Genomic DNA, 70891 nt, shown 5'->3' on the forward strand with positions numbered 1-70891 from the left:
TACTCAGCAATAAAAACGAATGGATTATTGATATGCACAACAATATTGATGAACCTTAAAATAATTATGCTAAGTGAAAGAAGTCAGACTCAAAAGACTACATACTGTGTGATTCCATTTATAAACATTTCTAGAAAATGCAAACTAATGCATAGGACAGAAAGCAAGTCAATGGTTGCCTGGATATGAGGCAGGGGGAAATAGAGGGGATTACAGGGGTATGAGGAAACTTTTTGGGGGTGATGGATATGTTCTTATTTTTATTGTTATCATGGTTCCACGGGTGTATACATATGACAAAACCTATCAAATATACACTTTACTCTTTTTATTTTTTTTGGGGGGGGGGAATCAGCCCTGAGCTAACATCCGTGCTAATCCTCCTCTTTTTGCTGAGGAAGACCGGCTCTGAGCTAACATCTATTGCCAATCCTCCTCCTTTTTTTTTGCCCCCAAAGCCCTAGTAGATGGTTGTATGTCATAGTTGCACATCCTTCTAGTTGCTGTATGTGGGACGCGGCCTCAGCATGGCCGGAGAAGCAGTGCATCGGTGTGCACCTGGGATCCGCACCCGGGCCGCCAGTAGCGGAGCGCATGCACTTAACCGCTAAGCCACAGGGAGGACCCCAAATATACACTTTAAATATGTGAAGTTTATTGTATGTCAGTTATGCCTTTAAAAAGATATAGAGGTAGAGATATAGTAACTCCATGGGGGCGATAGGCCCACCCAAATACTAATTACAATCCATCACCACACACGTGCCTAATTATCCCTTTCGCCCTCCTCCCTCCCCTCTTCCCCTCTGGTAACCACCAATCCAATCTCTGTCTCTATGTGTTTGTTTGTTGTTGTTATTATCTACTACTTAATGAGCGAGATCATACGGTATTCGACCTTCTCCCTCTGACTTATTTCATTTTGCATAATACCCTCAATGTATTGTTGTCACAATTGTTGTCACAAATGGCTGGATTTCATCATTTCTTATGGCTGAGTAGTATTCCATTGTGTATATACACTACATCTTCTTTATCCATTTGTAAAAAGGGAAATCTTTAAAGAAGCTAGAGCAAAAAGACACATTACCTACAGAGAAACATAGATAAGAAAAACAACAGGCTACGTCTCAGAAATAATGCAAGCCAGAGCACAATGGAGTGACATCTTTAAGGTATGAAAGAAAATAAAACTCAACCTAGAACTCTATACCTTACAAAAATCTGTCATAAATTAAGATGACCAGCATTACAATAAATATTAATGGAAGTCAGAGGGCAAAAGGAAAATGTTCAATGGAAATGTTAAATATATATATATAAATATAAAAGACATTTTCTTATTTTTAAAATCCTTTCAGAGTAATTGATTGTTTAAATTACCAAATCCATTACTAAGTATATGTCTTCTTTCCCCATGAACCTTGCATTTTTTTCCCTTCTATGTGTCATAATAACATTTATATGTGCTTCATGGAGCACTGGAGAGTCCATTGCTCTGAAACTTAAATTCCACCTTCATCACACCTCTAGAGAGATGTAATTTCTGCATTAATTTCAAATTTACAGAAAAGTAACAAGAATAGCATACAAGACTACAATATATCCTTTACCCAGATTCATCAAGAGTTTACATATTGCCCCATTTGCTTATATATACAATTTTTTTCTAAACCATTTGAGCATAAGTTGAAGATATTGTGCCCCTTTATCCATAAATATTTTAGTGTGTATCTCCTAGAACAAGAATATTCTTTTAGAATAAACACAGTAAAATTATTGATATCAGGAAATTTAACATTGATACAACATCATTTACCTAATCCATATTTCACAATCAAATTTTGCAATTATCCCAAGTTGCCCTTTATACTTATTTTTTCATACCATTAAACTAGGCCTTTTGTAAAACACCCAATGCCAGAAAAATAAGCAAGAAGAATATCAAATCCATAAAGAGTTATTGTAGAAAATCAAGAAATGAAATTTCACACATAACAACTAAGGGAACTTCCTCCTGAATAACAATGATGAAGCAGAAGAAAATCTAAATCAACACTTCAAACAGAATGAAATATACTCAAACAAGCACTCGAGGATAAAGAAAAAAAAAAAAACACCTTAAATCAGAAATTCCAAGTAAAATCAAGAGTGGACCAAAGAAATAGAGTGAAGTGTAAAGAGAGTTAGCTGAACTCAGTAAAGAAATGGAAGAAAAAGGACAATTATCTCAGAAATGAACAATAATCTTACCCAGTAACTTTTTATTTTTTTTTTTAATAATTTTATTTATTTGTTTTTCCCCCAAAGCCCCAGCGGATAGTTGTATGTCATAGCTGCACATCCTTCTAGTTGCTGCATGTGGGATGTGGCCTCAGCATGGCCGGAGAAGCAGTGCATCAGTGCACGCCCGGGATCCGAACCCCGGGCCACCAGCAGCGGAGCGCGTGCACTTAACCAAACATAGGCAGTACGCTCTTTAACATCGGTCTTAGCAACATCTTTTCAAACACCATGTCTGACCGGGCAAGAGAAACAATAGAAAAAATAAACAAATGGGACTACATCAAACTAAAAAGCTTCTGCACAGCAAAGGAAACCATCAACAAAATGAAAAGGCAACCTAACAATGGGGAGAAGATATTTGCAAATCATACATCTGATAAGGGCTTAATCTCCAAAATATATAAAGAACTCATGCATCTCAACAACAAAAAAGCTAACAACCCAATTAAAAAATGGGCAAAAGACCTGAACAGACGTTTCTCCAGAGAAGATATACAGATGGCCAACAGACACATGAAAAGATGTTCAAAATCACTAACTATCAGGGAAATGCAAATCAAAACTACAATGAGATATCACCTCACGCCCGTCAGAATGGCTATAATTAACAAGACAGGAAACAAGTGTTGGAGAGGATGTGGAGAGAAGGGAACTCTCATACACTGCTGGTGGGAATGCAAACTGGTGCAGCCACTATGGAAAACAGTATGGAGATTTCTCAAAAAATCAAGGATAGAACTACCATATGATCCAGCTATTCCACTGTTGGGTATTTATCCAAAGAACTTGAAAACACCAATTTGCAAAGGTACATGCACCCCTGTGTTCATTGCAGCGTTATTCACAATAGCCAAGACTTGGAAGCAACCTAAGTGCCCATCAAGGGACGAATGGATAAAGAAGCTGTGGTATATATACACAATGGAATACTACTCAGCCATAAGAAACGATGAAATCCAGGCATTTGTGACAACATGGATGGACATTAAGGGTATAATGCAAAGTGAAATAAGTCAGAGGGAGAAGGTCAAATACCGTATGATTTCCTTCATTAAGTAGTAGATAATAACAACAATAAACAAACACATAGGGACAGAGATTGGATTGGTGGTTACCAGAGGGGAAGGTGGCAGGGAGGAGGGTGAGAGGGATAATGCGGTACATGTGTGTGGTGATGGGTTGTAATTAGTATTTTGGTGGTGAACATGATGTAATCTATGCAGAAATAGAAGTACAATGATGTACACCTGAAATTTTTACAATGTTATAAACCAATGTTACTGCAATAAACAAAAAATTAAAAAAAAAAAAAAAAGAAATGAACAATAAATTGGAAGGTGTCCAAGGGAGAGAGAGACAAATGAAAATTTAATAAGGGGCATTGAAAAAGGCAGGAAAACGACAAAGAGAATGAAGATATAAAAAACAAGTAAACAAGGTCTCAGAGAAAGTAATTGAAATTGAAAGCAGGCAAAGAGGGAATGTATCCATATTATCAGAGTTCCTGAAGAAAAAAAAAATGAAACAATAAAAAGGAGCTAGCACGTAAAACTATAATACAAGAAAAGACACAGAAAAGAACTTGAATCTACACAGTGAAAGGACTCAACAGACATCTGAAAGAATCAACCCAGAACTATCAACTCATTTCATATCAAGACATATCTTAGTAAAATGAATAGATTTCAAAGATAAAGATAAAATCCTCAAGGTCTCTAGGCAAAAAGATCAAATAACTTATTAAGGCAAATAAAATAAAATAAATCTGGCATAAGACTTTATAAAACCAACATGCAAAGCAAAAATGGAGCCACATTGTTAAAAATAATAATAATAAATAAATAATTCATTGAAAGAAAGGATTTTATATCCAGCCAAGCTTTCCTTCAAATACCAAGGCTATAGAAAAACACTTTTCGATATACAAAGACTTAGAAGTTTCCACACCCATCAGCTCTTCTTGAGGAATCTACTACAGAATAAGCTTCATCTAAGTAATGACTTGATGGTACATATACAAATGTACATCTAAGACTAAAACAAATGTTGACATGAGGGTAGAAGACTAATGTATAAATGTTACATATAGTGACAAAGTAGAACTAATACAACTAAAAATGCAAGGAAGGGGGATAGGGAAAGACAAAAATAGAATAAGCACGTTTTTGTATTGACAATATAAGGGTGTTAAAGAAGACCGAAAAAAACCTAATATACCATGGCCAAGTGGGATTTATTCCAGGAGTGCAAGGTTGGTTCTAAATAAGGAAATCCATTAATATCATACACTATATTAATAGATCTAAAAAATATATCATTTTATAATCTCCACAGATACTAAAAAGGCCACTGACAAAATTCAACACTCATTCTTTTTTTTTTTTTTTGTGAGGAGATCAGCCCTGTGCTAACATCCACCAATCCTCCTCTTTTTTTGCTGAGGAAGACGGCCCTGGGCTAACATCTGTGCCCATCTTCCTCCACTTTATATGGGACGCCGCCACAGCATGGCTTGCCAAGCAGTGCGTTGGTGCGCGCCCGGGATCCGAACCAGCGAACCCCGGGCCGCCGCAGTGGAGCGCGCGCACTTAACCGCTTGCGCCACCGGGCCGGCCCCTCAACACTCATTCTTAATAAAGAAAAGCACTCAAGAAAATAGGAATATGGAGGCATGTTCTTAACAAGATAAAATATATATATACCTTAATACTAAAGTTAATATCTTATGTAATGGAGAAATACTACAGGCATTTCTATTAAGACAAGGAACAAGGCAAGGATGCCCACTATCTCTGCTACTATTCATAATTGTACTAGAGATATTAGCTAATGGAATCAGGCAAGAGAAATCAATTAGATGCATTAGAATGGGTAAAGAAGTAAAACTATCTCTATTTGGAGATGACACGATAGTATACCCAGAAAAATCCAGAGAATCAATGACAAAAACTAACTTAAATGCCAAAATAATTCAGTAAAGTGGCAGGATATAGCATTAACACACATAAATCAACAATTTATATATATATACATAAACAATAACCCATTAGAATACATAATGGTAGAGAAAACCTCATTTACAATAGCAATAATGAAGACTAAATACTCAGGAATAAAATTTACAAGATGTATACAAAACCTATACAAGGAGAATTTTAAAACACACCTGGAAAAGACAAAAGTAGACTTGAAGACATGGAAAGACACCACCTCTTCTTGGATAGGACGACTCAAAGTTATAAAGATATCAATTCTCCTCCCTGAGTTAATTTATAAATTTAATGCAATCCCAATAAAATTACCAACAAGTTATTTTATGGGATTAGATAATGATACTAAAGTTCATATGGAAAAATAAACATGAAAGAATAGCTAGGAAAACACTGAAAAATTAAAACAATAAGGGAGACTAGCACTACTGAGCATGATAACATACTGTAAAGCCTCTATAATGAAAACAGTGTGGTACTGCTGCATTAACTGGCAAATACACCAGTGGAATAGACTAGAATGTCCCGAAATAGAATATTGGAATAGAATGGAATGCCTAGACCCAAATGCATATGAAAATTTAGTACGTGACAAAAGTGGTATCTTAAAACACTGAGGTCAAGACAGTCTTTTTTTATAAATGGTTTTTGGAAAACTGGGTAGTTATGGGGAAAATTAAAAATTAGATCTATATTTCATTCCATATGAGAATAAACTACAAATGCATTAAGGACCTAAATGTAAAAAAATGTACAAGTAGGGCTGGCCCTGTGGTGTAGTGGTTGAGTTCGGCATGCTTCACTTCAGCGGCCCGGGTTCATAGATTCAGATCCCAGGTACAGACCTACACCACTTGTCAACCATGCTGTGGTGGTGATCCACATTCAAAATAGAGGAAGACTGGCAACAGATGTTAGCTCAGGGCGAATCTTCCTCAGCAAAACAAAACAAAAGAACTGTACAAGTACTAGAAGAAACCATGGGTTCAAGTTATCATGGGAAAGAGTTTCTAACTATGACTCAAAATCCAGAGACAACAAGAGAACAGATTGATATATTTGACTACATTAAAAAAAAGTTTAATGTGCATGGCAAAATACACTATAAACAAAGTCAAAATACAAATGACAAACTGGGAGAAAATATTTGCAACATATACCATAGACAAGGGCTAATCTCTAATATATAAAGCAGGGGCCAGCAAGCCTTTTCTGTAAAAAGCCTAATAGTAAATATTTCTGGCTTTGATGGTCTCAGTCACAGCCAATCAATTCTGCAGCATAGACAATATGTAAACAAATGAGTGTGGCTGTGTTCCAATAAAACTTTATTTATAAAAACTGATGGTGCCAGATTTGGCCTATGGGCCCTTGTTTGCAGACCCCTGATACAAAGAACTCTCAAAAATTGAGACAAGGGCCTAAAAACCTCATAGAAAAATGGGAAGACATGAACAGGCAATTTACAAAAAAAGATATAAGATGGTCACCAAACTTATTTTTTTAAAGTTCAAACTCACTTATAATTAGAGAATTGCACATTAAAATAACACTGAGATGCCATTTCTCATCTATCAGACTGGTAAACATTAAAAGTATAACAACATATTATGTTTCTGAGGCTGTGGGGAAACAAGCGCTCTTGTATATTTCTGTTGGGAATGCAAACTGGTTCCACCTTTCTGGCAGGGAATTGGGCAATACCTAATAAAACTACAATTGCTCTTACCTCTTGAATCAGCAATCCCACATCTAGAAATCTTCCCTGAAGATCTCGAACAAAAGGAAGATTATGAACGGATATGGAGTGATTTCCAGAACATACCGTTAAGTGAAAAAAGTAAAGCTCTAAAGAGTATCTAGAGGATGCTACCCTTCGTAGAAAGAAGGGGATATAAGAAGACATACATGTACTTGCTCATTTATGCAAAAGAAATACAGGAGGATAAACTAGAAATAAAGAGCTTACCTACCTTATAGGTATGGGTTATTGGTGGAAAAGGGACAGGATATTAGGAATAAGGAGGTAAGTGACACTTCTCTGAATATACCTTTTTGTGTAGCTTTGAACCATGGTTTTGTGAAACCATACTGTTTCACATACTCCAAAAAAATTAAAATTAACTATAATGAGGAGGGAACCCTAAATGGCATACAAACTAACAAATGAACCTACCTGTATTAAAAATGAATAGCATAACGACGCTGAAAAGGATGAGAAAGAAAAGAACTAGCCTAAGTGTTCCAATTATCAGTAGAGGGCACTAGAAAGACACCGGAGGAGGAAGAGATTTCTTTTCCTGGTTCTGGTGTGCTCGTCTCACCAGGCTCCTATGGCACCCGTGGCTTCTGCAACACATTCCTGGCCCAGCAGCCAGCATCATATGGCACATCCCATGAACAGCTTCCTCCAGCATCCCTTGGGTGGCTTCACTGTGAGTTCCAAAGCGTGACTCCTGCCCACGGACAGCTTCCCTCTGTATACCAGAGAGCAGATTTCTATCAAGCCCTGCCAACACAGCAGCTCAGCAAATTTCTCTGCCATTCAAAGGTTCATTGCCATGCCCTTTCTGATCAGATCTGCTTCTAAGCTGGAGGTGGAGAGATGGGGAGTGGCATTTTTCTCAGGTGCTTTATATCAGCAGTAGGGCTAACAGCTACTCCCTATATCTGCTATTCCTCTATTCTTTGGAGTCCTTTTTACCTCTTACTAACCAGTCTCCCATTACTCCAATCCCCTGTTATAGTTAATCATTACTTATATTAAACATTTTCTCTTCAAACTACTGTGCGTTTTCTGTCTCTTGATTGGACTCTAAGAATACATTAGGTAACATTGGAAAACAGTATTTTGACTAGTCAATGAGCACACTTAGTGATCAGATCTTGGTTTCTCAGCACCATTCTCCAGTAAAAGGATTCAGGGCTTCTTAGAGAAGTGGTTGAGTCCAGAGCTGGAGCAGGGAAACTACAAGATGAACCTGAAACATCTTGTGAGGCCAAAAAGTAAGAATGTGATCAAAAAAGAACAGGGCATGTCAAAAAGATGCAGGAGCCAACCTGGAGGAGATCCTAATGGCCAAAGCTGGAAATTTGAGCAACAAAATAAACAATGATAGTATTGGATTATAACGCATAGAATAAAATAAATATCCATAAATCTGTACTGGTATAAATATGTCATTGAATAAATTAATAAATGGGAGAGATGAGACAAATAATTTGGAGAAATCCAAATAATTTGTGTAGCTACTCCAACTTCCAGGAGGTGGTGGTTAACGTCCTCCTCCCACTCCTGGGGGGGGGCGGGGGCTGTGTGCTTAGTGACTTGCTTTCTAAGAGTAGAGTATGGAAAGGGGGGGAAGTAACTTTACAGTAGAGAAATCTGGCAAACACCTGCCAAGTGATCAAAGTTAACATTATTGGTGATAAGTCATGTTGATAGCATGTACCCCTGATATGAAGTGATGAGAATGGCACTTCATGTCTGTGGTATTCTCACCCAAATCCAAAACCCTAGTCTACTAATGAGAAAAATGTCGGATGAAACCAACTCAAGGATGTTCTATCAATCACCTGACCAGTACTCCTCAAAACTGTCGAGGTCATCACAAACAAGAAAAGTCTGAGAAACTGTTACAGTCTAAAAGAGGCCAAAGGACAGGATGACTAATTGTAATGTGGTGTCCTGGATGGGATCCTACAACAGAAAAAGGACATTAGTTTAAAACTAGTGAAATTCGAATAAAATGTGCAGTATATTAATGTACCAATGTTGGCTCCTTAGTTGAGACAAACATACCATAGCAATATAGGATGTTAACAGTAGGAGAAACTGGGTGAGGGGCGTATGGGAACTCTATATACTATCTGTGAAATTTTTCTCTGAATCTAAAGCTATCTGAGATAAAAAGTTTATTTAAACAATAAAAGGACACAGGAGCCAACCTGAAGTCACTCCCAATGGCCACAGCTGGAACGATTTGAGCAGCACAATAAATAATGATAGTATTGGAGGATAACCCATAGAATAAAATAAATATCCATGAGTCCATACTGACATAAATAAAAAATTGAATAAATAAATAAATGAGAGGGAAGGGACAGCTCTTTCATTTAGAAGAATTCACAATGGAGAAATTAGCAGACACTACCTTAACTAAATGATCAATGTTAAAATCAACATTATGTACCTCCTAGTAAGGTGCACTGAGAAGGACACTTCTGTGGTATTCTTGGTAAAACGCATAACTTCCATCTAATCATGAGAAAACATCAGACAAACTAAATTGAGAGACATTCTACAAAATACCTGAACTGGACTCTTCAAAAGTGTCAAAGTCACAAAAAACAAGGAAAGACAGAGGAACTGTTAAAAGATTGGAGGAGATGCTGAAACAAAAAAGAATATTAGTGGAAAAATTGGTGAAATTTGAATTAGGTATATAGTTTATTTAACAGTGTTGTGCCAAGGGGAAAGGAGGCTCTGGTACAGATCAGCTGAGCATCTGCTAAGAACCAACAGAGAGTAAGGGTCTGTGCTGGGAGTCAGGGTATAGCATCTCCCTGGCTAGGGCTGGTGGCAACACCCACCCCAACCTTACCCACAGACGCCCTGCAGGGAGCTGCCTCCCCCTCCCCCAGGTGTGGGGCTGACCCTCCCAGCCCACCTTTCCTCCATCAGCCATGTCACATTTTCCACTGAAACACGCAGGGCTCTGGATGTGGGACATCAGCCACGTGGTGCTCACTCTCAGCAGGAGGATGGTGATCCGTCTCAGGGGCAGAAAGTCAGGAATCTGTCACTTCTGTGACCCACCTGCCCTTCCCTGAGGCCCTGGTGACCGATACCAAGTACCTCATTTAATTTTCACTGCAACCCTGTCAGCTAGATGACAATGATTATCATTAGGACCACTTGACAGTTAGAAACAGCTGAAGTGCAGCAATGTTAAGTCATTTGCCCCAAGGTCACACTGCTAGCAAGTAGCAGGACAGGGAAATATTTAAGCCAGTTGATCCCAAAGTGCCCACACTCAGCCACTCTGCGGTACTGAGCCCCATACACGGTCGGCTCCCAACAATATTTCCATTTTCCATTGACTTCAAAGCACTCAGGCTGAGGGGTGACAACATCTCATGCACATAAACTGAGCTTTTGTATGTTTTAGTGCACATCCAGGGCAACCTAGATAGCCCTCTCTTTTCTGATAGACATGAAAACTCAAACTCACCCTTCCCACCCCCTTCTTGGACACTGGAAGCCAGGTGTGTAGCAGGTCCCCCAAGGACTGACCAACTCAGGACTGTTGATCTTTGGTCACCTCAGGTCCCAAATTTCTTGGGCCATGCTCCTGATTCCTCTGGCTGCCAATCATTCACTGGCCAGCAGAAGCCACTCAAGGCTGGACCACAACCACTGCCAGAGGACACTTCAAAGTCCCCCAATCACTGACATGGCTCAGGCGCCTCATATCATTAGTCCACAGTGTTGGCCAATTACTGCATCCCAGAGAGGGCCCTTAGCTGCCTTCCATGGGAACCTCAAATAATGCCCAACACAGGCACGCCAGTGCCACACCCGCAGCAGGTTTCCAACCGTCGATCTTCCCACACTGCCAATCACTGATGCACATAATTTCTAAAACTGACATGGAGAGGCCAAACACTGACCATTCCTGAAGGATGTTATGGCTACCATTCCAGAAACCAACCCAGTGTCCTTCGTGAATGTTCATAGCAACTTTATTCATAACAGCCCCAAACTATCCAACAACAGGTGACTGAATAAACAACCTGTGGTACATTCATACAATGAAATACTATTCTGCAATAAAAAGGAACAAAAAACTGATACATGAAACAGCATGGAGCAATTTCAAAAGCAATATGCTGAGTAAAATAAGCCACAAAGAAAAGAGTAGATATGTATGATTCCATTTAAATGAAGTTCTAGAACAAGCAAAGCTAATCCATAGTGATAGAAGTCAGAATAATGGTTACCACTGGGTGGGGAGGAATGACTTGGAAGAGACCATGATGGAACTTTCTGGAGTGATAGAAATATCTTGGTTGGGGGGGAGGTACATGGATCTATACATTTGTGAAAACTCAACACACTGTAACTCCCTAAGATGGGAGCATTTTATTGCATGTAAATTATACCTCAATTAAGAAAACAGTCAGAAATATTGCAGGAATGTACATATTGGATCAGTTTGTACCAGCAAGAGAGTGACTTGTATGAACGTCTCTGTAAAATCCACCGGATACTGACTCTTAGGAAAGATCTGCTGGGAACCCGATGGAGATGGAAATCATGGGAGGAGATTGACAAATAGCTCCCCACTGCTCCACCCTATTGCAGCCCTCCCTCCCTGAGCGAGAAGGATTTTTCTTGCACACAAACCAAGTAAGTTATGGGGAACCATGCACCTTAAAGAGTTCATGAGATGAAATGACCTCTTGGTAACTGTGGGAGACTTTCTAACTTCATTCATTCAGCACATTTTTATGGCACTAACTCTGATCCATGCATTGTTGTAGTGGCAGGGAGAGAGCATCAAACAAAACTGATCCATCCTCTCTACGTGGGTGGCTGTCACTCTGTCCCCAATGCCCTCAGGTGAGACTTCAGGCAGGGAGAGAACCACAGGGGAAGATCCCCATGGGTGCGAAAGTTAGAAAAGCAGAAAGAATCTGTGAAAGCATCAATCTGCTTGGGAAAAACAGACCTATGCTTCTTTGAAAAGGTGTGGCTGGTAGTATTCTGAGGTAAATCCTGTGTTCTGTTTTGTCAGTTTTTTAAAAACCTTTCTTTTATTGAGGGATAATATACATAGTAAAGTGTATAATGAGCTCAAATATTAAGTGTACAGTTTGATGAGTTTTGACAACTCACTCAAATCAGGGTATAGAATATTCTCCAGATGTCTGGACAGTGTATGGACATATCACAATTAGTTTACCCCTTCACAAGTTGATGGATATTAGGACTGTTTCCCGTTTTTCCCTAGTATGAATGAATTCTAAGATTTACCAGACGCATTATAACTCCATCCTCAACTTCTTTCTTGTATTATAGATGGTCGGGAGGAAAAACAGGAGGCCCGAAGTCAGTGAAAGAGAGAAAAGTACAACTTGGAAGAGAGTGGTTGTGAAGCTGGCCGTGGTCCTCGTGGCTAATACAGGGAAGCTAGCAAAGTAAACAAACAAATAAACGAGGTTTAACAGAAGTTTTTTTTTCCTACCAACTTGGAAAGCAGAGTGGGGGCTTTCCAAAACAAGCCAGCCAAAGTGAAGGGCTTTCTGCACCCCACAAAACAGGGCTTTTCTGTGATAGATTATGGATGGGTTGGACAGGGAGAGATCTTAGGCTCAGTTTCTTGTTCAGCTGATGAGAACAGAAAACATTAGGAAATGGCAAAGGGGCTGAGGACCTAGGCATTAGTAGCCCCGGTCCCAATTAGGGCGTGATCATGTCCAGTCTTTCTCAGGGCTTGTGGGGCATAGCTCATGGGGGTGGCAATGAGGAGGAGAGAAGACACCTGCAGCGCCTCGTCCTATGAAACCGGCCACAAGTGAACATAGTGTCCACATTCTGCTTTGATAAACATGTGATCCCTGTTGCACATATTGTGAAAACTTCATGTGACAACCCTGTTTTCCATGGCCCAGGAAAGTCCCCCATAGAAGAATAGTGACCTGCTAAGCACCTAGAAAGGGAATGGGACTTTGGAAGAGAGAGCTCCCTGAACCTTGGCATTTCATCTAGGCAGAACCAGCTAGGGAAATGATGGGCAGAAAAAACTTTCCAACACATGCACTATATAATTTATTCCCCACTGTATTCCCAAAGGATAGATTTTTATTGCCATTTTATGATAAGAAAACTATAGCTTAGAGAGTTTAGGTTAACATGCCTGAATTCATATAAATTCTGTGGTAGAGCCAAATATCTGTAAGTGTTGGAGCGACACCTGGAAGGTGGTCACTAGAGACATCTAATCTGAGTTGTCCCCAGACATCCTAGCAAGTACAAGTGATAGTTGAGAGGGGTAACATGTGGTGCGATGGTAGATTTCTCTTTTTTTTCCTATTTGTACTATCAACTTTTGTCTTGCATGTTTTGAGACCGTTATACATTAAGTGCATATAATTTTAGGATTAAAACTTCCTAGTGGGGCTGGCCCAGTGGCATAGTATTTAAGTTCACACATTCCGCTTTGGTGGCCCAGGGTTCACAGGTTTGGATCCCGGGTGCAGACCTACACACTGCTCATCAAGCCATGCTGTGGCGGAGTCCCACATACAAAATAGAGGAAGACTGGCACAGATGTTAGCTCAGGGCCAATCTTCCTCACCGAAAAAAAAAGAAGAAAAAAAAATTCTTAGTGAGTTGAACATTTTTATCATTATGCAGTTATTCTCTTTATTTTGTTTTTTTTAATTTTTTGTTTATTGCAGTAACATTGGTTTATGACATTGTAAAAATTTCAGGTGTACATCATTGTAAAAATATGGAACGCTTCATGAATTTGCGTGTCATCCTTGCGCAAGGGCCATGCTAATCTTCTCTGTATCGTTCCAATTTTAGTATATGTGCTGCCGAAGCGAGCACTATTCTCTTTATTTTTAGTATTTTGGGCCTTAAAGTCTGTATCATCTGCTATTACTATAACTATATCATCCTTTGACTTTCGATCTTCTCTCCTTATGTTTTAGATGTCTCCTATAAACAGACTGTAACTTGCAATTTTTAATCCCAGTAACAATATCTATCTTTTCGCTGGTAAGTTTAGTCTATTACACTTATTGCAATTATTAACATATTTGGATTTATTTCTACCATCATATTGTGTGCTTTCTATTCATCCTATTTTTTCTATTTTTATTTGTCTGTTTCTATTTTCTTCCATTATAGCCTTTTTTAGATCAAAGTTTTTTGTTCTTAATTTCTCTCATTCCATTTTCCCTGCTCTGATTTCTATATTGTTTACTCTATGTCTATTCTTGTAAAGGCTGTTAGAGCTTTTAAGCATGCATAACCACATAAATGTTTATTTTTACCCATATCAAAATAGTACAAAGGAATAGAAAATTTTAAATCCTATCACGACTTTTCACCTGTTTACAAAAGGCACAACAAAAAACTAAGTTCCCAGAAAGATTGAAAGTAAAAGAATGGAAAAAGCGGAGATCGTTAAAATGGTAAATTTTATGTTGTGTGTATTTTACCACAATGAAAAAGAATGAAAAAAAAAACATACCAAATAAATTTATTTATACAAAATAAATAGTAACCAAAAAAGCTTGTATGCTTATATTGATATTAGACAAAGTAGAATTTGAGGGCAAAAAGAAACGCTGTTTATCCTCACTGTCTCCAATTCCTATCATTCCACTTTCTCTGTAGCTGATTCCAATCAAGATTTTGCCCCTATCACTACTGAATCAGCTTTTGACAAAGTCACCAACGACATTCACAATGTTAAACCCAAAGGAAATTCCTTATCTTACCTGACCTATCAGCATCTGATAAAATTGATCCCTCTCTTCTTGAAACACACTAATCACTTGCCTTCCTAGATGCGATTTTCTTATTTCTCCTACCTCATGATCCAGTCTCTTAATCTCATTTGCTAGTTGCTCCTCATCTCCCCCACCTGTAAAAGTTGGAGTGCCCCAGGCCTCTTTCCCATCTATAGTCACTCCTTAGGTGATAGCATCTAGTCTCATGGCTTTAAGTGCCATTTATAAACCCAAGACCCTCAAATTTATATCTGCAGCTTTACCTCTACCTCCAGACCCATGGAAAACTGCACACAGACATTCTCCACTTGGATGTCATATAGGCACGTGTAACTTAACACATCAACAATTTAAACCCTTTCTCCCCACCACCACCACCCAAGTCTACTGTTCCCACAGCATTTCCCCCTAAGGAAGTTGAAACTCTGATATTCTGATTTGCTCATGTCAGAAACACTTGGCTCCTTCTTGACTTCTTTTTTTCTCTCACATGCCCATATCCAAACCCATGAGAAAATACTGTCAGGTCTATTTTGAAAATATATTCAGGGTCTGATGACTCATTGCCCCCTCCTCTGCTGCCATCCTGGTCCAAACCACCATTATTTCTCACTTCTATTTCATAATGGCCTCCTAACTGGTCTTCTTGCTTCTGCTCTCATCCCTCTACAGTCAATTCTAAATATGATAACCACAATGATGCTTTAAAAACATACAGGACATCATTGATATCTCTGCTCAGAACCCTCTAATGGATCCCCACCTCAGTAAGAGTAAAAGGCAAAGTCCTTACAATGACTTATAAGGCCTTATGTGATCAGGACCTGCTACATAACTGCACCTTCTTCTATGCTTGCCTTTATTTGCTCGACTTCAGGCCCACTGGCCTCCTTGCAGTTGCTGGAACACGCCACACTCAGCTTCAGAAACTTTCTTCTCTCAATTCACTTAGGTCTCTTTTCAAACATTCCTTGACTGGGAGATTTTCCTTGTCCATCCTCTACAGAATAAAAGCCTCAACCTCCACACTCTGTATCTTCCTCTGCATGCTATTTCATTGCACTTATTGGTTTATCATTGATCTTCTCCCACCCCACCCCATCGCCGGCACTAGGATGTAAGCGCCATGAGGGCAAGACTTTGTCTGATTCACTACTGTAGATCCATTGCTTAGTGCCTGGCACAGAAGGATTGTTCAACAAATAGCATGTTGGTTAAGAGTATGGACTATGGGGCTAGAAATCCAGCTCAAATCTGGGCTCTAACCACTTACTAGAATGGCCTCAGTCGAGTTGCCTAAACTTTCTCTGCTTCATTTTCCTTATCAGTAAAATGGGTATAATAATACTTCCTCCATAGGGTTTTTGAGAGGATTCAATGAAATAATATATGGAAAGCCCTTGGAACAGTACCTGGCAAATGCTTTGTTATTATGAATGAACGAAAATTCACTGTTAGTGCAAAAAAAATGATTGCTACATAAGAATAAGAGGAACAATTAACCAGAAATGAATAGAATGTCTAAACTTCTTTGTACTTAATAACATTGCCTCAAAAAATAAAGGAAAAGATGTCAAGATTATAAGGAGAATTTAACAAGGCATAATCTTAAGAGAATATTTCAACATATGTCTAGCAGTAAATGACAGGTTGAAATAAAAATTCAATAGTACATATTAGACTTGAAAACACATTTAACAAGCACAATCTAATAGACATATATATGAAAATTTGTACTAACAATTATAGAATATACATTTTTTTCAACCACATATGGACAATTTATTTAAAAGAAAAACCTACTCAGGGGTTTCATTCAGCTGTAATAGAAACCATCCCACACACACAATGGTGACTTAAACCAAAAGCAAGTTTACTTTTATCATGTCACAAGAAGTCCAGAAATGAGCAGTCTGGGATTGATGCAGCTACTCAAAGATGGCATTGTGGAGCCAGGATGTTGTGTCTTTTTGTAACACCGTCCTTAGCCTGTGGTTTTCATCCTTCTTATAGACTGAATGTTTATGTCCTCCTAAGATTCATATGTTGAAACCCTACCTTCCAATGTGATGGTATTTGGAGATAGGGCCTTTAGGAGGAAATTAGGATTAGATGAGGCCATCAGGGTGGAGTGCTCATGAATGGAATTAGCGCCCTTCTAAGAGTCACAAGAGAGCTTGCTTCCTCTGCTCTGCTCTCAACCATATGAGGATACAATGAGAAGTCTGGCAGTCTGCAACCCAGAAGAGGGCTCTCACCAGAACTCAACTGTGCTGGCACCCTGATCTCAGACTTCCAGCCTCTAGGACTGTGATAAATAAATTTCTGTTGTTTATAAGCCACCCAATCTATGGTAGTTTGTAATAGCAGCCCAAGCAGACTAAGATAATCCTTGTGGCTATATGATGGTTCCTCCAACCCTAGGCATTGTGCCCACTTTCCTGATAGGAAGAATGGGAAAAGGCAAAGAGAAAAATGCGAAGAGAATAAGCCTGATGACACACTTCCCTTTTCAGGAGTTTCTTTGAAGCACCGCACAATGATTTATGCCAACTTCCCATTGGTCAGGACTATGGGTCTTATGCTGCAAAGAAATGGCTGGGATATAGTTTATATTTACTAGCGCACGTTACTAAGCTGAGAAAAATCAGGGTTTTCTAAGCACATAAGAAGAGGAGAATAGATAATAAGTAAGTAGCTAGAAATATTTACTATACTAGGGCAGAAAACAAGTCCCAACAAATATCAAAGAATTAATTTAATAAAGACAATGTTCTTTGTACACAATTTGATATTACAAAACAAAAATGTAATTGAAATATCCATATATTAAATATTACACAAAATACTCCTAAATAACCCATGGATCACTTAAATTGTCATTATGGAAATTTGACAATATTGAGAATAAAATCCTAATGCGTATGCTACATAATAAGCCATATGTGATGCAGCTAAAGAGTTATTTAAAGGGACATTCATAGTCTTAAATGTTTACATTGCAAAAGAACAAAAATGAGGGGGGTTGGCTTCATGTAGTGGTTGGCTTCAGCACACTCCACTTTGGCAGCCCAGGTTTGTAGGTTCGGATCCCAAGCGTGGACCTACACCACTCGACAGCCAAGCTGTGGCAGCAACCCACATATGAAGTAGAGGAGGATTGGCACAGATGTTAGCTTGGGGCTAACCTTCCTCAGCAAAACAAAAAAAGAAAAGAACAAAACTTAATGACCTAGTGGTCCATTCTGAAGATGAGACACTGACAAAGGCAACTACATATTCATAACATTTATAAGGTCTCGCTCCCATTTTAATTTCCCTTGTGCACAGTAAGGGAAAGGATCCATAGTTTCCCTCCAGCATGAGTTCTCACATGTTTCATAAGGGAAGAGGAATTACCAAAGGCTTTCCCACACACCCTGCATTCATAGGGTTTCTCCGCTATGTATTATCCTGAGCCATCAGACTGACGTCTTTTCCACATTGATTATATTCATAAGGTTTTTCTCATATGTGAATCTTCATGTGACTCCTAAGGCATGTGGGACAACTAGAGGCATTTTCGGCCTAACATTCATAGAGTTTCTCCCCATTACATATTCTCTTCTGCTTTTTTAATGTAAGAGTTTGTGTTGGAGGCTTTTCCACATTGACTTCATTCACAACATTTTGCTCTATTGTGAATTCTCGTGTATGCCTTAATGGATACGCTTACACTAAAGGTCTTTCCACATTGAATACATCCAAAGTATTTCTCTCCACTGTGGGTTTTCACATGATTCCTAAGAGAAGGGAGATCCCTGAAGGCTTTCCCTAAGTCATTGCATTCATAGGCCTTCACCCTGGTGTGCATACTCTTATGCCATGCAAGGTTAGCCCTCGTGTTGAAAACTTCAAAAGAAATACTATATTCATTGGGGTTTTTCTCCAGAATACAGTCTCTCCTGTTGATGAAGAGATGAGTGATGACTGGAGAAATTCTTCTATTCATTATCTTTATTGGAATTCTCCCTTTCTGTTATGTATATAATGGACATTATATTTTTTAATGATTTCCTATGCATGCATATGGTTCCTGCCTTAAGGTTTTTTTCAATTTGAAACAGTGTCTCATCTGCAGTAAGGCTCTATCATGCTCATTATTTTCATATGAAGATTTTCTGATAATTGTTTAAGTTTGAATTATTTTATAAACACTCAATATCTCAGTCAAATTAATGGAAACATTTGTGTATGAATTCTCAGTGAAAAAACATGTTTTGAGCTAAGTTTATAATACTCATAGTATCTTTCCTGAGATACTGTTTTCTCCTGAGTGAATTTTACTTGCCTAAATGACTTTCCCAGTTCTTGGATGGTATATTATGTTCCTGTTGCCTCTTTAACAAATTGCCACAAACTTAGTGGCTTAAAACAACACAATTTTTTTATCTTATAGTTCTGGATGTCAGAAGTCTGAAATCAGTTTCACTGGGCTAAAGTCAAGGTGTTGGCAGGGCTGGTTCTTTCTGGAGGCTCTGAGGGGAGAATCTGTTTCCTTACCTTTTTCAGCTTGTAGTGGCCACCTATATTCCTTGGCTGTGGGCCCTTCCTCGATCTCCAAAGCCTGCTTCTGTCATCACATTGCCTTCTCCACTTCTGTAGTCAAATCTTTCTCGGCTTCCCTCGTATAAGGACACCTGTGATTACAATTAGGACCCACCTGGATAATCCAGCATATCTCCCCATCTGAAGATCCTTAACTTAATCACATCTACAAAGTCCTTTTTTACCACGTAAAGTAACATTTGCAGGCTCCAGAGACTAGGACCTGGATATCTTTGGGGGTCATTATTCAGCCTACCACATACGGATTTTCTAATTCAAGGCCTTTCCAATATTCTCTTAATGTAAAGGACAAAGAATCACTCCTTGTGACTCTTACCATGCTCAGGTCATTGCATGGCTGTTCCCCAAATATGTCCTGTTGAGGTTGACCCTGGGTGTTTAAGTAAACTCCCAATCTGAAATAAACTTGACAAATATTTAAAACGTGGAGAAAGAAATGCCAGAATACAGGTTTTAAAAGTCAGTACAAGGGTCAAAACGTACAAACTTCCAGTTATAAAATACATAAGTCATGGGGAAGTGATATACCAAAAAAAAAAAAAAAAGTCAATACAGCCAATATAAATTTCTTCCAAATCTAAAATACAGACCCTAAAATGGAGAAGAACGCAATCATGAGCAAAGACAGACTTTGAGAACCTTGGCTGTATGGGCATATTGGCAATTACAGGGATAAGGTGTAGACATTTTAGGTAATTTACTAACAATGATACTATGACAATTTAGACTGATGTTGACAAAAAGAAGTTATCATCAGAAATCCCCAGTTGGGAAAAATTAAGAGTCCATATGAAAATGTCAAATTTAAAGAAGATAAATAGTGCTTTCTCTGAGATTAGGCTGGGTTTGCACAGTTGATGTCCTGCTCATGAGGAAGGTTCATGATGTGCATACGATAATAAGACCTTCCACGAAATAGCTGCCAACATTTTCACCCTCAGGGGTTCTGAGGGTGAAATACAGGCAAGTATGACTGTAAGACCAGCAAATGAGCATATCAAAGTTCTCATCAATCAAATAAAAGTCTTTCAAAAGGATCCCAAACTCAAATACCCATTCTGCGCCCCCAATACACTGAGAATCTCTGATACCTGAAAATCATGCCCAAGCTTAGATACACATTTGAGGAACCCTAAGTCTTTTAACTATGGAGCAAACAAAAAGTCAGTGAAAAGTACAGGTCTTCATTTTCATAGGGAAGTCGTTATACAATGAGCCCCATGATGGCAAAGATCATTTCTGTCTCATGTGCTGATGTTTTCCCAGACCCCAGCCAAGATCCTGGAACACAAGAGGTATTTAAGAAATACCTGCCCCATAAATGACTAAGTGAAGGAATGGTGTCTTTTTTGTGTGTGTGTGAGGAAGATCAGCCCTGAGCTAACATCCATGCTAATCCTCCTCTTTTTGCTGAGGAAGACCAGCTCTGAGCTAACATCTATTGCCAATCCTCCTCCTTTTTTTTTTCCCCAAAGCCCCAGTAGATAGTTCTATGTCATAGTTGCACATCCTTCTAGTTGCTGTATGTGGGAGGCGGCCTCAGCATGGCCGGAGAAGTGGTGCGTCGGTGCGTGCCCGGGATCCGAACCCGGGCCGCCAGCAGTGGAGCGTGCGCACTCAACCGCTAAGCCACCGGGCCGGCCCAGGAATGGTGTCATTTGTGCATACTGTCACCAGATTGTTGTAGTTCTTCAGCATCACACCTCTGAGTGAGGTCCAACAGATCCCACTCCTCTCTGGGGGAAGTCCATAGCCATATGCCTGAAGGCTGCTGATTCTGGTAAAGTCACACAGATTCTGTCTCAGTGAGATACCATCTCCTCCAATGTTCATAAGAGGATGCGTGAAGTGATAGCTCTGTGGTATGGAGACTAGATTCGGAAGAAATTTAGATGGGTCTTCTACCCTAAGGCTCAGTGTCCACACCCACTCCCCAGGCAATCTACCATATCCAGTCTCATAACTCTAATAACACTTCTAACACATGCCCTAGCTTGTATTTCCAATACTGCACTCTGAGTTCTTCCAGACTTATTCCTCTCTTTCTCCAACATTGAGCACAGTCCTCAAAACAATGCAGGCATGAGCAAAACACCCAATAACTGAAAAAATTATGTCCTCAGTGAAAACATGGATTTCTTGAGACAAAGACATTTTTATCTCCTTCTGTAGTATCCACCACAGCACTCAGCAGAATGTGATGCCCAGGGGAGGGCAGTCAGCCTGGGTGAGGAGTTGAATGAAGCATTTCTGTGTAGTCCCTGCCTACACACAAGCGGCCCAGAGACCTGACAAAACATGATCAGGAATCCAGGCAGCAATTGCTGTAGTCTGTTTTAGGAAACCCTAGCCAGGCAAAGGAGAAATGTCTACCTGGTGTCTACCTGTTGGAGAAAGATCAAATTCCTACACACCTGTGACAAATTTGTCATCAATTCAGAAGCCATTATTTCCTCTCCTGTGTCTCTTTCAAGGACAGGTAGGCTCCTGAGACAATGTAGCCAAGAGAATCCAGGCTTACCACATTTCATAATCACAAGCCCGGATGCTTCCACATACACTAATTTTGAGCTCCCTCTCTTTCCCTACACATTCACACAGTGCTGTCATAAGAATTCAGGGTAGTCGTGTCTCACCCAACATCAGAAAAGAGGACTCTGGGCCTTGCTGCCCATGAGGAAGAGATTACTAGTTCCAGCTTGAGAATATAGCTGGCCAGGTCTGCCTCATTCCCTCTTCAACCAGTGGAATCTGGAGTCCTGTTTTATCACCAATCATCAACCAACAGTAATGCAACCTCAACCGTTAGCTATCTCATGGCAGTAGACCAGGCTGCATATGGGAAAGCCTTTTAAAATGTAAAGTGTTCTACTATCTTCATATTAATTTTTTTAAGTGCCATTTACTGAGGACCCACTTTGTGCTGGAGATTGTCCTGAGAACTTTACCTGCATTTGCCCATTTCTTATAATACTTCTGCTAAGTACATATTATTCCTCCCACTTAATAGCTGAGGAAACTTACGCACAGAGACGATTATTAACCTAATACAGATTTATTAACATGCCCAGTGGGAAAGTGGCTGAGTCAGGATTTGAGTGCAGGTCTGTCTGTCTCCAAAGCCTAAACTCTCCTAACCACTACATTTCTATAGAAAGAAACTTAAAGTTTTGGAATTGTTGGGGATGTTATTATTCCTTAACATACCTAGGAGATGGTCATACAATCTTGCTAATTCATGTGTGATGTGTGGACCAGCAGCATGACCTGGGAACGTGTTCGAAATGAAGAATCTTGAGCTCCAACCCAGATCTCCTGAATAAAAATGAGCATTATCCGAAATAAGATCTTCAGAGGTTTCGGGCACATGATTAAATTGGAGAAGGACTAGGCTAGAACTCTGCCGGGCACCATAAAGCACTAGCAAATGAAATGTTCCATTCCATTCAGAAATCCTGGAGCTCCTCCTGCTGGCAAAACACCTGTGTTTCAGGCCCCGATGCCTGCATTCAGGCCCTTACCTCTGGCTCACTCATTATTAAATCCATTCAGCTATTTATTCAGAACTTGCTACATAAAGGCACTGATGATTCAGCAGTGAACAATCACAAACTACAGCACACATAGAGAACTTACATTCTAGTGGTAGAAGGCAGAAATTTAACAATAAATTCTATGTCTGGTGGTGTTAAGTTCTGTTGGAAAAACAAAGCAGGCTGAGGGAGTATGAGGTTCCAAAGACATGCACACATCCAAGAGTATTCATACTGAGAGGCAGGACTGATTCTGAGCCAGATAAGATAAATAAATAATTATCTTTCTGAGCAGAAAGACAAATAACCATTTCACAGAGCACTATAAATTGAGACCTGGCTTGCTCAAAAATTGTTATTGATCCCCAAAGCATTAGAAAGAACTAGAACGTCATGGTTTTGCAGAATCTCAGGAGAGATTTCTGATGTTGGTCTACTTCAACTTACCCTAACCAGGAGGTGCTGGAGCCAAAGAGTTCTTGGCCCTCTCCATCTGCAGAGGGCAGAACTTGGGTCTCCTCCCAAGATGGAGAGAGGCAGGACAATGAGTGTCTAAAGAATCTCATGCCAAAAACACCTTCTACTGTCATCTTACCACCCAAACCCATACTCCAGTCTAATCAAGAGAAAAACATGAGACAAACCCAAATTGGAGGACATTCTACAGGACACCTGAGCCAATACTCCTCAAGACTGTCAAGATCATGAAAAACAAGGAGGGAGTGAGAAACTGTCACAGACCAGAGGAGACTGGGGAGACATAACAACTAAATGCAATGTGGTACCTGGATTGGATTCTCAAACAGAAAAAAAGACATTAATGGGAAAAACTGGTGAAATCCAAATAAAGTTTGGAGTTTTAGTTAATAGCAGTGTATCACTGTTGGTTTCTTCATTTTTGACAAATTTCCCATGGAAATGTAATATCTTAATAATTGGGAAAATTGGGCAAGGGGTATACAGAAACCCTTCATACTATCTTTGGAACTCTTCTGTAAACCTAAAATTATTCCAAATTAAAAGCTTAAAAAAAACCCTTGCCAGGGTTCAAAAGGGTTTGAACTGAGGGTTCAAAGACTGGCAAAAGGTTGATACTTGTTGAAGCTGGGTAGTAAGTACAAGGTGGACTAACTATAATATTTTCTCCACTTTAATGTATGTTTGAAAATATCCATAATAAAAAATATTTTAAAGAAAAAAGAGCTCATTCTGATTCTTTGAAATATCTAATAGGGTAAACATGTAGCAAAACTAATTAAGAAAAAAAGGAGAGAAAAAGCACTCTGAAAATAGAATGAAAAGGGAGAAATAACTACAAAGACAACAGTTACTTTAAAAGACTTACACAATATTGTAAACAATTACATGTTAATTCAAAACCTGGTTGATACCACCTTTAGCATCACTCAAGGCGGGATGACAGACGTTATGTCTAGCAACAGGAATACATGGCAATAGAAAGCACACAGCACCACCTATGAAGCATGACCAAAAAAACTGAACCTAAATGTAATCCAGCATCTAGATCTAGCTCGTGTTTACCAGAAATACCACGAATGGAAAGAAAAACTAAAAGACACCATGATAAAAAAAAAATCAGCTGAATCAAGATTGTGGAACATTCTGTAAGGCAAAATGACCAGAATTCTCCACCAAATCAATTTCATTAAAAAAAGGAGGGGACTGTTAAAATTTGAGACATAACTGCCAAATACAAGGTGTGAAACTTCTATATCCCCACCTTCTTCCCCCTGAATTATTTTGAAGCAAATCCCAGACATCCTATCATTTCTTCTTAAATATTTTTAATGTTACTCTCCCATATAAGAATGCCTTTGAAAATAATTACTGTAATATCATTACCACACCTAAAATTTTTGCAATTCCAGATTATCAGCAAGTATCCACTGTTCACCTTTCCCCGATTGTCTCATACATTTTTTAATGAATTGTTTGTTTGAATCAGGATGCAAATAAGGCTCACACATTATAATTGGCTGATACATATCTTAAATTTCTTAACCTGCATGCTCCTCATCCACCTCTTTTATCCTTCCTTGCATGCATTTGTTGATGAAAAGAGATCGTCTTGAAAAAGTTCCACATGAATGTATTTGGAATGAATTTCCAAATGCACCCCATGGTGTTATTTTACATGTTCCTCTGTTCCCTATATTTTCTGGTAAATTGGTGGTTAGATCTATTGATAAGATTCTGATTCAATTGTTTTTTGTCAAAAATACTTCATAGGTGTAACCAATGTGCTTCCATCAGGTTAGGATGTCAGACTCTCTGCCTTTTTTTGTGATTTTAGCAGTAAGTGGTGGTTACACTAACTCAAAATGGTTTACAAAATAATGACATTTTAATTCTATCACTCCTTCATTTATTAGAAGAGAATTTTTATAAAGAAAGACTTTCATCAACTATTTGGTTATCTTAAGTCAAAGGTCATTCTTATGAAAAGCAGGATAAATATTTGATTATTTTCCTTTATTTAAGCAGATTTCAGATTAACAAAGCAGTTTACTAGCACCTCCACATGTGAACTATGAGTTTTGTATTGATATGAACTCTTGGATTTGAACATATTGAATGTGCTTCAATCCCCTGCAGTTATCCCTACTGATGCCCAAATTGTCCCATCTTTCCCCAGTGGAAACTTCTTCAATTGGTTTCTGAGTTCATTTGACATGAATATAGTAGTCTTTGAAAGCTTCCTTGCTAGCTGAAATGACAAGATGTTCCAATATCATTCTATACACTTCCTTCTACAGTCCTAAAATCAGTCATTTTGCAAAGGAGCCCTGTGTGCTTTTAGTGGGTAACAGTATGTACAGACTCCCATCCAGACACTAGGAATGCTCATTGCCACTGCATTGACCATTGCTTCTAAGTCTTTTCAGTGGGCAGAGCTTGAAAATAAGTAATTTTTTAATCATATAATACATCATGAGTTACATTGATACTTCTGATTCAAATTTAGGTCAACAGATTTTTACACATCCATATCAATCTTATACCAGTGTAGTGGGTTGATAGTGGCCCCCAAAATATATGTCCACCTGGAACATCAGAACATGGCCTTATTTGGAATACGGGTCTTCGAAGATGTAATTAAGGTAAAGATCTCAAGACGAGATCATCCTGGATTAGAGTGGGTCCTAAATCCAATGACGGGTATATGTGAAGAGATAGAAAAGGAGAGGACATACAGAGACACAGGGGAGAAGGCCATGTGAAGTCTGAGGCAGAGATTGGACTGGTGCATCTACAAGCCAAGGAATGCCAAGGATTGCTGACAGTCACCAGAAGCTAGAAGAGAAGCAGAAAATAGATTCTCCTTCAGAGTCTCTAGAAAGAACCAACCCTGCTGACATCTTGATTTTGGACTTCTGGCCTCAAGAACTGCAAGAAAATAAATTCCTGTTGTTTTAAGCCATCAAGTTTGTTGTAAGTTATTAACTAATACAATCTGTATCTTCTTTCTCCCAACTAACAGCAGCACAAGGCTTGCATTAGTCCATAACCACGCAGCAGTCTCAAAATAACAATACGAACACCACTACCAAAAATATAATTACTAGAAATAGTTTAAATTTTGCAGGTTTTGTTTGTTTCTTTAGCATATACTTTAACTGGGATGTACAGTCAAGTTTTAAGCACTTGAAAGAATTCCTTTCTCTGTGGTTATGTTACCAACTTGATAAACGGTAGGTCCCTGTTTCACATGGCTTTAGATGTTTGCGGATTGCTTTTATATTTAATTTTGTTTTATAGAAATGTAAAATATTTACATGCTTTCAAAGACAGATCTACAAAGCAAGGTATATTCATATAAGTCTAGCATTTATTCCTGCCCCCTCCACATCCCCACACGCGCTATAGGTAACCTTTTTTTGGTTTTATGGTTTATCCTTCCATTTAAAAAAATGTGTGTGTGTTTGTGTGTATACACATCTGCCTCCATTTTTTGAAAAATGGTAGTATACTATGTACTTTTTTCCACCTTAATTTTGCAATCAACAATATATATTGAAGATCTCTCATAGTGGTTGATCTTCCTCATTCCTTTATACAGCTACATAGTATTCCATTTTGTGAATATATCATAGCTTATTGAATTGTCCCCTATTGATGAATATTTGGATTTTTTCTAGTCTTTCGCTATTATAAATAGTGCTGCAGTGAATTGCCTTTTCATATTTTTGCCAGTGTAACTTTGAAATAGATTATGAGGAGTGGGATTGCTGGTAAATGCATGTGTAATTTCATGAGATCTTACCAAGTCCCTGTCCACGGGGGCTATGCCTGACATACAGGCAAATGCCTGTTTCCCCACAGATTCACCAACTGAGTGTGCTTCCAAACTTGGATTCTGCCAGTCTGATGGGTGGGTAATGATATCTTAGTGCAGTTTATTTTGTTTTCAGAATTAAATTTTATTTCACATTGATAGAGGTTGTAAAAACAATTTACATCTTTCTGTGTTACACCAGAATATTTCATTAGAATGGGAGACTTCTTATCAGAAATAAAATCTTCCCAATTTGAATCAGCTAAAACAAAATTTATGTTTTTCAAGGTAAAGGAAAATAATTCCATAAATCAGAGGCTGGCACACTATGGCCTAAAGGCCAAATCTGGCATGCCATCTTATTTTTTAAATAAAGTTTTATTGGAACACAGCCATGTCCATTCATTTGCATATTGTCTCTGGCTGCTTTCACGCTACAACGGTAGGGTTTAGTTATGACAGAGACCGTATGGCCTGAAAAGCCTAAAATATTTACTCTCTGCTCCTTCACAGAAAAAGGACCACAAAGGATTGTTTAGAATATTTAAATCCACACAAACAAACGGCTACATCATTAACATTCTATATAATACATGACTAAATTATGCCATTATCTATTAGAACCCAATTATAAAGATGCATTCATAATTTAGTCTGATTAGCAGGAATTCAGCAGACAATTAATAATAGTTCATAAAGTATATATTTCTACTATATATTAAACCCCGTGGTCACTACTCCATACATCCAGGATTCTAAATAACTCTTTTTGTATTATCCATAAACAAATTTGCTTTCAAAGGTTATTTGGAAGTAATCTGAAATAATTTACTTTATAAAGTCAACTGATCACTATTTTTATGTTTTTACAAAAACTAACTTTTAAAAGTCATTTGACAAAGTCAAAATTTCAAATAGGTACATTGACAGACTTGTTTTTAAAGCATTTTTTTTGATGGATTGCTAACTTGTTCAGTGTTTAGTTTCAAATATAACTAACAAAAACAGAAATAAAAATAACTCAAAGAAGCATTTGTGTATAACCAATACAGATGACAAAATAACAAAAAAAGAAACAAATTACAATTCATTTGTAAGACCATAAATTGAGATATTATCTACAATTTATAATGTCCATCAAGGCATTTTCAGAACTTAAACTTATTGAATAAACATTACAGAATATTTAAAGAAAACAGACTTAAGATTCTAAAATTAGTCTTCTCTGAATTAAAAATATTCTAAGATGCGTAAGAAAAATCTGAACCAGATACTTATAATAACAAGAATAACATTTACCTTCTATAAACACAAAACTTATTTTCACTTTATATTACTAGGAGAATCATTTTAGACTAAATCATCTTAGAAACTATAATTTTTAAATAAAATCTTTAAATTTTCAGAACATACTAGAACGTGACACTTATTATTCTTCCAGTTGGTTACAGAAAAATAAAAATAGAAATTATTCCTGTTACCTAATCTAAGGTTAACTGCTTAAGGAATAAGTAGTACAGGAAGCTTAAAGTGATATCTAGTTTCTTGATGTAAGTATGAATAAATTCTGAATCATTGACTGACAACTAAGCTGTGCTGATCCAGGGACTGAAGATGTCCATGGCAAGGAGGCAATACTTCTTCTGCTCTGGGGGATATTAAAGGAGAAACACTTTTTTCTCCTAGAAGTGAGAAAAGAATGTTAGACAGAAGTAACATGTGAAAAAGACACAAAGAAACTAGTCCCTGAAATAAAGGCACCGTTAATAAAGCAGAGTAATTATATGACTCATTTATTGATGCTTCAAACTATTATCTTCCATTGTTGGGAATAATGCAATATCACTTCATTCTTTTTTTTTTTTTTTTAAGATTTTATTTATTTATTTATTTTCCCCCAAAGCCCCAGTAGATAGTTGTATGTCATAGCTGCACATTCTTCTAGTTGCTGTATGTGGGACGCGGCCTCAGCATGGCCGGAGAAGCGGTGAATCGGTGCGCGCCCGGGATCCGAACCCGGGCCGCCAGCAGCGGAGCGCACGCACTTAACCGCTAAGCCATGGGGCCAGCCTCACTTCATTCTTATGTGTCACAATCATCACATATACATGAACAACCATATAAAAATACAGACACAGCATAGTCAAACTTCTGAAAACTAAACACAAAGAAAAATTCTTGAAAGCAGGGAGAGAGAAACAATACCTCATCTATGTGGGAAAACAATTTGGATGACAGTGAATCTCTCATTAGAAAACATGGAGGCCAGAAGGAACTGGCATAACATTTGTCAAGTGATGAAATAAAAGAAATGCGAACCAAGAAGTCTTTAACCAGAGCCAGCCCTGATGGCCTAGTGGATAAAGTTCCATGCGCTCTGCTTTGGCAGCCTGGGTTCCGTTCCCAGGCGTGGAACCACACTACCCATCTGTCAGTAGCCATGCTGTGGCAGCAGCTCACATAGAAGAACTAGAAGGACTTACAACTAGAATATACAATCATGCACTGGGGCTTTGGGGAGGGAAAAAAAAAGAGAAGAAGATTAGCAACAGATGTTACCTTAGGGCAAATCTTTCCCAGAAAAATAAAAGTCTTTAACCAGCAAAAATATGCTTTAGGAATAAAGGGGAAATCAAGACATTTTCAGATGAAGGAAAACTAAGAGAATTTGTCACCAGCAGACCTACCTTGAAAGAACGGCTAGAGGAAAACCTGGTAACAGAAAGGCAATGATAAAAGAAGAAATCTTGGAACATTAGAAAAGAAGACAGAACACCTGAAGGAGTAAAAATAGGGGTAAATAAGATAGATTTTATGTCTCCTTTTGAGTTTTCTAAATTGTGTTTGATGATTGGAGCAAAAATTCTAACATTGTTTGATGTGGTTTTCAATGGATGTAGAGGAAATATTTAATATTATAAAAGGGGGAGGATAAAAGAATTTAAAAGGAAGTAAGGACTTTACATTTTACTCTACTGGCAAAATGGATAAACAAAATATGGTATATACACACAATGGAATCCTATTCAGTCATAAAAAGGAATAAAGTACTAATGAATTTTGCAACATGGATGAATAAACCTTGAAAACATTAGGCTAAGTGAAAAAAGCCAGACCAAAAGGCCATATATTGTATTATCCCATTTATATGAAATGTCCGGAATACACATATCTATAGAGAGAGAAAATAAATCTGTGGTTGCTTAGGGCTGGGGGGGACTGAGGAGTGGGCACAAGAGTTCAATTTGACGTGATGAAGATGTTCTAAAATTAGATTGGGGTGATGTTTGCACAACTCTGTGAATATACTAAAAACCATTCAACTGTACATTTCAAATTGTGAATTTTATGGTATGTGAATTATGTCTCAATAAAGCTGTTTTTAAAAACATCATAAATTTAAATGTAAAACATAAAACTACAAAACTTTTAGAACAAAACATAGGAGAAAATCTTTGGGAGCTAGGGCTTGTGAAGACATGACTCCAAAAGCATGATCCAAAAAAGAAAAACATCAGTGAATTGGACTTCAAAATTAAAACCTTTTGCTCTGCTAGGTTAAGAGAACAAAAAGATAAGATACAGATCAGGAGAAAATATTTGCAAACTATATACATGACAAAGGACTTGTATCTAAAGTATATAAAGATCTCTTAAAACTCAACAGTTAAAAAACAAACAATCCAATTAGAAAAAAGAGCAAAGGATGTGAAAAGACATTTCACCAAAGAGGATATATGGATGACAAACAAGCACACGGCAGGATGTTCCACATCATCAGCTATCAGGGAAATGCAAACTAAGGCCACGATGAGATATCACTATACACCTATCAGAATGGGTAAAATTTTAAAACTAGTGACAACACCAAATGCTGGTAATGATGCAGAGAAACTGGGTCACTCAGACATTGCTCGTGGGACTGTCAAATGATTCAGCCACTCTGGAAAACAGTTTGGCAGTTTCTTATAAAACTGAACATGTAGGGGCCAGCCCCACGGCCTAGAGGTTAAGTTCGGTGCATTACGGTTTGGCGGCCCAGGTTTGGTTCCCAGGTGCGGACCTACACCACCTGTCGGTGGCCATGCTGTGGCCGCGACCCACACACAAAATAGAGGAAGATTGGCAACAGACGTTAGTTCACAGTACAAAAAAAAAAAATTGAACATGGATCCAGCAATTGCACCCTTAGGCATTTAGCCCAGAGACATGAAAATTTATGTCCACACAAAAACCTGTCCACCAGTGTTCACAGTAGCTTGATTTGTTAATAACCCCAAACTGGAATCAGCCCAGATGTCCTTCGACAGGTGAATGCTTGAACGATGGTCACACATACCATGGAATACTACTCAGCAATAAAGAGGATCAAACCATTGAAACACACAACAGCTTGGATGAACCTCCAGGGACTTATGCTGTGTAAAACAGGCAATCTCGAAAGCTTACATAGTGTGTGATTTCATTTATGTAACATATATAAATGAGCAAAGGACAAATAAGCACATAAAATTTTGTTCAACATCACTAGCCATTAGGGAAATGCAAGCTAAGACCACAATGAGATATCATTACATAGCTATTGGAACACTTAAAATAAAAAAAAGTGACAATACCAAATGCTTGTGAGGATGAGGAGATAATGGAGCTCTCATACATTGCTGATGGGAATGTAAAATGATACAGCCACCCCAGGAAACAGTTCGGCAGTTTCTTAAAGAAGTTAAACATCCATTACCATGCAACCCAACAATTGCACTCCTGAATATTTATCCTAGAGACATGAAAACTTAAGTCCACACAACAACTTGTACACAATTGTTCATAGCACCCTTATTTTTAATGGTCAAAAATTCGAGAGCCGGCCCCGTGGCTTAGCGGTTAAGTGCGCATGCTCTGCTACTGGCGGCCCCGGGTTCAGATCCGGGCGTGCACCAACGCACTGCTTCTCCGGCCATGCTGAGGCCGCATCCCACATACGGCAACTAGAAGGATGTGCAGCTATGACATACAACTATCTACTGGGGCTTTGGGGGAAAAAAAGGAGGAGGATTGGCAATAGATGTTAGCTCAGAGCCGGTCTTCCTCAGCAAAAAGAGGAGGATTAGCCCAGCTGTTAGCTCAGGGCTGATCTTCCTCATAAAAAAAAAAAAATTGGCAATAACCTAAATTTCCCTCAATAGGTGACAGGTTAAACACACTGTGATACATCCACACCATGGGATACTACTCAGCACAAAAAGGAAGGAACTAGTGATACCTGCAACAGTATGGAGGGCTTTCCAGGGCATTATCCTGAATGAAAAAAAGTGAATCGCAAAAGGATACACACCGTATAATTCCATTTATAAAACATTCTCAAAATGACAAAATTATAGAAGTGAAAAACAGATTCATGGTTGCCAGGAGTTACAGATAATGGGGAGGGGGTGGGTGTGACTATAAAAGGGTAGCATGAGGCAGATCATTACAGTGAGAGCATATTTCTGTATCCTGATTGTGGTAGAGCTTACTGAATCTGCACATGATAAAAGAGCGTCAACTATATACACACATTGTACTGATGTCAGTTTCCTTTGTTTGATATAGTACTATAGTTACATAAGATTTAACCATCGCAGGAAACAAGGTGAAGGGTACACAGGACCTCTCTATGCTGTTTTTGCAAATTCTAGTGAATCTGTAATTACTTTAAAATAAATTTTTTTTTTTGGGAGGAAGATCAGCCCTGAGCTAACATCCATGCCAATCCTCTTTTTTTTTGCTGAGGAAGACTGGCCCTGGGCTAACATCTGTGCCCATCTTCCTCCACTTTATATGGGACACCGCCACAGCATGGCCTGACAAGCGGGGTCTGAACCTGGGCCGCCAGCAGCGGAGCACATGCACTTAACTGCTACACCACAGGGCCGGCCCCTAAAAAAATTTTTTTTAATGAAGACAAAATACATTCCTACGGAAACAAAGACTGAGGAAATTCTTTGCTGGGTGACCTGGCTTACAAGAAATAGTAAAAGAAGTTTTAGAATTTTATTTTTGCAACTTTATTATTTTGAGGCCATGTTGTTGGGTCCATACAGGTCCTGGATTATAACTTTCTGGTGAATTGTTCATGTTCTGTTGTATAGATGTACCTTAATTAATTAGATTCATCCATTATTGACAGACATTTAGGTTGTTTCTAATATTTTGCTATTACATACAATGCTGCCATGCATTTTCGGGTAATACTTTGATACATAATGATGCTAATATACCTGTAGGATAAATTCCTAGAAGTGGAATTCCTGGGTCAAAGAGTAGGTGTACTTTAAACTTGTAGAAGATATTCCAGATGAAAAAGTTCTGGAGACGGATGGTGGTGATGGTTGCACAACAATGTGAATGTACTTAACACCTCTGAAGTACACTTAAAGATGGTTAAAATGATAAACTTTATGTATATTGTACCACGATAAATAAAATAAAAAATTAAAATAAAATAAGATATTCCTATGTGTACTCCCAAAACATGTAACAATATTGGCTTCCCTGTATACCTGTCAACTGTGGCCAATGTGGAGATGAGCCTCTCGGACTCCTCTTCAGGATAGGATTCATGGCCCAACTGCGAGAAGTGTGGTTACTTGAGAGTCTCGAGTTGTTGGCTCTGCAGGGGTTCACCTCAGCTCTAGCACCCAGGTCCCACTATTCTCTGTGCTGTCCTCAGCCAACGAATGAGCAATGCAGTGGTTCAAAGTGCTAGGTGGGACTCCCCTAACAGGCAATCTGCTCTGGAGCTCCCCACTGGGCTAGAGCTGCGACTTTGTCAGGCTGGCATTATGGTGTGAGTGCTCTCTCTGCTCAGAGCTTCTCCCCTTCTCCCCTTTTTCCTCTCACAGATGTCACTGCCCAATAAACCTTCTGCACTTCTAACTCCATCTGAGTATCTGCTTCCTGAAGAACTTAAACTGCAAAACCAACAGTATATTACAGGCCGGCTCCGTGGCTTGGCGGTTAAGTGCGCGCGCTCTGATGCTGGCGGCCCGGGTTCGGATCCCGGGCGCGTCCCGAGGCACCACTTCTCCGTCCAACGCGAGGCCGAGTCCCACGTACAGCAACTGGAAGGATGTGAACCTATGGCATACAACTATCTACTGGGGCTTTGGGGGGAAAAAAATGAATAAATAAAATCTTTAAAAAAAAAAAACAGTATATTACAAACCTTCCCAGTCTTTTCCAACCTGATAGATGAAAACAGCATTTCATATCTTTATTTTGCATTTCTCTATTATGATTGAGGATTAACACATTTTCATATATTTAAAAACGATTTGTATATCTATGAATTGTCTGTGTAGTTTCTTTTAAATTGTTGGTCTTTGTTTCCATTTCGTAGTATTTTCTTTCTTTTTTTTAAATTTATTTATTTCTTTTATTGCGGTAACATTGGTTTATAACATTGTATAAACTTCAGGTGTACCTCATTATACTTCTATTTCTGCATAGATTACATCATGTTCACCACCCATACTAATTACAATCCATCACCACACACATATGCCTAATCATCCCTTTCACTTTTATATTGATTTGTAGGAGCTCTTTATATATTAAGTAAACTATTGATTGTATCCTGCAAATTTTTCTTTGCAATTTGGCTTTAACGTTTTTTAAGTTAATTATGTATGCATTAATTTTATGTACACAAATGTATCGATATATTCTCTCATGACTTCAGAATTTTATGTCATGATTAGAAAGGACTTCACTCTAAGAGAATAATAAAAAAAATATTCTCCCATTTTTTCTTCTAGCACACTGATGGTTTCATTTTTACATTTAAATCTTTAATCCACTTGGAATTTATTTTAGTGTAGGAAGTGACGGAGAGTTCTAATTTTTTTTTTTAATTTTATTTATTTATTTTTTCCCCCAACGCCCCAGTAGATAGCCGCATGTCACAGCTGCACATCCTTCCAGCCGCTGCACGTGGGACGCGGCCCCAGCACGGCCGGACAAGCGGTGCGCCAGTGCGCACCCGGGATCCGAACCCGGGCCGCCAGCAGCGGAGCGCTCGCACCCAACCGCTAAGCCACGGGGCCGGCCCCGAGAGTTCTAATTTTATTGTTTTCTGGTGAATGCCATAAAATATTTCCTTCTGCTGATAAACTGGCCTGCTTTTTCCTCATGGACAATCAAATCACATAACTGACCTAATTTTCCTCTTTGGTATGGCTGTAGGAAGATCAGAGACAAATTCACAGCTAAGCACAAAAGTGAATTTCATACCTACATCCCAATTTTCCCTGATGTTAATCTTCTAGTTGCTTTATATTTTCTGTGATCCTACCTTTATTTTTCAATTTTATGGGGTATATTCTTATCAGGTTCCAAATATCCAGGGGAAAATAAAGTAGGCAGTGAATGAACAAATTAGCTATAACTCATCTGGGCCTCAGTCATTTCTTGCTCTTCTTGGGTAAAGGCAAGACAGAGATCAACAGAGATCTCTAAGCCAGAGCTGGGGGAGACCTGTGTGGAGGAGGTTGGATGGCAGAGAGAGAAAATACAAATGGAGATATGAAAGACACAGTTTGCCTCATATCTCCCAGAAGCATCAGTCTGAAAATGCCCACCCATAAGCCAGGTAAGAGGTCACCAATGGAAGCCAGGGAGGCCTATGTACTCATAGCCCCAACCTATGTATTGGCGACTGACATAGTTGTGTAGAGTTGACATGATTGGGGTTGGCAAACTTTTTCTGTAAAGGGCCAGACGGTAAATACTTTAGGATTTTCAGGCCATATGGTCTCTTTGGCAACTACTGGTCTCTTTGGCAACTACTCAACTCTGCATTATAGCATGAAAGCAGCCACAGACAATAAGCAAACAAATAAGCATTCCAATAAAACCCTTATTATTGGACACTGAAATTTGAATTTCATATAATTTTCACGTCACAAAATATTCTTCTTTTTTACTTTTTTCAAGCATTTAAAAAAATGTAAATAGGGCCGGCCCCGTGGCTTAGTGGTTGAGTGCGCGCGCTCTGCTACTGGAGGCCCGGGTTCGGATCCCGGGCGCGCACCAACGCACCACTTCTCTGGCCATGCTGAGGCCGCGTCCCACATACAGCAACTAGAAGGATGTGCAGCTATGACATACAACTATCTACTGGGGCTTTGGGGGAAAAAAATAAAAAAATTTAAAAAAAATGTAATTAGTATTCCTAGATTGCTGGTGTAGAAAAACATCAAGGGCCAGCAAACTGGGGCCGTAGATTGCTGACCCCCGATGTAGAGCTTCGATGAGGAAGTTTGTCATTGGGAGTATGTGTACAATTGTCACTTACTACTTGATTTACAATGCAGTGACCTCCCTTAGATCAATAAATTCTACTTCTAAAAATTTATCACAAGGAAATAATCATGGTTGCACTCAAAAATTTGAAAGGAAAGACTGCTATCCCATCCTGGATTATAATGATGAAAATAACTGAACACAACCAAACATCCAAACCAAACATCCAATAACAGAGGAGTGGCTCAAAAATTTGAGGCCATCTAAAAGACGGAATGCTATGCAGCCACGTCAACAGTTATTGTATGGTCCGGAAAGAGAGAAAGCAAATGCAGTCAAATACTAATATTTGGTGAATCTAAGTGAAGGCTATATGGGTGTTCACTGCCAGCTTTTCTGTAGGTTTGAAATGTAAAAATAAAGTTGGAAACGCTTTTAAAAAGTAAAAAATGTTTTTTGTGAAACTTAATAGGCTTTCACAGACCCATCTCCAGCTCCTCAGAAACTGTGTTCTCCGTGTTAAAGATAATAAATGTAACACCCGCTTTTCACAGGAAAATGGTATAGATTAACTCGGTAATATCTGTCTACCTACTTATTGTCTGTTTCAATCACACTAAACGTAATTTTAACTACATGAAACATGAGAAGATTTACAAAAAAAAAATTTGTTTTTAAGTCACGTTTCCTTTACAATCATCTTGCTCTAAGGGCAAAGAAAAGCTTGACTTGCTTAGGTTTTCAGCACTTGAAAAACAAAAACTTGCTTTTACACACATTTTGGGGGATCCAGCATCTGGGTTCTCCTTCAGGCTCAGACTTGGACTTGCTGGGTTAGATGCTATTATTTTAAAATCTAACATGGGAAATAAATTCATTCAATAACTTGAGATCATAAAAATAAATTAATGAAAAGCTCACACATTTAAATAAAAACATAGGAACTATTTCTAACTACAACATAGCCAACCTGGGGCGATGGACTTCAGCGACCCTCCATTTGACGCCCCTCTTAAATGAGGTGATTAGACACAGTGTGTTATCAATCTCTGCTTGAACCCCAGTTATGGATTGTGGGCCACAGTGCTGGAGTCATCAAAGATGAATTTTAGAAATTCTGTCTCCGTTTAAAATTTTTTTAATGCTCACATTCATTCCCATTACCAGGAGTCAAACTCAAACCTCCCGTGTGAAAAACCAAAATCCAGGACGACAGATCCTAGGGATGTACTCCCCTTTTGACAGATCAGAGCCATAATCAATTCTTGCCCCCCTGCTTCCGAAACTCTGACTTTTAAATACTACTAAACGCTTTACTCTCTCTCTCCACCTCCACCTGTGCGTCCCGCCTCCCGCAGATCCGCCAAATCCCATTAAACCCCAGCCCCACCAGCCACGCACGATCCCCATAGGCTCGGCGCGCAGTCCCTGTTCCCACGCTCGGCAGCCTTCCGTAACCTCATGGGATTCCGTAGAGCCCCGCCCTTCTCTTCTCCGCCGGCCCTGCTGGTCGCTTCCGTTCAGGACCGCCCCTCCACACCTGGCTATTTGGTTGGCCAGCGCCCTCGTCGTACGTCATTCATCCGCGCCACCCGGAAGCCGCGGTTCATACCAATCGTTCTTATTGCCGGCGGCTCTAAGGTAACGGCTGTGTTTGGGTGGCCCTGGATGGCGGGAGCCCAGAGTTGGGAGGGGCAGAGGCGGAACCCCGGCATGAGCCGGACGAGCCCGCTCCCAACACTGAGAGGGTGTAGATGTAATGCACTTGAGGCCAAACTGAGTGGTCAACGTGGTCTTCCCTCTCCCCATTCCTCAGGAGCCCATCATGGCGACGCCCCCTAAACGGCGGGCGGTGGAGGCCACGGGGGAGAAAGTTCTCCGCTATGAGGCCTTTATCTCTGACGTGCTGCAGCGGGACCTCCGGTGAGTGACAGCGTGGGGGGCGGGGCGTTTGGAACGTTGCACGTGGTGGGCGGGGCGTTTGGACTCAGGGCGTAGCCTTCTGATTGGTGGGCGAGGCGTTCGGAGCCCGGCCCCGCGCGCCTTCCGAGCGGGAAGGAGGGGCGACATCCAGGCTGGGACGTGGCGGGCTTAGTGGAAGGTATTTCTGCGCAGGCGCGGCCTCCGATGGCACTAAATGGTTGAGAGCTAGTTTTCCGAAGCCAGAGTTCTCAGGTTTGAATCCTGGTTTGGCCACTTCGCCATCCGTGTGAACACGTTGTACCTCGCCTCACCTTTCTGAGCCTCAATTTTCCTCATCTGTGAAGTGGGGGCAGTTGATGGAACCTTCCTCATGTGGTAGTTTTGAGTTTTCAATGTGTTGAGTCCTTGTAAAGGGTTTAATGTAGATACTAGAGGCTCAATGAGTATGAAAAATTGTTATTACGATCATTATTAATCTAAGCGGGAAGTAGAGTATTCAGAACTAGGATTATGAGCATCCTAAAAGAGATGGAGGGTTTTTCTAGGGTGAGAATGAGACTTTCTAATTGGAGAGAGGCATTGGGAGTAGAGTATAATAATAATAATACAAATAAATAATAGTTACATATATAGAGCTTACTATTTGGCAGGCACTATTCTAAGTGCTTTATAGTAAATACTCATTTAATCCTCCTAATGACTGTATGAGGTAATACTTGTCATCCCCATTTTACAGATGGGGAAATTGAGTCCCGAAGAGGTCACTTACTTGCCAAAGTCACACAGCTAGTAAAAAGGAGAGCCTGGATTCAAACCCCAGCAGGCTGACCCAGAGTCCGAATCTTAACTTCTGCACTAAAATGCCTCTTTTAGGGCATGGTGACATGAGGGTCTCAGAGGGTCATGATATGAGGTATTCCAAGAGGGACAGGGCTTCCTGTTGGTCACCATTTTACTCTTGTCCCATCATGTCCCATCAGAAAAGTGCTGGACCATCGTGACAAGGTATATGAGCAGCTGGCCAAATACCTTCAACTGAGAAATGTCATTGAGCGACTCCAGGTGAAGACACCAGGGTTAGATACCATTGTGTGGGAGGTGGGAGGGCAGGAGAGGGAGACAGGCAGGAGGAGATACCCCAGACCAAAACCTGCACCTGACCTACAAATTGACCATTGACCCCTACCTCTTTTTCCCTGGCGCTACAGGAAGCGAAGCACTCGGAGTTATATATGCAGGTGGATTTGGGCTGTAACTTCTTCGTTGACACAGTGGTGTGAGTGTCTACCCGTCCCTCTGAGCCCACAGAGTTCAGCTCCCCCCGCCTTCCTTCAGTCAACAAATGTTTTTCTGAGTATTTGCCCTGTACCAGACACCGTGCTAGGTGCTGGAGAAGTGACAGTGAATAAAATAAGACAAAATCCCTCCCTCCTTGAGCTGCAATTTGGGGAAGGTGGGGGGAGGGGAGTAAAAAAAAAATCTTAAATAAACTGTATGGTTTGCTAAACAGTGGTAAGGACTTCCCCCACTTCCTCTAACCACTGTTTCCTCAGCCCAGACACTTCCCGGATCTATGTGGCCCTTGGCTATGGTTTTTTCCTGGAGTTGACACTGGCAGAAGCTCTCAAGTTCATTGATCGTAAGAGCAATCTTCTCACAGAGTAAGTCCATTCCATGAGGATAGTGTCTACAAACACCACTATTCGCAACACCCTTCCCCCCTGCTCCATGGCTGCCTGGGATGATACTTAGGGATCCATCTGCCCTCCTCCTCAGGCCTAGGGCTGAGGAAAGTGGGGATGCAAGGCTCAGCCCCAGGTATAGCACATAATAAGCACTCAGTAAATGTTCATTCACACAAACATTTATTGGGCATCTGCTGTATGCCAGGCTCTGTGCTTGGCAGTGGGGAGGCAGCAGTGAACAAGACAGAAGGTTCCTTGAAGGCTTAAGTTATAGAAGGACTGTACTGTTACACACAAGCACAGTTTTGACCAGATCCGGGAGGTCTCACCCTTTAAATCAGTAACAATAAAACGAGTTACCTCTGACTTCACCTCCTGCTAATTCTCCCACTCGTTCGCTCTGCTCTCACTACATTGACCTTCATGGGCATCTTTAAACACTCCCAGGATGATCCCACCTCAGGGCCACCCCACTGGCTGTTCTGCCGGCAGCACTCTCCCCAGATGCCTGCATGGCTTCCTTTCTCCTCACTCAATTGAAGTCTTGCTTAAATGTCACTTCCTCAGCGAGGCCTTCTGTAACCTAACTTTAAAATTGCAAGCCCCGGTACTCCTGATTCCCCTTCCTTGTTCTACTTTTTCTTTTTTCCATAGCACTTGTGTCCTCCTCATGTTTACTGTGTAATTTACTTCTTTCTAATGTGCATTGCTTTCTTCCATTAGGCTATAAACTTTATAGAGGGAGATATTTTGTCTATACCCCAAGTGACTAGAATAGTGCAGAGCATATAGTAGGCACTCCGTGTTTGTTGAATGAATTTAAAAAGGTATGCTGGAAACAGATTGAAGCAGATCTCTGTTGGTGGTGATGGGGAGGTAATGTGGAGGGAAAGTATGGGCTCTGGTTGAGTTTAAGGTTTTGTTCAGGGAAGGGGAATTGGGAGTGTAGATGAGAGGTTTGAAATGTAGCTCGGGAAGGCCTCCTAGAGGAAGTGACATTTGAGTCACTTGGTTGAGTGAACAAGCCATGGGGCTATCTGGGGAAGAGGATTCCTGGCAAGAGGACCAGTGTGCCTGTTGTATTAGAGGAACTGGCAGGAGAGGCGAGCGTGGCTCGGCTGGAGTGTGGGAGGGGATGCTGAGCATTACACTTCAATTAACATCTCACAAGTGAATACCACAGATAGAAAATTCCTTCTGGGTTATATTTATCTTTATTCCTACGAATAAAGATTTCAGAGTTGTTTCTTCCAGAGTTGCCTCCCTTAGGGTTTCAGTAATTCTTTTCTTTTCTAACCTTTCCAGAGTTTCAGTGTTAGTAGACCCAAAAGAGCCTCAGACCTGCTGAGATTTCTAAATCTTAGATTTCTCAATTCTTAAGTTGTCAGTGCCTGTCTCCTTGTCTGGTCTTTTTAATATATTGACCTGGTCTATTAGTGTGATGAGAAATGTGATTGAATCTCTTATTACTTTATTATAATTAATAGGACTCCCTAGAAGTTTAATCTTTCTAGGAAATGGGGATTCGAGTCTGTGTAGCTCACTCTCCTCTTTAAAATACTTGGTGACTTGGGATACACTTTGAACTAACTTTCTTTCAGATTATTTTATGTAACCAAACAATCTGTCAGTCCTTCCTGTTCTTAGTATATTTCCTTGTTTGGGGAATGGGAGGATCAGGTCTCTGTGTATATTCTTTCCTGATTACACAGAAAGGAGTACATATCCACACTGCCTTACGTATTAAATCAGTAGCAATAAATTAAACGTATCCCTTTTGTGTTACAACTAGCATTTGGTGATCTTTCTATTTTTCTCCTTTTTTTTAAGTGTTGAACTCATAGCCTTTCATAGACTAAGCTTGTACCATTAACTAATTTTGTTCTCTTCTTTGATTTCAAATTGTCCCTTAGAAGCTGATCAAGATCGTTCATCTGTTCTCTGAGGGGCACCCCTGATATTCTTGCAAGCATTCTTGCTCTCTAGCAACAACACCATGCTCCATTTGTTTCCTGTCCTTAAACGTAGACTCAACCACCTTTTGAGGACTTCAGGTCCCTTTGAGTGGAGTAGTCATTCACTTATTCATTCAGCATACATTGGGTGCCTACTGTGTGCCACACACTATTTTGATTCTCCAGCCACACTGGTCTCTTTGCTGTGCCTCAGATATGCCAGGTACACTCCCACCTCAGCGCCATTGCTGCTGCCCTGTGTCTGGCACACTCATCCTCCATATAGCCACATGATTTGCTTCTTCATCTTAAGTCTTTACTCAAATGCTTCTCAGTGAAGCCATCCCTAATCACTCTAAGTAGAGTTGCAGCCCCCACTCCTGCACTCCTTATCCTCTCTTAGCATTTAATTTTTTCATTGTACTTAGAACCATCTGACGTACTCTATATTTTGTTCCATCATTTGTCCCTCTTAACGAGAATTTGAGCTCCATGAGGCCACGATTTTTGTTTGCTGTGTTTGCTGCTCTCTCCTCAGTACCTAAAACTACCTGGCATAGAGTAGAGATTCAAGAAATGTCTTTGAATCAGTGCAGTCCAGATGGTGGCCAGGCATCTCTGCACAGAAGCAGGTCAGCTAGTAGGATGTCCTACCACCTGCCCTGGGGAAGTGATCCAGGATGGAGGTAGTTCTTGAAGTGATGAGGAATCATCATCCTCATGATCATAAGTGGGGTCCACTTCGCCCCTTCTTGTTTCTTTTCTCCAGGCTCAGCGACAGCCTCACCAAGGACTCCATGAATATCAAGGCCCATATCCACATGTTGCTAGAGGTGAGAGCAGCTCACCCCACTCTCAGACTCTGTCTCCAAATGTTTAGGGTGGTGACTTGAGGAAGGGAGGGGACTAGAGATGGGAATGACCATCTTTCCCTCTAAACTGGAACGAAGCTGGAGCCAGGCTGGCCCTGAGGGAGGGGATGTCAGAGCAAGCCTGGAGCGGGGCCTGGACGCAGTCTCTGTTCAATCTATTCTCTCCTCTTTTTCAGGGGCTTAGAGAACTACAAGGCCTGCAGAATTTCCAAGAGAAGCCTCACCATTGACTTCTTCCTCCTTCCCCTGACATTAAAAAGCCTGAATGCCTTTGAGTCACGTGGCCCTTCTTTTCCCCCTTAGCCCCCCCTTTTTGCTCAGTTGTCCTGTATCTAAAGCACAAAGTTACTAGGAGGCCCAGAGATCCAGTCTCTATGTGGAACATTTAAAGCCCCCCTGAAGTCCCACCTCCAGCCTGTTGCCTGGCAGCATTTGACACCTGACTTTCTGCTCTGCCCTCTCTTGTGTTGCCTTAGCAACCTGGGCCTCCATCTGACACTTCTATTTCTTTTCCTGAACACTACTCTTTGAATTACCATAGAGAATGGGCCGATTCAGGGTGGAGGTTTGTTCCCAAGGCAATCAGCCTTTCACTCCTGGCCCTAAGGTTTACCCCTCTCCCACACCCCAGTCATTCCTCAGGTACCTTCAATTCTTAAATTACACCCACCGCCGTCTTGGCTTCTAAATACTTCCCAGTTTCCACCAATGGGCGCAGAGCCGATCCCACCCTCCTTGGTCCGGCCCCTATTCTAGGTTGAGTCCAGCTTCCGTCAATCAATGCAGAGCCAGGTTCCGCCCCTTTATAACTGGCTGCAGTTCGACCCTGCCCTGCTCGTAGGCATTTAGTTTCCGCCCTGAACGCTCCTTGGCGTGTCTGGCAGCTGCCCTGCCTTCCTACCTCTGCTGCGTTCTAAATTCGTGTTTTCTAGCCAATCACTATAGAGTTACCCTGCCCGCCTACGCAGAGCCCTGACCCGATCCCCCTCCCGGCAGGCTGTTACGCTTATTCTATACAAGTCCTGCTTCCGCTGAGCAGCGTGGAGTGCAGCACCGCCCCGTTGCTGTTTTGGCAGCTGTCTAGGAGTCCCTCATCCGCCAATCAGCAGGAAGCACAAGCACCCACCCCTATCCTCGGTGGCTGTCTTCCATCAATCCCATATAGGCCAATCAGTGCGAGGCAGGCGCCCCAGGAAACTAGGCAATTGCCGATTGTCTATCAGTCTTTCTTGAGCCAATCAGCGTGGAGCACAGGCCGGGCCGAGCACACCCCCTTGGAACCAAGACGGCTGTCTGCGTTCCATCACTTCCCCTTGGGCCAATCACGGCATAGCTCTGTGGGGCAGGGCCCGCCTCCCCAACCCTGTAAGCCGCGCGCTCGATCCATGGCGCTTTGGCCAATCATTGAGAGGCGGATCGTTCGGCTCCTCCTCCACGGGCCCACGTGAGTGGTGGGGAAACGCAGGGGCGGCTCCTAGGTCCCCCCCCCGCCCCCCCCGCCGCCGCCGCCGCCGCCGCCGCCGCCGCCGCCGCCGCCGCCGCCGCCGCCGCCGCCGCCGCCGCCGCCGCCGCCGCCGCCGCCGCCGCCGCCGCCGCCGCCTCGGAACCCGGGCCTGGGGGGCGGTGGGGCCGCGCATGGAGCCCCCGCCCCCCGGAGCTGCCAACATCGCTCCTGCGCTACGCACAGGTGAGCCCGGGGTCTGGAGGGTAGAGGGCCCGGTCCGTGACCCCACGTATCCTTCCCGCCCCCGCGCGAGGGACGTGGCTTGGCCCGTGGCCTGCTGGTGTTCGACTCCCCACCGCCACCACCGCGGCTGGTGGACCTGCCTGTGGCATTGTCCCCTCTCTTCGCCCCTTGTAGTGGATCTGACCGTGGCCTAACCCCTTTTCCTGTTGTATAATGGATCGGTCTGCGTGCTTATATTTCTCCCCACCCCACCTTACAGTGGACTCGTCCGTGGTCTTGCCCCCACCCCCACTTATAGGGGACCAGTCTCTGGCCTTGTCTAACTCCTTGACAGTAGGTGCGTCTGAGTGTTTGTATTTCTCCTGTCCTCAACTTTCAGGGGCCCGGTCTGTGGCCTTGTTTGTTCCACCCCTTCTGTTTCTTGTAGAGAAGCAATCCGTGGCGTTGTCCCCCCTCACTCCTCTTTAACAGTGAGTTAATGTGTGAATTTGTATTCCTGTCTCCTCCAGTCCTCCAGTGTATCAGTCCATGGCTTTATCGCACACACACCCATTTTACAGCGAATCAGTCTGCATGCTTGTATTCACATCCCCCTAGTTATCAGCCCATTGCCCTGTCCTCCCTTTTTTGTAGACTGTCACTTCAGTCCTTGGGCTTCTCCCATCCTTTTAATAATGGCTCAGTTTAGTGCTTTTTATCTCCTTGTTTTCAGTAGCCCAGTCCATGGCCTTGGCCTGATCTCCTTCTAATCAGTCTGTGTGATAGCTTTTCTCCTCCTCCACTTTTGTGCAGGAATCGGTGTGCCTTTCTGCTCGCCTTGCTGCCAATAAATAAGATAAGCCTTCGCACCCCCACCTCGCCTTTGCAGTGGGTCTGCTCGTTGGCCTTCCTGCTGCCCATGTGCTTGCATTCCCACCTCTTGGGATACCCTCCCGTGACTCTAGTGTTTTGTAATCCCTCCTCCAGAAGGGTCAGCCTGTGTGCTTCATTTTCTCCCTCCTTTCCTTGCGGTGCATCAGTGGCCTTCCCTGCCCCCCTTCCTCCTTAATAGTGGACCAGCCTGTGTACTGGTTGAACCCAGGTCTTTTTTTACTCTAGAACACACCCCCTCATACACACTTAACCACTAAGACATTGTGCCTTGCTACAATAAATAAATAGATTAGTGACAATGCCAATAGGAGCTAACATTTATTGAGCACCTACTATGTACCAGGCAAAGTGCTTTATATTAATGAGCCCATTTAATCCTCACCACAACCGGATGATATAGGTACTGAGGACAGTTTGGCATGGCATAGGGAGGTTAAAAACCATACTCAAAGGGGACCCAGTAAGTACCAGGTTAGGTTGCCCCTCAGAACACAGGGTAATTTTTGAGACTCCCCTCATCCCATCCCACATGAGGCCCCATTCCTTAAAAACGAAAATAGTTCCCATGTCCAGGTTTTTGTTTTTGCTGTTCCCTCTGCCTGCAGAGCTGTCTCCATTCCCACCTTGTCTCAGCACCCATCCACCTCCCTTCCCAGCAGCTGTGTGACCTTAGTGATGTAACCATTTTCTCTCTGCACTTCTTTCCTCATTTGTAAAGTGAGGGAATCAGAACTAGAAGCCCCTCCAGTGTAAATAAAAATACCTGTGAGTTAATAATAAATCAACTAACCTCTCTGGCCTTACCTGCTACACCTCCCTCCCAACTCTGTTCTGGCCACACTGACCTCCTCACTCGTCCTCAAACATACCAGGTGCCTTCTAGCCTCAGGGCCTTTGCAGGCTGTTTCTTGTGCCTGGAACACTCTACCCCCGATCTCTGCATGGTTCTTTTCAGGGCTCTGTTCAGATGTCAACCTGTCCCTTCTCTGCTTGATTTGTCCCTTTGCGCTTTATCACAGTCGGACACACTGTTTACCGGTTTCTTGTCTGTCCCCATTAGGATTGGAGTCCCATGGGGGCTTACAGGTTTGTCTGCTCGTTCACTGCTGGGTCTCCATCACCTAAAAATATACCTAGTATGTAGTAGGTGCTCAATAAGAATTTATTTCATGAATGAATGGGAAAAAATATCGTTTCAGACAAATCAGGGTTGGAGAGCAAATGGAGGTGAAGAGGGCATATGAGAGCAAGTTAAGAGGCTAGTTAGTTGGGACTGTTCATTCAACCAACAGTTACTGAGCACCTACTGAGTACCAGGCATTCTTCTAGGTGCTGGGAATATGGGAGGGAACAAAACAGAAATTCCTGCCCTTGTGGAGCAGACATTTGCTAAAAGTGGGGGAGACAGACTGTATAAATAAAACAAATAAGTAAAATTAGGTGGTATATTAGACAAGTGCTAAGGAGGAAAAATGAAGTAGGGGAGGTAGGAATAGAGTATTGGGGTGGTGAAATCTTACACTCAGAGCAGGCCTCACTTGGAAGATGACTCTTGAATTAAGGCCTGAAGGAGCTCAGGGAGGGAGCCCTAATGTCTAGGGGAGAAGTGTACCAGGCAGAAGGCACAGCCCGTGCAAAGGCCCTGTGATGGGATTGTGCCTGGCATGTTCAAGGAACATGAAGGGGGCCAGTGTGGCCGAAGCCAAGTGGAGGGAGGGCTAGGAGGCGAGGCCATGGAGGTGACTGGAGCCAGATGGTGTCAGCCATGGTGATGCATAAGGTGGGGGGAGGGGTTTGGGGAGGGAGAAGGATGACACACTAGCTGATAGCTACAGTTTGTTGAGTGTCTCCCATGTACCAGAGGGACTTTTCTAAGTCCTTTACATATATTGACATTTAATCCTCACAGAAGCCTTTGAGAGTAGGTGGATTTTGAGGCTATTTTACTTCGAGAGTAAAATATCCCCATTTTACAGCTGCAGAAACAGACCCAGGGAGATGGAGTAACTTGCTCAAGGTCACACAGCTAGAACAGGGCAGAGGACTATGAGGCTGAAGACTCAGAGAGGAAAACAGATTTGCAAGAGCAGACAGGTTATTCGCTGCATTGGCTCACACAGAGGAAGAATTAACTCTGCCTGGGAGATACCGGAACTTGGAGATTATGTGATGAAGACTTCATCGGGTGCCGAAAGGGGGAAGGGCACTGCTGGCAGGGAGAACAGCACGGATATATCCTCAGAGATGGCAACTGGATGAACTCAGGGTGCCCATGATGTAGCAGGCCAAGCTCGTGCGCACCTCAGAGCCTTTGTATATGCTGTTCCCTCTGCCTGAAGCACCCTTCCCACAGATGTCAGCATGGCTTGCTACCTCCCCTCCTTCAGGTGTCTGCTCAGATGTCACTTCCTCAGGGAAGCCCTCCCTGCACACCCTGTGTAAAACAGCATCCTTGCCGCTCTCTAGGATCTTACCCTTCTGTTTCTCTTGATAGAGAGCTGGTGGTGTAAGGTGGCTAGGGTCACTGCCTGGAGCCAAACTGCCCAGGTTTGAAGCCCGGCTCTGCCAACTTTCAGTTGTGTGACCTTGGACAAGTTACTTAACTTCTCTGTACTTCCGTTTCCTCCTGTGGAAAATGGAAGGGTAATAATAATGCTCACCCCGTAGTGTTGGTTTGAGGATTAAAGGATTAAAATGGTGTACAGCACACAGTAAGGGCTGTATGCCTGGTTCCTATTTTTTAAGTTAATATTATTATTCATAGCATACACGTAGGTGTCTAGACTGACCATCTCCAAAATTGACCTCCTGATCTCCCCCCAAAACCTGCTCTCCCGCAGTGCTCCCACCTCGGTTGATTCCAGCTCCATCCTTCTAGGTGATCAAGCCACAAACCTAGAATCACCCTTGACGCCTCTCTCACCCCGTCTTATCTGGCAGCAAATCCCGTTTGCTCTCTCTTCAGATTTTATCCAGAACTCAGCCGCTTCTCACCAGTTCCGCTGCTAACACCACCATCCCTCCCTTGGACTATTGTAGCAACCTCTTCAGCCCCTACAGTCAGTTCTCCTCACAACAGCCAGAGGGATCCTGTTAAAATCCAGTCACAGCCTGTCACCCCTCTGTTCACAGCCCTCTCATGGCTCCTGTCTCACTCAGAGTCAAAGTTGAAGTCCTTACAGGGCCCAAAAAAGCCTCACTCGGTCCAGCCCCCATTGCCCCTCTGCTCTCATCTCCTACTGTTTTGCCCTCCCTCCCTCCTCTCCAGCTATACCCGACTTCTTTCTCATCCTCTGACTTGCCCAGCCTCTCCACTCTTTCACCCTGGCTGTTTCCTTTGCCTGGATCACTGCTCCCCAGGTCATCACAAACCTGACTCCTTTACCACTTTTAGATCCTTGCTCAAACGTCACCTCGCCAGTGACTACCCTCCCTGGACCACCTTTCAGAAATAACAACTCCTTCCCTGCTTCATTTTTTTCCGTAGCTCTTATCATCCTCTGACATATTCTTTTCTTGTTCATCTTGTTTCTCATCTGTCTTCCACACTAAGATGTGAATTCCACCAGAACGGGGATCTTTGTCTGGTTCGCTGCTGTATCCCCAGCACCTGGCTCACAGTAGGCACTCAATAAATGCTTGCTAAATGAATGAGATGAAGAGAAGAGAACACATCTGAGTAAGGCAGATTCCTAGAACTCTTATTAGGGGCCAAGTGGGAAATGTGATAATAAACGAAATATAAAGCTCTGTGTGCTTGATGAAAACCATCAGTTTTCTCCTTAACTGATAGATTCTGTTGCAGCTAGAAGAGGAAGTGGTAAAATTGCCTGTCTTCACCACCAGGAGTCACACTGAACTCTTGGTGCCTCTGAAACAAGCAGGCTTTTGAAATCAATTTAGTGAGGTCTCTGATGACAGGACTCTAATCTGGTCGTTTCATGGCTCTGTGGCTTGTATAATTGCCTAAAAGTGTGTCTGCTGAATGAACTTCGAAACAGCTCAGACATAAGAGGATCATACTGGATATTTCATTACAGATTACAGAACCAAGCTATAAATAATAGAGGGAGGTTCTCTGAAACCTTCTGATTTGGAAGATCTTATTCTTAACCCAACAGTCCCAGCCAGTGAACAGTTGATTGATGAGAGCTCATTCCTTAAGGAATAGAAAGTTCATGTTTATTTCCAATTCGCTCTCAGCAAAGAGAACAGTTATGTGGGGACAGGGAAGGTCCTATTCTCTGGGGGACATGCTGAGGGAGCAGTCAGTGTGAGGGGCAGTTTAGCCTAATGGTTTAAAAGCTCAGACAACTGGAACCTGACTGTCCGTGTCCAAATCCTGGCTCTGCCACATAATGCTGTGTGGCCTGTAGACGGCATTTAGGCATTTTGTGCCTCAGCTTCCTCCTCTATAAATTAGTGATCATAAGAGTACCTACTTCCTAGAGTTGTGATGAGGGATAAATGAGTCAGTACCTATAAAAATAGCAGTACAGGTGTACACGCCCTTATTCAAAACCCTTGGGGCCACATGTGTCTCAGAATTTCACATTTTTCAGATTTTAGAGAGGTAACAAAGAGCACATACAAGATGTTACATAACATCCTTAGTGGGCTCCATAATCAGTCACATTTAGATTTCTGTAAGGGAAATGTATGAACAGTCACACTAAGCGAGGATCAGTAAAGACCAGAAAGGGCCTTCTTTCATTTCAGAACAGGTTTTGCTGACAAGAGGGTTGCAAAGAAGCTTTCTGTTTTTAGATCTTTTGGGATTTTGGAATAGTAGATAAGGAATTATGAACAAATCAGAAACTAGTATTGAGAGCTTATCATACCCCAGGCACATTATATTTAATCTGTACAATAACCCTATGAACTTGGTATTATTGTTATTATCCCTGTTTTACAGATGAGCGTGTTATTATCCCTGTTTCACAGATGGGCAAATTGAGGGACAAAGAGGTTAAAGAATATGCCCCGGGTCACACTGCTAATAAGTAGCAGAACCAGGATTCCAACCCTGGAAGTCTGGCTCTAGAGCCTGGGCACTTTTCCAGTAGGCCATATTGCCTCTCTGAATAGAACAATGCCTGGCACTTATTGAGCACTCAATAAATGTTAATTATTGCTGTTCTCAAGAAGGAGAACATACAGGGGCAGTAACAAGTCCAGGAAATGTGGGGTAGAGGGACAGAAGAGAGCAGGCATTCAGTTGCAGGAAGGCTTCATAAAGGCAAGGCCCCTGGGGCTGGGACTTAAATGGTGAGGAAGACTTCTAGGCAGAGGAAGGAAGCCCCACATGAAGTGAACAGCCTTTGCAAGGGGCTGGCAGAAGGAACCTCCTGGAAAACTTGATGTTTGATGTGGTAGAAAATGTGAATGAAAACGTTCAGGTGAGGGTCATTGTACTAGTTTTCTATCTCTGCTGTAACAAATTATCACAAACTTCGCTGCTTAAAACAACACAATTTATTCTCTTACAGTCCTGTAGGTCAGAAGTCCAGCCCGGGTCTCACCAGGATAAAATCAAGGTGTCAGCAGGGCTACATTCCTTTCTAGAGGCTCCAGGGAGGATACATTTCCTGCTCATTCTGGTTATTGGCAGAATTCGATTCCTTGAGGTTATAGGGTTGAGGTCACTGTTTCCTTTCTAGCTGTCAGCTGAGGGCCATTCCCGGCATTACGAGGCCACCATATTCCTGGGCTTTGAGCCCCCTTCTTCCATCTTCAAAGCCAGTCATGGCAGGTGGAGTCCTGTCACACTTTCAATCTCTCCTGCCCCTTCTGTCATCACACCTCTCTGAGCTACCTTTCTGCCTCTTTCTTTTTTTTTTTTTTTTTTTGATGGAATTAAGTTTTTTATTTGCTTATTTTGAAACCTGAACAAAAACTGTACCTTTTTATTTATTGCAGAAACAGCTTTCTTCTGCTTTTATTAAGAGTTCGAGGGCCAGCCCCCATGGCGTAGTGGTTAAGTTCAGCGTGCTCCGCTTTGGTGGCCCAGGTTCACAGGTTCTGATCCTGGGCAATGGACCTACACTATTTGTCAGCGGCCATGCTGTGGCAGTGATCCCCTTACAAAACAGAGGAAGATTGGCACATGTTAGCTCAGGGCTAATCTTTGTCAAGCAAAAAAAAGATGAAGATTGGCAACAGATGTTAGCTTAGAGTGAGTCTTCCTCAGCAAAAAAAAAAAAAAAAGAGAGAGTTCACGTGATTAGATTGAGCTCACCCGAATAGTCCAGGATAATCTCCCTATCTTAAGGTCCGTAACCTTAAATTCATCTGCAAAGTTCCTTTTACTGTGTAACATCATGTACTCACAGATTCCAGAGATTAGGATGTGGACATCTGAGGGGGGACATTACTCTGTCTACCACAGTCTGCCCTCTGGCCCCCAAAGATTCACATTTGTCCCACATGCGAAATACATTCACGCTATCCTAACGTCCCCAAAAGTCTCATCTCGCAACAGGGGTCATCCAAAACCAGGCTGAGGAGCTTAGAATCTAGTCTGAGGGTGTTTAAGGAATGATGGTGAGGTTTGGGAACAGAGGTGGAAGCAAGATGGCAAGAAAAGAATCTTCCTCCTGCTGACCTCTTCCCCCTCCTGTGTCCACAGCTTCTTGGCTCTGAGCCATCTGCCTCCAGGTACCCCAGGGATGGCGTGAGTGCTTCCCCAGTGATGGACCCCTCTGTGACGCTGTGGCAGTTTCTGCTGCAGCTGCTGAGAGAGCAAGGCAATGGCCACATTATCTCCTGGACCTCCCGGGATGGCGGTGAGTTCAAGCTGGTGGATGCCGAGGAGGTGGCCCGGCTGTGGGGGCTACGCAAGAACAAGACCAACATGAATTATGACAAGCTCAGCCGGGCCTTGCGGTACTACTATGACAAGGTAAGGTGTCTGAAACCAGGGCTGGCAACCCCCAACATTTATATCAGTTATTTCATTTTCTTGTCTTAATTGCTGTAGCTATAACGTTGAAAACAATATTAAAATTTGCCTTTTCTTACCCCATCCTCTGGTACTCTCAGACCAATATTGGGGCCCCCATTTATCTCAGTTATTTTATTTTCTTGTCTTACTGCTTTGCCTAAAACCTTCGTAGCAATATTAATACTGATGCTTACTCACCCCACTCTCTGAAATCCCCAAAGTCATACTGTCCTACCACACCCTGCACGACAGTTCATTTTCTTGCCTTATTCCTACAGCCAAAACTTTTGAAAACACTATTAATAATGACTCTTTCTCAGCCTGTCTTCTGGAACCCCTGGACCAGTCCTGGGCTCCCCCAGTTATTTCATAATCTGCTCTTATTCCAGAATAAGAATTCCAGAATATTCTTATTCCTAGAATCAAAACCTCCATGGCAATAGTATACTAACCTTTCCTTAGTTCATCCTCTGAGACCCTCGACATTTTTATCGATTCTTTTCTTTTATTCCTTTAGCTAAGACCTCCAAAACAATGTGTAACGCCAGCTCCATATCCCATCCTCTTGGATTCCTGGAGCAACACTGGCCTACCCCAATATTTATATCAAGTATTTTATTTTATCATCTTATTCCTAAAGCTAAAATTTCAGGTTTTCCTTATCCTCTCAGACTCCCAGAGCAGCACTGGCTTTCCCTTCCCCCTCAATATTTATACCAGCTATTGTATTTTATTTCTTTACCTGAAACTTCCAAAACAATATTAATGAATATCCCTTTTCATTCCTTTTCTGAGAAACGCAGACCCACCTTGTGACATACCTGACGAACATTAAGATGTCCCCAGGATGCTCTAGTGCCCCCCAGATGCCTCTTGTCTCCCAGAACAGCCCTGGACCTATTAGGGCTGTACACCCTTAATCATTTATAGCATTTATTCCATTTTCATATTTTATTTCTTTAGCTCAAACCTCAACAACAATATTAATAATGAGGCTCTCACTCCGTGCTCTGAGACCACCAGAACATCCCTGAGACCCTCCAGATCTATCTATGCTGAAATATGCCAAACATGCTCTGTGACCCACCCAAACCAGCCTTGAGATTCCCCCGATATTTATACCAGTATTTTAATGTTCTTGTCTACTTGCTATCAGTCACTTCATTTTCTAATTGCCTTAGCTTTAAACCTCCATAACAGTATTAATAAGGAGGCTCCTCACCCTGACCTCCCTAGTGACCTTGCCCTGTTGCACATCTTTGTCAGTTGCTTTAAATAATCCTCTATATTAATAATTCACCACATTCTTCTACATTAATCTTTTCCAACATTTGTATCAATTACTTCATTTTCCTATCTTATTGCATTATCTAGACTCCAAAACTGTGTCCTAGCAGCCCCCCCCCCCAAGGCCTAACCCTGTTAACACCCAGACACCCCTGGGGTTCCTGGAGCCAGGAGGAAAACTTGCTCCTGCACCTACTTCCATAGGTGGGCCCCATGGTGGAGAGGAGCCGGTGTGGGTGGGGTGTGTATCTGAGATGGGGTGGGAGAATCGGACAGATGGGGATAAAGAGTGACAGAGGGAGACTTGGAGGGGATGGATGGGAAGGAGACAGGGAGGGGAGCCAGGGAAAGGGAAGGAGGGCAGTAGACTAAAGGAAGAATTGTAGACGGGAGAATAGAGAAGAGTGAGAAACTGGGGAATACAGAGAAAGGAATCGGGATGAGGAAGAAAGAGAGGTAGCGCTGAAGGAGGAAAAGGGAGGAGCCCCAAAATTGAGAAAGAGATGGATGAGATGTGAAATGGACTGCGAGGGGGAACAAATGGGGAGGCAGACCCGGAGGCAGGATGGTGTTATGTAGAAAGACAGGAGAGGGGCCCGAGGGAATAAAGACACTAGGAGACATACCCCTTCACCACCACCCCCATCCACACCCTCCCTCCACTCTGGCCCTTTCTTCTGAGGCCCACTATCCTGTCTCCTCCCTTCCCAGAACATCATCCGCAAAGTGAGTGGCCAGAAGTTCGTCTACAAGTTTGTGTCCTACCCCGAGGTCGCGAGGTGCTCCACTGAGGACTGCCCGCCCCAGCCTGAGGTGTCTATCACTTCCACTGTGGCAAATGTGGCCCCCGCTGCTATACATGCCATCCCCGGGGACACTGCTTCCGGGAAGCCAGGCACACCCAAGGGCGCTGGAATGGCAGGCCCAGGTGGCTTGGCACGCAGCAGCCGGAATGAGTACATGCGCTCAGGCCTCTATTCCACCTTCACCATCCAGTCCCTGCAGCCGCAGCCGCAGCCACAGCCGCCCCCTCATCATCGGCCTGCCTCAGTGCTTCCCAACACTGCCCCTGCAGGAGCAGCAATGCCCCCCTCAGGGAGCAGGAGCACCAGTCCAAGCCCCTTGGAGGCCTGCCTGGAGGCTGAGGAGGCTGGCCTGCCTCTCCAGGTAAGGACTGGAATATGGAAATTCAGTAAAAGGGATGTACAATTCCCAAATGAGGAGGAGGGCTGGAAGAATGGACATAAATGTCCTATTAAAGGACATACGGTGGGAGGAGGGACACAGAAGTCCTCTTGGAGAAAGGGATGGGGAGGAGAGCTATACAAGTACTGAGAAGGAAGAAGGAGATTAAGGGTGCTACAATTAGTAGTACGCCTAACATGTAGTAGGTGCCCTGAATGTATTTGGTTAATGCACTTGTTCTCACACTTGAGCACTCATCACAATCACCTGATGGGGCTTTTTAAACTACAGATTGCTGGGGCCCAGTCCCAGAGTTTCTGATTATGTGGGTCTGGGGATGGGCCCAAGAATTTGCATTTTTAACTAGTTTCCAGATGAGGCAAATGCTGCTGGTCTAAAAAGCAAATTGAGAACTACTGCTTTCATGAATGGGGGCAGTATCCCCTGGAGTCCTGCCCATAGGGCAGCCCTGCCCCCATCAGTGTCTCACCCAGGTCCCATGCCCCCTAGATAGGAAGACCTGCCCCAGAAGAAGCCCCACTTCCTTGGGAAAGTCCCACGTCCAGTTGGAGGTCCTGCCCCCATTTGCAGCCGTGCCCCAACTACCAAGTCCCTCTTTCCAAGGGAAATCAGTAGCTTCACTCCCCCATCAATCCTTACGTGCCCCCTGTGCACCCGCTCCTCTCCCAGGTCATCCTGACCCCGCCTGAGGCCCCGAACCCTAAATCAGAAGAGCTGAATGTGGAGCCCGGGTTGGGCCGGCCACTCCCCCCAGAAGTGAAAGTGGATGGGCCCAAAGAAGAGTTGGAAGCCGCAGTCAGTGGGGAGGCGGGGTTTGTGCCGGAAGGTGCGAAGGCCGGGCCGGAAGTCCCTCCCACAGAGGGCGTGCCGGTCAGGCTGCCCCCGGTCGTCATGGAGACTGCGGCGCCGGTGGGCGGCCTCGCAGCTTCCACAGCTTCCAACACGGAGATTGCCCAGCCTCAGAAGGGCCGGAAGCCCCGGGACCTTGAGCTTCCACTCAGCTCGAGCCTGCTGGGTGGGCCGGGACCCGAACGGACTCCAGGATCGGGAACTGGCTCAGGTCTGCAGGCGCCAGGGCCTGCGCTGACGCCGTCCCTGCTACCTACGCACACATTGGTGAGTGCCTGGGAAGGGGGAGACTGGCCACCGGGACCCATGGGATCGGCATGGGGCGGGTGAGCAAGGAATTATGCTGACTGCGAGGGCCAATGTGGTTATCGCTGAGCGAGGTGAAGGGCGGAGCCTCTGACTGGGATTGGCTGCATTGAGGCCCGGGCTGGAAGGACGGGGCTTGAAGAAAGGGCAAGCGGTCTCCACTGCTAAGGGATCAGGCGCCCGAAAGGAGGGCGGGTCTGGGGAGTTTTGTGGGCGGGGACTGAGGGACCGAGAGGCTTTTTGTGAGAACTGTTTCGCGGTTGGGACATGACTTGAGGAACCTGAGAGGGGCTTTTTGGGCTAGGGTTTGCTTAGCGGATTTCCTGTGAGGTATACAGGGGGGTTATTAAGAGTTGGAGGTTGACCCTGAGCTGTTGGGATGACGACTTGTGAGGTTTAAAAGCGGCATGTGGATGAGGTGCTGTAGGTTGTCTTGCCCAATGAGGCTGGGGGTGGGCTCTCAGAAGTTGGGAGGGGTTGGGTTGTCTGTAAAGTTGGAGAGCTGTCCCGGCGCGGCCTTGGTAGTTATGATCTGGGCCTCTGCACTTTTGGGGAGTAACTTCAGCAGTCTGAGTGGGAGATCTGCTGGGGCTGGAACCAAGTTCCATCTGTTTTCCCGCACCTGCCGTCTGCTCACTTGAGCTCCAACCACCCCTTCTCCACAGACCCCGGTGCTGCTGACGCCCAGCTCGCTGCCCCCCAGCATTCACTTCTGGAGCACCCTGAGTCCCATTGCACCCCGTAGTCCGGCCAAGCTCTCCTTCCAGGTAGGATCTTCTCCCACCCGTCTCAGAGAGGGTGAAAGACCCTAGTATGGCACCCATCCTTGACCTCTCCCTATTTCTGTCCGCAGTTTCCTTCCAGTGGCAGCGCCCAGGTGCACATCCCTTCCATCAGCGTGGATGGCCTTTCAACCCCCGTGGTGCTCTCCCCAGGGCCCCAGAAGCCATGACTACCACCACCAACACCACCACCCCCTTCTGGGGTCACTCCATCCATGCCCTGAACTTCTCTCCAGCCAGCCGTCTCAAGGAGAAACATAGTTCAGCTGACAGACTCGTGCTCTGGTCGTGGTGGGGTGGGGATTCTTAGAAAGAAGGATTTCTTAATATCCCTTCCACAAAAAACATACAACTTCTCTCTTCTTGGTCAGTCCCCCAGTGGCCGCCCTTATACGTCTCCTACTGCAGTGGTGGGGGCGGTTTATTTATTGATTTTTTGAAGACCACTGGGAGGAGCCTGGCCCAACCCTTTTTGGGGAGATGGTGAGGATATCTCCCCATCTCCACATTTTTCCCCCAGGATGAGACAGTCGGGGTCTGGGCCTGAGAAGGACCTTTCTTTATTTATTTCTCAGCCTGCCCTTGGGGAACTGAAGGAGCCCTGTCTCCATTTGGCGGTGTGGGTAGAAGAGCTGGCTGCTTGTAGTTTATTATTCCTGGCCATACCCAAGGGTCCAGGAAGAATTTGTGCTGTTTAACGGTTTGGGAGTCTTGTCCAAGGAAGACTCACACCCTTGGAATAAGAATTTCCACCTCCCCAGCCTTTCTCTCATACAGCTTGTCCTTTTGCAACCACCTTTGTCGCCAGGGAGGAATGCCCCTTTTCTTCTTCTCCCCCTGAGAAGCCATGCCTGTGTCTGCCAAATTCCTGGGGTCCTGCCTATTACCTCCCAATGGAGGGTTTTTTTGGGGGAGTGGTCCCCGTCTGGGGGGCCCCTCCAGCCAGTACTCCAGGTCTTCCTGTCCCCCACCCCCTGCCATTTTGATAGTATAATCTATTTTTAAACAGGGCTTTTCAATAGGGGAGAGGGGGGCATCTCTTCCTATATCTGAGATGGGGTGGGTGGGAAGGAAGGGATCTGGGGGAATCTTCCTGCCACCCCCAAGTGTTTATTTTTGATACCAAATGTGTATTTTCAGCTCCCTCCCTCCCAGCCCCCCAATTTCCTGCGGGCGGGTACAAAGGACCCTTTAAGTGTCCCTGGAGTTGGGAGGGAGGAATGGGGGACATAAAGCCTGTCCTATCTGAATTCCAGGCTGGAGAGGTTGGGTTCAAAGGACTCCTGGGCTCACCGATCCTGTTAGCACCAGTCCAGCCCAAGCCTGGGGACCTGGGGGTTGGTGATTTAGGGGACGGTGCTACACCTGTCTCCACTGTTTGTTTTACTTCCCCAAAAATGGATCTTTTTTTCTAAGAGTCCCAGAAAATGGGGAATTGTTCCTGTAAATATATATTTTTAAAGATGGTGTTGGAGGCTGCTAGCATTTTTTCTCTGAAGCTGTTGGGACTGAGTGTGACAGGCATGACTTTGTGTGGAAGGCGGTGAGGGTGTGAGGTTGATTGTGAAAGAGATAGCATGATGGTGTGTGTCAGAAATAGTAGTCGAGACTGAAGATTGGTAACCAGGTGTGTGAAAAAGAGAGAAACTGTGGAAAGCTGTGATCGCATGTGTATATGTGCGAAACTGTGTGAGAAAGTGAAAGTTGTGACCACAAACTTGACATTGTGGCTGTGTGTCAGAAAATCACTGTCAGACTGAATGAGTGATTAAGGCAGTATACAAGAAACCGGTGGTGTGTGTGAAATAATGTTTATGAGAAGGCAGTGGGGGCTGCACATCAGTCTCTGTTTGACAGACTGATGGTGAGCCAGACAGACTGAGTTACCAAAACAATGTGTGAGAGCCTATATGGGCATGAAAGTGTGGTAGAGATTGTCAAGGACTGTGTGTCGGTGAAAAAGTTCACTGTATGTAAGCAGGTACTCAGTGTTTGGGAGATAGATTGTGTGCGAAACTGTTCATGCAAGGCTGTCGTATCAACTAGAGTAATGGAGCTTATGTGTGAGAAGTTGATTGAGAGAAAATGGGTGCCTGAGACACAAGGTACATGAATGCGGGATTGTGTGTTTGAAAACTGTTCACGTGAGACTGGCAAAGACTGTGTAAGAAACTGGGAAAAAACGGCTATGACTGGGAGAGCATGAGAGGCTGTAATTGTGTGTGTACCAGAGACTAGTGGCAAATTGATTTACAGTGACTAGTCTAGCCCACAGGTTCAGGGACTGTGAAAGTGTGAGAGAAAATGATGGTGAGTCTGAGTGAAGTGGTACCACATAACTGAGCGAGAGACGATAAGTAAGAATAACAACGTCAGCGCTGCGTGAGAGAAAATTGACGACTGAGCAGAGTTTAAGAGTATGTGGGTCTGTGAAACATTTCATAAGAGATTATAAATTGGAGACTATGTATTTGTGAAAAACAGAAAATGAGACACTGAGAGACCATGTGATTGGTGTGTGGGAGAAACCAGCAAGGCTGTAATTGTGTTTGAGTGATAAGCTGACTGTATGAAGAAGATGATGATGTGAACAACTGAGATAGGCCCTGAGAGACTGTGTGTGTGAGACTTAATGAGAGCCTAGTAGCGATTGTGAATTAGTGACTGCACATGTCAGAAGCTGACTGAGGGAAAGTGACTGTGACACCGAATGGGTGACTGAGACAGTATCTGTAAAAGTGATTGTGTGAGTATGTGTAAAACTCTTCGCGTGAGACTTTATTAAAGGCTGTAAATAAAGGACTGGGTATGTTAGAAACTGCTTGAGAAGTGTGAGACTAGGTGGTGACTAGGACAATGTCTGAGGTATTGTGATTGTGTGTGCAACTCAGCTATAATCGGACTGTGGGTGTGTGAAATAGGGGCTTGATTGTGAAGAGGTGCGAGAGAAGATTTTGTATGTGTACAAGAAACTTCATGAGAGACTAGTGGCTGTAAATCAGTGACTATTTGTGGATGTGAGAAAATGATGGCCTGTGTGAATGGTTGAAACATCTTATCAAAAGGTGTGACTGGTTTGTGTGCACGTGAAAAACTGGTAAAAGTAAATCGTGGTGATATTTGCTGAATGAGACAGCCTATGAGACGTGATTGTGTGTGTGAGAGAGAGAGAGAGAGAGAAACTGTTAGTAGGAGACGATAGTAAGACTGGGAATCAATGATTCCCTGAGTGAGTGGCTGAGGATGTCTGAGAGGCTGTGTGATCGAGTATGTATATGAGCCTGTTTGTAACAGACTATAGTTGAGGCTGGAAATCCAGAACTATGTGTGTAACTATGTTTTTTAAAAAGTGAAAGAAAATGACTGAGACCAAATGAGACTGTATGAGAGACCACGAATGGAATGTGCCAGGCCTAGGGGAAAGCCCTCTTCTGTTTGTTCTCTTCCTCCACAGATCCCTCCTCCTCAATCCCCTGGGCTGGCTTCTCCCAGTTCTCCAAAACTTGAAATGCTGAAGTTCCCCGGGGCTTTGCCTGGGGTTCCCTTCCCTCTTCTCACAAGCCCCCTTCAGGCAGTCTGCCCCAGTCCTGGCACCTGAGACACGACTCCCCTGGTGACGCCCACATTTTTACCTCCAACCCAGACTGTTCCTCTTAGCACTTACCCAGAATCTCTAAGTTTTGTTTACTTCGTTTATTTATTCATTCAGCAGATGTTTGTTGAGCCCTGAAGACACAGTGGTTAACAAACCAGACAGAAACCCCTGCCCTTTTAGAGCTGGTATTTTAGTGAAGACGTTGGACAAGAAACAAATACATCATGTCAGGTGGTGGTGCAATAATTACATGAGACAAGACTCTCTCACTCTTTGTTTAAATAAGAAATCTGCAGAGTCGTTTTATTGCCCAAACGTGTGGGAGCAGATGAAAACGCCGACAGTCCTCTTCCACAGGAATCCTATGAGTATTTATACAGTTTAGGAACAAAGGAAATATCGATTATAGCATTATTACCTGGGCAACGGGTGATTAGATAAAGCAACCAACCAGAATTACAGGTTTCTTGGGAGTTTGTTTTCACAGGATAACGCAGCACTGATGTCTGAAGTCTTAGAATCTTAACAAGACCCTTTTGTTCAAAGCACACTTGCAAAGACAGGCTATATTATCAGGAAACAGAGTACGTCTGTAATGGATATGAATGTCAACACGCCTTATCACCCATAAAACAAGACCAATGTTCTTGAGAAAGTTCTGTTTTAACACCTGACCAAATCAAATTCTTTTACTTTAATTTGCAGAATGGTATTTCTCCCTCCATGAATGCAAGAGAAATGAGACCTTGCCTTCCTAACTTTCTTAGACTCCTTTTTGTTAAAAAGCTTTCTGTTTTTAAAGCAGGCTCTAGAGTTTCACTCATTAGGGCTTATGAAAAAAAAAGAGGGGGTCCGTGGAACTCAGTTTTACCTGCATGGAAAATGAGCTGAAGAGGAATTAATTATTAACAGTAAAATAAGGAGCATGTAGAATAGTTTTTGTAGATGAGACCTACAAAGAAAAAGAGGGGTCAGGGACTAGAATGATGGTTCTTAAAGTGTGGTCCCCAGACCAGCAGCTTCCGTGTCACCTGGGAGCCTGTTAGAAGTGCACATTCTTTTCTTTTCTTTTCTTTTTTTTTATAATTTTATTTATTTATTTTTCCCCCAAAGCCCCAGTAGATAGTTGTATGTCATAGTTGCACATCCTTCTAGTTGCTGTATGTGGGACGCAGCCTCAGCATGGCCGGAGAAGCGGTGCGTCAGTGCGCGCCCGGGATCCGAACCTGGGCCGCCAGCAGCGGAGCGCGCACACTTAGCCGCTAAGCCACGGGGCTGGCCCAGAAGAAGTGCACACTCTTGAGCCCCACCCCAGACTTATAGAATCAGAAACGGGGGTGGGGCCCAGCAATCTGTGATTTAAGAAACCTTCCAGATGATTCTGATGTATGCTAAGATGTGAGAGCCACTGACCTAGAGAGTGACAGGGGTGCCGTACATAAAGGGTAGCTAGGGACAACCTCTGTGAGGGAGGTGACAGTTATTGTCTGTCTCCACTTTCAGAGCGCAAGCCCTTTGAGGGCCAGGATTTTTGGCCGTCTTGTTCTCTGTTCCGTCCAATGCTAAGAACAGCATCTGGCACCCGATGGGTGCCCAATAAATATTGAATAAATTTATGTAACAAACACAGAGCATGTACTGTATGCCAGGCACTGTGCTAAGGACTTTTTAAAATCTTTACTCCCAATCTTTGCAACAAACCCTATGATGTAAGTTCAGGGAGGGAGGTGTCACCTACCCAAGTTACTCTGATGGAACATGGCCAAGCCAGTTCCCTGCCAACCACCCCTCCCCAGGCCCTGAATGTGTCCCCAGCTGGGCCCCTGGGACAGTGGATATCCCCAACTCACTCCTCCTGAATCCTCCCCACACTCTTGCCACTTCCCCTTCTCACTTCCCTTGTGCTGACCTCCCTTCCCCATGCTGACCACAGGAAACCTCGCTTTCAGGAAAGAGGAGGGCAGGGCAGTGGGCAAGTCAGGATGGGGGATGAAGCAATTACCTCGATGCCTGCTCCACCCCGTGAGGAGGCATACTGAGCACGCCACACTCATTTCACCCTTGTTCAATGCCCCTGTGAGGTTGACCCTGTCGTTGGGGTGGAGATTATGCATTTTAGAGGTGGAGAAACAGGCTCAGAGAAGTTCAAGTGACTCGCCCAAGGTCACACAGCTAGGAAGCTCATCTTGCTCCAAACTCCTATGCTCCATTTCCCCTCAGTGAGAATTTGTCCAAGGAGCATTGATTGAGTGCTAAAGGGTTGCTGGGCAGGGCATGGGGTGCTGGGGATACAGTGACAAACAAAACAGGATCAAGAGCGAGACAGGAAGTAGGAAGGGGAGAGTAGAGGAGGAGGCTCAGAGGAGAGGTGACAGGGGAGAGGTTGGAGCTGAAGAGACCTGCACGATGCCCTCCCCTCCCCCGTGCTGCCCTTCGCCCTCCCAGTTCCTCCTGCCCATGGTTCCTCTTTCCCGCTGACTCTGGGAGCCGGTCAGCCTGCAGAAAGCCAGGCCTCCTCTCTGGCGGAGCTGCAGGGTGCAGGGCTCAGCATGCCTGCCCTGGCGCAGGCCCCTCGGTTGCTGCTGCTGCCTCTGCTGCTGCTGCTTCTCACTCTGCCAGCCACAGGTGAGTGGGGGAGGACCCAGCTGGGCCCCGAGGTGCCCGGGCCCACCACACTCCTGACCATGCCCCCCCCCGCCATGTTACAGGCTCAGACCCCGTACTCTGCTTCACCCAGTATGAGGAATCCTCAGGCAAGTGCAAGGGCCTCCTGGGGGGAGGTGTTAGTGTGGAAGACTGCTGTCTCAACGCTGCCTATGCCTTCCAGGAGCCCGGCAGGAAGCTCTGTCAGGCATGCAGGTTAGGGGGAGCCTGGGGTTGCGGGGAGGCAGAACTGGGCTCATTCCTTCTCTGGGTTTTCCAAGGGTGGCTCCAAGGCCCTGAATATGACCATAGCTCGGGATTTCTCAGCCTCAGTTCTATTGATATTTGGGGCCAGAAAATTCTTTGTTGTGGGAGGCTGACCTGTGCATCGCGGGGTATTTCATAGCATCCCTCCCACTAGATGCCAGTAGCAACTGCCCCTACCAGTTGCAACAACCAAAATTTCTCCAGACATTGCCGAATGTCCCCTGGGAGCAAAATCACCCCTGGCAGAGAACCACTGCCATGGTTTACATTTATTGAGCACTTCCTGCATACTGGAAGCATTGTGGGTGGGGTGCAGCTCAGGTATTTCTGAAGGTAACTCAAGTCTCCTAATTGTGATGACAGCTCATATTGAGTGCTTACTGTATACAGATGCACTGTGGGGGTGGGAGTTTGGGGAATTCTGAGGGCAGCTCCAGGCCCCTAATTATGATGACACTTCACATTCATTGAGGACTTCTGGCACACCAGATGCATTGCAGAGGTCGAGGGTAGCTGGAGGATTTCTGAGGGTAGCTCTAGTCTCCTAATCATGACACCAGCTTACATGTATTGAGCCTTTACTGTATGCCAGACATTTTTTTTTTTTTTGTGAGGAAGGTTAGCCCTGAGCTAACATCTGTTGCCAAACCTCCTCTTTTTGCTGAGGAAGTTTGGCCCTGGGCTAACATCCGTGCCCATCTTCCCATCTTCCTCTACTTTATATGGGACGCCGCCAGAGCATGGCTTGATAAGCAGTGCGTAGGTCCGCGCCTGGGATCCGAACCTGCAAACCCCAGGCCGCCAAAGCGGAGTGCGCGAACCTAACCGCTACGCCACGGGGCTGGCTCCTGCCAGACATATATTTAGCTGCTTACTGTATAGTCTAGATACACCATGGGGATGGGGAGCTCGGGGATTTGCGAAGGCAGCTCTGGGCCCCTGGTCCTGTCAACAGTTCACATCTATTTAGCATTATGCTGTGCAGGGAGTTGGGAATAGATCTGGGGTATTTCTGACAGGGTCTCTGAGCTCATTGGGATGATGGCTCCTATTTATTAAGCACTTCCTGTTTGCCTGCTACCGTCCACAATGGTGGCCTGGTGGGTTTCTGACAGCTGTTCTGGATCCCTAGTCCTTACATTTGCTTACTGCATGCCTGGCAGTGTCCTTGGGGGTCTTCAAAGGGTAACTTTAGATCCCTGATCATGAAGGTAAATGGCATTTATTAAGCACTTATTGTGTACCCACCTCTTCCCATTCAATCCCCCAACATCCCTAAGAGGTAGGTGCTCTCATCAATCTATTCCACATACATTTATCCCACACCCGTGCCTGGGCCTGCCCACACCGTGCAATGCTGTACACCATCCTTGTCAGCTCGTGCCAGGATGGGAGACATGCTCTTCTTTGCAGGTACCCACGATGGTCACCGTGGTCTGCGTGGGCCCCCTGCTCAGTTACCTGTGCTGAGGGCTCCCAGCTGCGGCACCGGCGCTGCATAGGCTGGGGCGGGCAGTGCTCTGAGAAGGTGGCACCTGGAACCCTCGAGTGGCAGCTGCAAGCCTGTGAGGAACAGCCATGCTGTCCTGGTGAGGAGGATCAGCAAAGCGGGCAAGCACTGCCCATTAGCCAGCACTGGGAATGATCAGGACAGAGGCCCTTAGGGTGGGACTGTGCCTGATTCATGAGGCACTAAGGAGGAGGCTGGTGTGGCTGGAGGAGAGTGGTGGGAGGTGAAGTCAGAGGGGGCCTGTTCCCTGTGGACCATGGTGAGGATGTTGGCTTTTTTTTTTTTTTTTTGAAATGTTTTTCTTTTTTTTAAAGATTTTATTTATTTATTTTTCCCCCAAAGCCCCAGTAGATAGTTGTATGTCATAGCTGCACATCCTTCTAGCTGCTGCATGTGGGACGCAGCCCCAGCATGGCCGGAAGAGCGGTGCGTCGGCACGTACCCGAGATCCGAACCCGGGCCGCTGGCAGCAGAGAGCGCGCACTTAACCGCTAAGCCACGGGGCCAGCCCAAGGATGTTGGCTTTTATTCTGAGAGGTGTGGGCTGTGGGCAGAGGAGAACCGTGATCTGACTTGGGTTGTGACAGATCTCTCTCGTTGTCAGGAGGAGGACAGCCTGTATGTGGTGAGGGGTGAAGCAGGGGGACCGGTGTGAAGGCTACTGCAATAGTCCAGATGAGCAATGATGGTGGGCCAAGTGTGGCAGAGGATATGGAAACAGGATTGACTTATGTAGGGTGCATGAGGAAGCAAGGACTCCTGAATGACAGCCCCACCTCCATCCTGTCCCCCTCTCTTCTCTTCCACAGAGATAGGTGGCTGGTCCGACTGGGGGCCCTGGGCGCCTTGCTCTGTTACCTGCTCCAAAGGGACCCGGACCCGTCGTCGAGCATGTGATCGCCCCATCCCCAAGTGTGGGGGCCACTGCCCAGGAGAGGCACAGGAGTCAGTGATCTGTGACACCCATCAAGTCTGCCCCAGTGAGTGAGGGCAACCCCAGGGCACTGATGGCAGGCACCCAGGGTGGGTCTCGTGGTTACAGCAGGGAACTGCCAGGGTGGGAGGACTTCAGCATGCATGATCACACTTGGCATTTTCTCACCCCCACCCCACCACAGCACACGGGGCCTGGGCTGCTTGGGGCTCCTGGGGCCCCTGCTCGGGCTCCTGCCGCAGTGAAGCCAGCGCACCTATGGAGAGACGAAGCCGCACGTGTTCTGCACCTGCGCCCTCCACGCAACCTCCCGGGAAGCCTTGCCCAGGGCCAGCCCACGAGCAGCGGGCCTGCGCCGGCCTGCCACCCTGCCCAGGTACAACAGGATGAGGCCTCTGACACTCTGCTCTTGATTCGGGCACAGATGTTCTGCCATTTCAGGGGATAGAGATCTTACACCGTGTGACCATGGGGCTCTTCACTTGGGTGCAGTCTGCCTCAAGGGTCTAGGGGCTGAGGGGGGGAGATTGAGGTGGCCTTTCTCCTCACTCCTATCCGCCCCCAACAGTGGCTGGTGGCTGGGGGCCATGGAGCCCTGTGAGCCCCTGTTCTGTGACCTGTGGCCTGGGCCAGACCCAGGAACGACGGACATGTGATCGCCCTGTGCCCCAGCATGGGGGCCCCTCCTGTGCCGGTGATGCCATCCGGACCCATGTCTGCAACTCGGCCGTGCCCTGCCCTGGTCAGCACCTCAAGATGCACCATTTCCATGCCTAAGACCCCACCCTCTCTGCTGCCCAGTCCCTGTTGCTGCTGCCTTGTTTCTGCCTCCAATTCCTCCATTCCTGGCCCTGATGCTTCGGTTCCACCTCTGATCCCCCATTCGCACATCTGATCACCCCCACTCCCTCCCCCAGCCCTCATTCCTTCCTCTGAACCCCCTCGCTGCCTCCTTTCTTCGGTGCGAGACCCTGCTACCCCTGTCTCTGCAGTGAACGGAGAGTGGGGACCCTGGGGGGAGTGGAGCCCCTGTGTCCGCCGGAACATGAAATCCATCAGCTGTGAGGAAATCCCGGGCCAGCAGGCACGCTCAAGGAGCTGCAAGGGCCGCAAGTTTGATGGCCAGCGATGTGTCGGGGAACAACAGGATATCCGGCACTGCTACAACATCCAGCGCTGCCTCTGTGAGTGCCCCCACAGACCGCGCTGTCAGGGGGTGCAGCCCATGGGGGACAGGGGTTTCTGAGTCTCTGATGTGGATCCCATGTCCCTGCAGCCTCTCTCTCACCACCCCACTGAGAATTCTCATTCTGACTCGAGAACCTCCTCCCCTCATTGCAGGGAAAGGCTCATGGTCGGAGTGGAGTACCTGGGGGCTGTGCATCCCCCCATGTGGACCCAACCCCATCCGCACCCGCCAGCGCCTCTGCACGGCCTCGCTCCCCAAGTTCGCGTGAGTGAGGGGGCCAAGTATGCCTAGGAGGGGGTCATGATAGCGATACATCAGCAGTAACAGTGGGAGAGTGGGCTCCCCCAACCAGGGCTTCCACCACTGGGTCTCAGGTGCCTGCCTTGCCAAGTACCATCTCCCAGCTGCAGGAAGGAGGGGAAAACGAAAGAAGATGCTGAGAAAGAAGATACTGAAGGGAGAATTAGTAGCCTCTGTGCCCTTCAATCAGTCAGTCAGTCACTCAGCCATTCTCCCATTCACTCAGTCCTTCCTGTGTCCGTTTGCTCTGCTCTCAGGTACCCAGGCTTTGATTTGCTCATTCAGTCACTCAGTCACTCATGCCTCCATTCACTTACTCATTCCTTCAGTTGCCCATGCCTCCACGGGTGACTCAATGTCTCACTTAACATCTCACTGCCCCCAGGGACTCAAAGGCCTTTTTGGCAATAGTTGCAGACACACAGAACCCAGATCCCATGGATCCCCCAAGGGATGCAGGTTGGCAGGGCCCTGACAGAAGGCATATGAGGAACAGTCGATGCATGGAAAAGAGACTGCCTCCTCAACCTAGGTCCAGGAAACTGATTGGGCCTCCCCTGGCAGGAAGGGGCTGGGAAAGGCATTCTTGGCATCAAGACTGTGTGAGCAGAGTCCTAGACACAGGTGATCCACCCCCCCAAAGTGTTTCCCAGTGGCCAGGGTGGCCCGGTGTTGGAGATGGTTAAAACACTCACTCATCCCGCCCTTATTTCCACATACATCAAACTCCTAGATTAAGGAGGCAGTTCCCCACTCCTGGAAGCCCTGCCATCTGGGAAGTGGTCTCTGGCTGTGGGGTTTAGAGTGGGTCCTGAAGATGAGTTAGGGGTGTTGAATGGAGGCACGAAGGACCTGACAGAGGGAAGGAATGACTGGAGAAAGGACTGATTGAAATTGGGATGGGAGTGAATGGAGGGCTTGCCTTGTGGGAGAAATAACCCAGGCAAAGACCATTCTGGGCATGGGACTGAGTCTGGATAAAGTGGAGGAGAGAGAGAGATTGGCTTGGGGCAGGGATTTGGGCCCAACAACAAGGCCTTGAATGTCAAGGCAACGCATTTGGGTTTTTTCCAGGGGGCAATGGGGAGAGATGTAAAGGGTTTTGGAGGTAAGAGAAGGTAGCTCATGTCAACAAGTAACAATTACCAGCATTTATTGGCCACTTACTGTGTACCAGACACCACTCTGAGCACTTTACCTGAATTAACTCATTTATCCTCAGTCAGCCCAGTGAGGTGGGTATTATTATTCCCATTTTTCAGATGAGGGAAACTGAGGCACGGGAAAGATAAAGAAATTGCCCAATAACTCACAGCTAAAACACAGTGTTGGGCACACAGTGGTACTCAGTAAGAGTTTGTTGAATGCATGCTTGCCTTCCCTGAGCTTCTCCCCTCCATTCCCTCCCTAACTCCCCAGGCCCACGATTACCATGGTCGAAGGTCAGGGTGAGAAGAACGTGACCTTCTGGGGGAAACCATGGGCACAGTGTGAGATGCTGCAGGGGCAGAAGTTGGTGGTGGAAGAGAAACGGCCATGTCTACACGCGCCTGCCTGCAAAGACCCTGAGGAATAAGAAGCTCTAACACCTCTCTTCCACTCTGACCCCCTGACCTCTCAGACCTCAATAAACCAATCTCTGCCCCAGGAATGGGACGTTAACATCTTCTAGGCCAAAGGGCACAGAACGGGCCAAGTTGCGGTGGCCTGTTGTGGGAAACAGTATTTTCCGCTGTGGCCACAGTTTGACAGGAGTGATGGCGAGTATCCGTTCCTTCGCCGCTGCCGTAGTCCCAAAGTCTGTGCCTGCTACCCACCCGCGCAGTGCCCAGGGCGCCCAGCACGTCCCTCTGCAGAGCTCCGCATTACAGGTTTCCTGATTCGCCACTCTCCCTGGCAGACACTTGCTGATTGGCTGGCGTGCTTGTTATCCATCTCCCCACCTCCTGAAGTTCCCCGGGTTCCCACCCGCCGGAGCCTCTCGGCCCGCGGATTCCGCGTCTATCGGCGTTGAACCGCGGCAGAGGGGTGGCTGGGGTTGGCGCCCCACCGCGAGAACACCTGCACCCACCCACTCCCAACAACCCAGCTGCAATGCCACAATTAGCGGCGACAAATAGTTCCACGAGGCGGGGGGCGGACAGAGGAAGTGCCTGCGAGGTGCTCTGAGCTTGGGGGGGTGGGCAAAGAGAGGCTAGAGTTAGCATTTGCCAGGAGGAACCCCCGAGACAAATCCAGACACAGATTCCTTTAGTATTTGTTCATTCATTAAACACTTATTAGCGTCTACTGTATACTAGAGCGAAGTCTGGGCATCTGGGGTGGAGGAGGGCTGGTAGACAGGACATTTGAGCGAGAAAACAGACTCAGAATAAGAGATCCTTTAGTTTGAACATTTATTCAACAGTTATTAACGCCTACTGTATACTAACAATAGCGCTGGACATCATGGGGGATAGGGAAGAAGAGGTGTCAGAGAGTACGTGTCACCACAGTGAAGGGAACAAACCCAGACACTAATGTTCTTAGCATTTGCTCATTCATTTAGCACCGATTAGCACTTACTGAATGCTGGGTCCCTTGTGATGAGACAAATCATAAAGATCATCATAATTATGGTAATAGCTAATACTTAGAGAGTACTTGCTGTGTGCCTGGTAGTGTTTTCAGACTTTTCCATAGCATGAATTCATTTAATACGCAACGAACATATGAGGGTAAGTATTATCCTCATTTTACCAAGGAGGAAACAGAGGCACAGAAAGGTAGTGGGCCACACGTTTCTGAAGCACCATGTCAGGAGCAGAGTTTAGGACTTTGTGATGTGAGTGGAGGGACACCTCTGTGTGGGAAGGCTGGGATAGGAGACTTGTGACACCTGGGGTCAGGGTGCTCACTTCTCTGGGTCGATTTCCCCTTCTGTAAAATGGGTCAGTTGATGTGTCGAGGTGAAGACGAAGTCAGTGAATGTTTGGTCATCTTGGGAGGAATGAGCCAAAGTGATGGGTTCTGTTTGCTACTAGTGAAGACGAAGTCAGTGAATGTTTGGTCATCTTGGGAGGAATGAGCCAAAGTGATGGGTTCTATTTGCTACTACGGAGTGTGAGAGAGGTATGTGTTTACAAGAAAGTGGAAATTTGCCTGTATGTGCGCATTATGGGGCACATATCTTTGTGTATGTGTGATATGCAGACCTATGGGTCTGTGCAAGAATTAAGGATGTATTGAGTGTATGTGGAGTGCATGTGAAGTTACAACCGTGTGTGCACCATAACACTGTCTGAGTTATAGGAGTGTGCGTGTGTGCATGCATGCACATTAAGGTGGCATGGATATGTATGTGTGTGAGTTATAAACATGAGTATAATACTGATTATGAACATACTCAGGGGTGTCTGTTTCAGAGTCATTGCTCACCAATGCTCAACAAAAAATCATTCTTGGATCCCCTTCTGTATGCTCATTCCTGCTAGAGAAGATGGAGACAGTGCAGAGGAGCCTTACCTCTGCCTCGGGGTGTTGAGATACTCCTGGGGGGAATCTTCCTTCCTCTGCTAA

At 44.1% G+C, this 70891-nt stretch overlaps 3 protein-coding genes and 1 non-coding gene across 5 annotated transcripts; 3 read left to right on the forward strand and 1 right to left on the reverse strand.

Moving 5' to 3' along the window:
- Positions 1-13789: 13789 nt before the first annotated feature.
- LOC147911935 (U6 spliceosomal RNA) lies at positions 13790-13896 on the reverse strand. Its single transcript, XR_015550797.1, has one exon. It is a non-coding gene; the product is annotated as a U6 spliceosomal RNA (small nuclear RNA).
- Positions 13897-38076: 24180 nt separating this feature from the next.
- UXT (ubiquitously expressed prefoldin like chaperone) lies at positions 38077-43237 on the forward strand. Its single transcript, XM_004435000.3, has 7 exons — positions 38077-38168; positions 38344-38450; positions 39431-39512; positions 39659-39726; positions 40004-40111; positions 42860-42923; positions 43139-43237. The coding sequence occupies exons 2-7, from the start codon at positions 38353-38355 to the stop codon at positions 43190-43192; spliced, it is 474 nt and encodes a 157-aa protein (XP_004435057.1). The 5' UTR covers positions 38077-38168; positions 38344-38352; the 3' UTR covers positions 43193-43237.
- A 1214-nt stretch (positions 43238-44451) lies between these two features.
- On the forward strand, positions 44452-58364 carry ELK1 (ETS transcription factor ELK1). Its single transcript, XM_014791034.2, has 6 exons — positions 44452-44649; positions 52151-52423; positions 54464-54919; positions 55628-56074; positions 56779-56880; positions 56967-58364. Exons 2-6 carry the CDS (start codon positions 52214-52216, stop codon positions 57063-57065), a joined length of 1314 nt encoding a protein of 437 aa, XP_014646520.2. The 5' UTR covers positions 44452-44649; positions 52151-52213; the 3' UTR covers positions 57066-58364.
- A 4501-nt stretch (positions 58365-62865) lies between these two features.
- CFP (complement factor properdin) lies at positions 62866-69416 on the forward strand. Of its 2 annotated transcripts, XM_087427790.1 has the most exons (10): positions 62866-63115; positions 63199-63243; positions 63318-63349; positions 64814-64989; positions 65720-65890; positions 66029-66220; positions 66413-66586; positions 66837-67028; positions 67186-67297; positions 68753-69416. In XM_087427790.1, the coding sequence occupies exons 2-10, from the start codon at positions 63229-63231 to the stop codon at positions 68907-68909; spliced, it is 1221 nt and encodes a 406-aa protein (XP_087283916.1). In that variant the 5' UTR covers positions 62866-63115; positions 63199-63228; the 3' UTR covers positions 68910-69416. The 2 variants fall into 2 exon arrangements, with proteins under 2 accessions (XP_087283916.1, XP_004435056.1); XM_004434999.3 differs by having other exon boundaries at positions 62885-63115; positions 63199-63349; positions 68753-69415.
- Positions 69417-70891: the final 1475 nt, after the last annotated feature.

This window comes from Ceratotherium simum, chromosome X, assembly GCF_057802395.1.
Source record: "Ceratotherium simum simum isolate JZ-2026a chromosome X, ASM5780239v1, whole genome shotgun sequence".
In the NCBI taxonomy this organism is placed as follows: Eukaryota; Metazoa; Chordata; class Mammalia; order Perissodactyla; family Rhinocerotidae; genus Ceratotherium; species Ceratotherium simum.

Excerpts from the sequence above, each read along its gene's own strand:
- ELK1 (XM_014791034.2), top strand. The coding sequence starts at position 52,214 with ATGGACCCCTCTGTGACGCTGTGGCAGTTTCTGCTGCAGCTGCTGAGA. Across the intron at positions 54,920-55,627 it reads AGGCTGGCCTGCCTCTCCAG|GTCATCCTGACCCCGCCTGA; the intron begins GTAAGGACTGGA and ends CTCCTCTCCCAG. Across the intron at positions 56,075-56,778 it reads TGCTACCTACGCACACATTG|ACCCCGGTGCTGCTGACGCC; the intron begins GTGAGTGCCTGG and ends CCTTCTCCACAG.
- UXT (XM_004435000.3), top strand. The coding sequence starts at position 38,353 with ATGGCGACGCCCCCTAAACGGCGGGCGGTGGAGGCCACGGGGGAGAAA. Across the intron at positions 38,451-39,430 it reads GTGCTGCAGCGGGACCTCCG|AAAAGTGCTGGACCATCGTG; the intron begins GTGAGTGACAGC and ends ATGTCCCATCAG. Across the intron at positions 40,112-42,859 it reads AAGAGCAATCTTCTCACAGA|GCTCAGCGACAGCCTCACCA; the intron begins GTAAGTCCATTC and ends TCTTTTCTCCAG.
- CFP (XM_004434999.3), top strand. The coding sequence starts at position 63,040 with ATGCCTGCCCTGGCGCAGGCCCCTCGGTTGCTGCTGCTGCCTCTGCTG. Across the intron at positions 63,350-64,813 it reads AAGCTCTGTCAGGCATGCAG|GTACCCACGATGGTCACCGT; the intron begins GTTAGGGGGAGC and ends TCTTCTTTGCAG. Across the intron at positions 67,029-67,185 it reads CAACATCCAGCGCTGCCTCT|GGAAAGGCTCATGGTCGGAG; the intron begins GTGAGTGCCCCC and ends CCCTCATTGCAG.